This window comes from Benincasa hispida, chromosome 4, assembly GCF_027475165.1.
Source record: "Benincasa hispida cultivar pf3 chromosome 4, pf3_genome.v1.1, whole genome shotgun sequence".
Lineage (NCBI taxonomy): Eukaryota > Viridiplantae > Streptophyta > Magnoliopsida > Cucurbitales > Cucurbitaceae > Benincasa > Benincasa hispida.
In genome coordinates, this window is record NC_143481.1 from 57,743,943 (window position 1) to 57,816,031 (window position 72,089).

The 72,089-nt window shown below is 35.3% G+C and overlaps 1 protein-coding gene, 1 long non-coding RNA gene and 1 pseudogene across 3 annotated transcripts; 2 read left to right on the forward strand and 1 right to left on the reverse strand.

Moving 5' to 3' along the window:
- Positions 1-11,289: 11,289 nt before the first annotated feature.
- LOC150036834 (uncharacterized) lies at positions 11,290-12,011 on the reverse strand (annotated as a pseudogene).
- Positions 12,012-43,060: 31,049 nt separating this feature from the next.
- Positions 43,061-47,435, forward strand: LOC120076019 (tubby-like F-box protein 8). 2 transcript variants are annotated; one of them, XM_039029797.2, is made up of 5 exons: positions 43,061-43,502; positions 44,387-44,835; positions 44,949-45,036; positions 45,708-45,840; positions 46,557-47,435. In XM_039029797.2, exons 2-5 carry the CDS (start codon positions 44,488-44,490, stop codon positions 47,278-47,280), a joined length of 1,293 nt encoding a protein of 430 aa, XP_038885725.1. In that variant the 5' UTR covers positions 43,061-43,502; positions 44,387-44,487; the 3' UTR covers positions 47,281-47,435. The 2 variants fall into 2 exon arrangements, with proteins under 2 accessions (XP_038885725.1, XP_090169187.1); XM_090313061.1 differs by lacking the exon at positions 43,061-43,502 and adding an exon at positions 43,703-43,797.
- Positions 47,436-47,494: 59 nt separating this feature from the next.
- LOC150036835 (uncharacterized) lies at positions 47,495-48,105 on the forward strand. The gene is made up of 2 exons (XR_016529285.1): positions 47,495-47,631; positions 47,864-48,105. It is a non-coding gene; the product is annotated as an uncharacterized LOC150036835 (long non-coding RNA).
- The last annotated feature ends 23,984 nt before the right edge of the window (positions 48,106-72,089 follow it).

Genomic DNA, 72,089 nt, shown 5'->3' on the forward strand with positions numbered 1-72,089 from the left:
AACACCTTCCTCAAGTGTGACACCTCCATTCAATACCTAAAGTGTGGCTCCCAAGATTAAGACATGACTCCTCTGTTCAATGTCTCCCTTCAAGGTGTGACTCCTCTATTCGTCACCTGAGGTATAAGGCTCCTCTATCCAAGGCCAAGTACCCATAAGCTCTCATAGCTCGGCTTCCATTTCCAACTCATATCTAGTCCTTGGATCAAGTACCTTCTCCTCTGGTCCCTCAGTACTGAACCTCTCATACTTTTTAAGGCACAATCTTAGCTCTACAAGGATTCAGTAACTCAATAACATCTAGGGCTATCGCCTATTTATGTCTAGTGAATCACTTATCCATTCTTTCATACATCATAGTCAATGCATAGTAATTATCATGTAAGTATGTTCAATAAACATAAGTTGAACAATCACCCATAAAGCTTTTAGAAAACATTTAGAGTCACTCACAGTCTTTGAGGTCGACCCTCCAATGCCCAGCATCAATAGGCATTGAATACTTACCCAAATTCTCAAGCTTTAACTTGACTAGGCTGCAACAACTTCACCATGCGTCCATGTCTTGCCTTAGGCGTTCAAGCCTCCTATGCGTCCAAGTTTCCAGCCCACGCCTACAGCCAACCGCATGGCTCATCACATTGCAACCTTTGGCCAATCGTTTAGCTCATGCGCCCATCTTGTGGCACATCAACACATGTCCCATGCATTCGTCCAATCGCGTGCCATATGCTCCAACATCCCTTGTGCCTAACACCTTGCACGCCTGCTTGCACAGCCCGCGTCCACACAGCTCTTTCTCTTACGGCTTCAGCATGCGTTGCATAGTCTAACGCATCTTAGCACGTACTTGCACCCAGGCCAACACATCTCTTACACACAACTTAACCATCAACGCATGTGTTTAGCATCACCCCCTGGCCCTTCAAGCTACTTGCTTGTTCAACCCAAGCAGCTGCCTGCTTGTTCAAGATTCCAGATTCAGTTTACAATTTAAATAACTAATTTTTCAGTCCTTTTCTCAAGAAACTTCCTTCTAAAAACTTGCTCTAAAATTTCTTATCAAGCTTACCTTAAAATTTCAACTTAGAATATCTCGTGGTTTGGCCAGAATCTTCAAATCATCAAGACTAGCTCAAGCTTACCTGAGAGTTCAGCCTTCAGGCAGATTCTTTAATCTCCAGCCCGATTCCTCTAGAATTTCCTTTCAGCACTTAAACCTCAGCAATTAGACACACTTAATGGCTCTGGAATCACTCTATTTGCACGAATAAATTTCTCAAACCCTCTCTTCAAAGCCATGCTTCCCTTTTATACTAGCAGTTGCATGTTAACCCCTCAATATTAAGCTGCCACCTCATCCTTAAAGAGATAACAACAAACCTGAGCATGAAAGCTGGCTTAGCTAATCAATCACTAGGCTGATCCTTTCCTCTTGCTCATCAACACAAGGATCAACTCTCAGCCAACGTTTACAACCACATGGCCACATGTCTCTTCACATAATGCATCGCCCAACTTTGCCAATGCATAGTTCACTTTAAGGCTATCACGTCCCTCCTTTGGTCGCACACTCCTAAGCCAACTCATGACTTAGTCTTAACATATCAATCCAGCGTTAAACTTTCCTCAACGCTCAACCACCGAGAATTGCATGCCTCATGCACCTTGCGTTAAGGCTGCGAACACTTCCCAAGTAATCATACAGCCTTCCAGCGTAATCACATATGTCATCGTATACTTACTCGCTCCATCACATAGCTTTTGTGTGCATAGAGTTTCAATATCGCACACTGGTGAGCGTGCACGCCCAACCTCAATGCTCAACGCCTTACGCTCATCATCTAGCCCTGCATACATCACATACCCTATCGTCTAGCACTCAATGCCTATCGTCTAGTGTCTATCGTGTAGCCCTGCATGCCCTATGTGATCACCCTCGTACAATGCCTCAATGCCCAGCGCATTGCTCGCTCACAACCGAGCGCTTCCTCACTCTATTCGTTGCATGATGGTTCCTCCTCACTGCACGATCACGCAAGCCTCAGCGCATCCTTTGCACGTGTGCGCTAGGCTCAGCACCTTGCCTTGCATCAACGCCTAGCTACCTTGTACACAAGCTCACTAATGTCACAAGCTCCTTGGCTGCCACAAGCCTCGTCAACGCATCATGAAAAATCCTTCAACCCATGCGTTCATTCATAGCTTCAACGTATAGTTTGTCCTTGACTTCAACCCTTAGACTCACACCACCTCTATAAATTGGCCACCACACACCAATATAGCCCCATGCATTAATTCTTCCTTATGTCAACACATGCCTACCTTTGGCTTCTATACTTCGCCAAATTTTCACTTGTTAACGTCTAACTTCAAACTACGCAAGACTAAGGCCACTAACACTTAGGATTCCATTCTTCTCCTTCCCTACGCTTTCAACCTTCCTTTACAACTTTTCTTAACATACTCTTAATCTTTGTCAGTTTACTTATTACTTACTTAAATAGGTAATTATGACTCGGAGTTTACATAAACAACGCCTGATATGAAGATCTTTCCAGTATGGCAGTTGAAAAAAAGACAACCTATTCCAACAAATCTTTGAACTTCCTTTCGTGAATTGTTTTTAATTGTTCTTTTTTCCTTTAGAAAATTCAAGATCTTTGATTTTTAAATTTATAGCCTCCCCAAACAATGGTACTGGAATTGTACCAAGTTTCTTTTGACCATTAAACGACTTTTTTTGGTGCCAGTACGAATGATTTTGTGCTAGAAATTGATGCTTGGTTTTATGAAATGGAAATGTGGATGATATGCGTTGATGAAATTGTGTTGTGCACTCAAGTTTCCCCAGCGGAATCTAAGTGTAAATTCCTCTGAGTTTCCTGGTAAGTCCAGGGTCGAACATAGGGACTTGTGATAACAGATTGTGTTGGTAATTTTTATGAAAACCTTGCGGTAACCGAGTAAATAAATTGTTGATTTGTTGTTTGCATTGATGAAAAATGAATAAATGCGGCAGAGTTTGAAAAGAGTCGATCAACTGGAGATGCGATGAATATGCGGTGAACGGGTTGAAAAGGGTTTCGGCTAACACTTCCTAGAATGCGTTCATGTTTTGCGATCATGCATCATGCATACAATAGTAAACCATCTTTTGATGCGAATGCTACGGCTTCTAATACTAGACTGCATGCGATATGTGCGATAAGTCTATAGGACCTACATATAAGTCTTTATTCTTATTTATGCGATGACAAGATAGCACTCACACAAATAAGGCGACCACATAATATCATTCCTATCTCTAGGATGCATGTGATGCAAGTTGACAAACAAAGCTTATCTCTAAGTCCCTATCTCTTGTTTATGCAGTTCTAATCTTGCTCTTTCGAATCCAGATTCTAACCTAGCTCTCTCGAGACATTAGGATCTTTCTTTAGATTCTCTCTCAAGTAACTCTAAAGGGGTATTTTGCACAGCATAACACAAGACAATCACAAGCAATGAACTTTCTAGGTCATAATTCTTCTCAACCCATTCGACTAGTTTAGCTACTCATGCATATTAAGAGATGAACAGATGTAGAAATAGAACTTCCATTGTATAAATATGAAGATTAAGTACAAAATAACAATGCAAGTATAGAATAAAGAGCCTAGTAGCAATCTCTTGCTGTCAGGCATTTACACTGTTCTTCTACTCATGCTCAAAAGATAATCTCGCTCTCGTGAGAGTCGGCCCGCTCTCTGCTTTTATGCCCCAAGGTTCTCTCTTGAGTTGCCCTGAGCGATCTCCAGCGCCACCACTCTTCTCTTGCTCCGCCTTAAAATAAAAGGAAAACTATGGACAGAGGCGTGAACTTGTGGAACAAAAGATTGTTAAAACGGTCAACCCCTTTTCTAAAAAATGCCCTTGGTATTTATAGAGCATCCATGGTGAAATGTGGCTTCTCTCTCATGGTTGTACAGATGGGACAGCTTTAATTCCTGACTGATGTGCCAAATAATTGTCACCGAAAAGCTAAATGTACTTTGTGACCGTTATCGGCTGTCAACTTAATTTGGATTCCACCGTCATCAACTTTCTATCCCATTGCGAGCCTTTCACCCAGATGCACCCACCATGTTGCACTGACCAAGTTGCGGCGATCCTTCTCGAGCGAATGTTTGCAAACACAAGCATCGCAAAGCCTTGCGGTGAAGTTGCGCTCGACCCATGATTTCCTATGATCGCAATTCTTGCATTGTGTCAACGCATATTCTGCACAAAAATACAAAAATCAACTATTCTAATGCGTTGAGCACATGCGACCGCAATATTATGAAATCGATGCTTAATGGATGCAAATTAACATATTTCATCGATGCAATCCAACATTGTTTAAGAACTTAGCATTATGATAACGTGCATTTCTAGCCGTTATCACACCCTCAAATTTAAACAATGCTTGTCCTCAAACATAAGCTAAAGATTCCTTTAGCAAGTCAATGATGACATAAAATTTGATGATGCGATGATATGCGATACTACTTCTAGATGTATGCGTTATTAATGAAATGTTGGTAGTATGTTATGCATTGTCACAAGTTTCCTTGCGTTGAAACCAAGTTTAATTTCACCGCAATTTTCTCGGAGTGAACCGAGGTCGAACACTGGGATTGCATAGTTAATGCGTTACGTTCGTGATATATGCGACCGGGGGTTTTTCAATTAATAAAAGGAGTGTGTGTGTACAAGTATTTACAGTTACGGTAAAGTAAAATATTGTGGTAAAGTAAAGTTGCGCTAATACAATAAAAGTGCATAAAAGTAAACCTAAGTTAATATGATACAAGTTACAGGATACTGATACATGATACTGAGATTGAGACTGACTGCAAAGATTATACAAAGGGTCGTGTTATGCGGTGGAAAGTCTTTATGTATGAAACAGAGATGGGAAGGGGTAATTAATATAAACATCGCAAGTTCATTAATTGCATTAAAGATATGACTACAGTTTCGCTTTCCCTTGGCGTACATCTCTCGATGATCGGCCGTGTTCCCACATCTCTGTGATGAAATAGGGATGAACGTAATGAATGCAAGGTTGCTTCCATCTCTGGAAGTACTTCTCGCTTTAGTTAATGCATTTTTCTAACCTTCTCTCGACAGGCAGAATGGCATCTTCACTTCTGCTCTCACAGGTGAAGATGTCGTCTAGCATGCTTTAGCTAAACATATTTATTTCTTTAGCACATATTAATTTACTTGTTTAATTCATTCTAATTACCAAGGGATTAAGAAAATATCATGGAGAAAGCGATTAATAGAGGAACGGAAATAGACAGAAAGATGGAGATGAAAATGATCATGACATTCAATACTAATATTTGGCATCTGATACATGGTGTGAATGATAGAGATTAAGCAGATGAATACAATTGATGATGTAACGCCCGGATCCTTACACCTTATGATCCGACCGCTACGACATGCATACTTAGACTTTTCTATCATGAGATGAGTTTTGGTTGAAATTTCAAAGAACATATCTAAATTTTATTAATTAGATAGAAAAACTATATAGAAATTTATTTATCAAAACACCAGGATCCATAAAACATTAGTGTGGTGGTACAAAATGCATGTGTCTATAATAGTGAGTTTGATGGTTGGCCATTTGAGCGACGTCCAACTCTGCCATTTACGCTATGTTCTTACCTACAAAGTCTGTAAAAATATAGGATGAGTACATAATATACCCAGTAAGTAGTTCTCACATAGGGTAGTGACCAAATGCACAATCACAAGCAACATGTCATGAAAACATATGATTGGGACCGAAAACGTATAATAACATGTGGTGGTCGGTTATGCTTCCAACATAAATCTCTCCGCCCTGATAGGAAGATGAGGACCTAAGCGAAAACTAACCCATCTGATGATTAGCGGGTCATGCAGTCAGTAGGGCCAGAGTCGCATCCAACATCAACCATTAGCATAAATATAAGATTAGACTGGAAGCATAACTTACACCTAATTAAAACTTGGTTTTAACGTAATCGTGAACAAACATAATGCATGGGGTCCCTTGTAGAGAAACGTGCTCTAAACATGTAATGCAATATAATAATTAACATAACCATGCAACATAATAAAGGTACACTACCATAGAACATTTAAAGAGAGGGTGAGATAAACTACTTACCTTGACTGTGATCTAATTATTCCTTATTATTCTTTATGATTTTATCAGCAGAGTTTTCCCTTTTTAAATCAAAAGAAGAAATTTGGGCAGCACTTTACCCGAGCTTTTCTCTTTTAATCTCACAGAACTTCCTCACTCACACTTACTTTTTCACACGATTCTTTGTTGCTAAGATTTGTTTGAGAATGGGTTAAATCTTCGGCCAAGGGTCCTATTTATAGTAGTTTTCAGCTCTTCTCAGTGTGACAAATCATCGTACAGGTGGCTTCTTTAAAATTACTTATGGTTTATGGATTTCTCTCAATAAGACACCTAATTTTGGCTAACGTTTGCCCTTATGTCATCATTCTTTGTATTCAATTTTAGGGTTTTTCCATGTATAATCTATAAGATCGTGGCCAAATTCAATGCATAATTCGCGCTTCTGTCCAAATCTCGCTCACTCTGCTCTTAAAATCTCGCTCTCTCCCGTTTTCTCGATAGGAATTTACTCTGTCCAGCTTTCTTGCTGGAAATCCCACTCTCTCCACTCTCGCTCTCAAATTTTCTCTTCCATCTCACTCTCTCCAGCTTTCTCGCTCTCGCTCCCGCTCTTTCCTACTGTCTCGCTAAGAATAGCTCTCTTTACTCTCGCTCTCTCCAACTTCCTTGCTACAATTCTCGCTCTCTCCAATTTTCCTTCAATCTCGCTCTCTCTACTCTCACCAGCCTCAATCTCGCTAGCATCGCTCGCTGGGTTTCTCGCTCTCCCATTTCTTCCTTCGATCGCGCAGCTCTCTTCTAAGAATCTCATTTTCTCCAGTTTTCTCGCTGGTGTGGCTCTCGCTCTCTCCCACTTTCTCGCTCCCGCTCGCTCCCTTATTCATTATCTTTTGGATAATGAATAAATTTCCAATTTCCAATTTATTTATTTATTATTATTATTATTATTTCCTTCTAAATTTCCACCCCTTTAAATAAAATTTCGTCCTGCTTATTATTTGATATTTAATTTCCTGTATGCGTACAAATCTGGGTCGTTATAGTTGATAAGAGATAGAAACAAATACAAAAAAGTGCCAACGTCTTGACACAGATCTGGACGGTGGATTTGCTTGCTAGCGAATGGAGTGAATGGAAGAAAGAGATTCTCTCTCAAGCCTGCTCGTCCAATAGAAGTGACCTTGGTACAAAGCTTCACGGAGGGGATTGAAAGGATTTGCCCCGAGACTCACCTCTCGGCCTTATCTTTTAAATCTTCCCGGATCTTCTCCAATCAGCACTCAGACCAGTCTCTCTCTCAATATACAAACATCAAAATATGCCCGTATCAAGTATATTTTCTCATAGAATTTCAGAGGCTATTTATAGGCTCAGCTTTCACTCTCTGTAGTGTGGACCCCACTTTATTGTTATGGAAATTTCGGAAAAGGTGGAGTGAATATTTCTTTTGTTACGCGATCAATCCCATAAAAAATGCACAACGATCAGCTGTACACGTGTCTGGATCCTCTACAATTGCGTTGCTCTTTTGCATCTTCGATTATGTGCCCACATGTGGTGTTTTTTTTTAATACCGCATGCGGTTGAAGTTGCGTTGATCGCAAAGCTCTTGATCGATTGTCGCATGCGTTGTCATTGCGTTGATCGTCTATTCATTTCTGAATGATTGGTGCAATGCGATGTAGATGCATTGTTCTTTTTCTCTTGAGCCATGAACGCATGTCGTGACTTGATTTCCTGCAAAACAGACTTGAAATATTCTTTTCTACCATCGCAATGGTGTCAGTGGGTGTATTGACGATAATTTATAATTCTTGCATTTCTTAGCTAATTTCTCTACAATTGACGAAACTTTCCTTTCTTTTGGCCGCAATATCTAAATAAAGTAGTATAAATAACTTGTATTTCTACAAGTTATCAGTCAACCGCAAAGTTCTTTTCCTAGATTTCTCAAGAATACTTCGTTCAAATCTTGTATACCAGAATTTCCTTAAGTCTTATTCTGGTTTTTTCTTAAAATATTTCTAAGACCTAGGGACTGCAAGCTTACCTTTCAAAAGGACTTTACTAAATTCCGGAACATTGCATGATTTATTTCAAAAAGAAAATTTTCTACCGGGGTGTCAAATGATTTTATCCTTGCATAAAAATTTTCTTCATATATTTTTTTTTCTCTGACCTTGCACTGATCCAAGTACCTTGCCTTCGTTTTGGCTTGCTCCCACGGGTGTTATGCGGACATCCAACTACGAGCAATGCACTCTTTCTCAGACTAAACTCATACCTATTTGGTAGTGGAGTTGTGGTCATTTATTTATGCATTGATCCTGGTGACTTACTTTCGTTTTGGCTTGCCCCCACGGGTGTCATGAGGACATCCAACTACGGGTAAGTTTCTTTCACAACTTAACTCTTATCAACATAGGTTTCCCATTGCGTTGACAGTGGAGTTATTATTCTCAAATTTTTTTTTTTAAGAGATAGCAAGGTTGAAAATAAATACCTCACCCCCAAATTTAAAATGCGACAATGTCCTCATTGCCAAAAGATTGAAATGATTCATGCGATGTTCTTAGAATGCGTTGTAAAGAGAGTTTGAAAGAAAGCTAGCAAACCCCTAACTTCTAGAAATATTTCATGAGGTGACTATCTTAAGACTAAGTTGACTCTAGTATATACGAAAGAAATAGAAGCATATTTTTCATCATTGAAATCATACTTGGCAAAGAAATAGAATGCGGTAACCTACTAAATTTATCTACGTCAAATGATTGCGGTAATCAAAGAGGATGCGGTGTTAAAGCTTTTAAAACTAACATGTGATGTGATAGCGCAAAATTTGAAATAAAGATAAAGAGTACACCCCCAAATTTGCGTTGTCGCCCGCATTGTGTATTGATGCATCCATCTTTGTGATGATCTCTCTTCTTTAGATTGTGGTGATGGAGTAAGCCGTTTCATCTCCACAATCCAGTGCCTCGATCATTGCAAGAAAACAAAGAGAGGGACAAATTATTTTAAACAAAACAAAACTCGTTATCACAATCTCCATTTTTTTAAAAAATAAAATAAAATAAGGATAGATAAAGATTGAAGAGATATAATGAAAACTCCGAGTAGTGGTGAATGGGTTGAGAAGGGTTTCGGCTAATACTTCCTAGAATGCGTTCATGCTTTGTGATCATGCAACATGCATACAATAGTAAACCATCTCTCGATACGAATGCTACGACTTCTACTACTAGAACACACGCGATATGTGCGATAAGTCTATAGGACCTACACATAAGCCTCTATTCTTATTTATGCGATGACAAGATAGCACTCACAAAAATAAGACAACCACATAATATCATTCCTATCTCTAGGATGCATGTGATGCAAGTTGACAAACAAAGCTTATCTCTAAGTCCCTATCTCTTGTTTATGCAGTTCTAATCTTGCTCTTTCGAATCCAGATTCTAACCTAGCTCTCTCGAGACATTAGGATCTTTCTTTAGATTCTCTCTCAAGTAACTCTAAAGGGGTATTTTGCACAGCATAACACAAGACAATCACAAGCAATGAATTTTCTAGGTCATAATTCTTCTCAACCCATTCGACTAGTTTAGCTACTCATGCATATTAAGAGATGAACAGATGTAGAAATAGAACTTCCATTGTATAAATATGAAGATTAAGTACAAAATAACAATGCAAGTATAGAATAAAGAGCCTAGTAGCAATCTCTTGCTGCCAGGCATTTACACTGTTCTTCTACTCGTGCTCAAAAGATAATCTCGCTCTCGTGAGAGTCGGCCCGCTCTCTGCTTTTATGCCCCAAGGTTCTCTCTTGAGTTGCCCTGAGCGATCTCCGGCGCCACCACTCTTCTCTTGCTCCGCCTTAAAATAAAAGGAAAACTATGGACAGAGACGTGAACTTGTGGAACAAAAGATTGTTAAAACGGTCAACCCCTTTTCTAAAAAATGCCCTTGGTATTTACAGAGCATCCATGGTGAAAGGTGGCTTCTCTTTCATGGTTGTACAGATGGGACAGCTTTAATTCCTGACTAATGCGCCGAATAATTATCACCGAAAAGCTGAATGTACTTTGTGACTGTTATCGGCTGTCAACTTAATTTGGATTCGACTGTCATCAGCTTTCTGTCCCATCGTGATTGATTAGCCTTTCACCCATATGCACCCACCACGTTGCACTGACCAAGTTGCGACGATCCTTCTCGGGCGAATGTTTGCGAACACAATCATCGCAAAGCCTTGCGGTGAAGTTGCGCTCGACCCATGATTTCCTATGATCGCAATTCTTGCATTGCGTCAACGCATATTCTGCACAAAAATACAAAAATCAATTGTTCTAATGCATTGAGCGCATGCAACCGCAATATTATGAAATTGATGCTTAATGGACGCAAATTAACATATTTCATCGACGCAATCCAACATTGTTTAAAAACTTAGCACTATGATAACGTGCATTTCTACCCGTTATCAGAAATCTTCGATGAACAAGGTATGCCATTTTTTCCCCATATTTCAATCTTATAGAAGATATATTGTCTCAACAAATTGGACACGCCTTATACCCTTTCACACAACATCCACTTAGGTTATCATATGTAGGAAAATCGTTGATTGTCAACAACAAAACTGACCGTGAGTTGAATAGTTCTTCTTGATAAGCATCATAACATTCAACACCAGTTTCCCATAAAAGTTTTAAATCTTAAATTAGTGGTGCTAAGTATGTGCCAATGTGGTCCCCTAGTTCTTTTGAACCTGAAATCAATATTGATAGCATCCACTTTCTTTTCATACACAACCATGGTGGAAGATTATAAATAGCCATCACAACAGGCCAATAATTATATTTATAACTCATTTCACCATGTGGATTTACTCCATCGGCTGACAATGCTAAACGAAGATTCCTAGGTTCAGAACCAAAGTCTGGCCAATTAGTGTCTACTAACTTCCAAGTCGGAGAGTCTGCTAGATGTCATAACTTACCATCTACAATTCTTTTATCAATGTGCCAAGTCAAGTTTTTAGCACAATCAATACTTCTGAAAAGCCTTTTGAATCGTGAAATTGGTGGAAAGTACCATATCATTTTTTAAGGTATTTGTTTTTCCCCACATTTTGTATCCTTCCCATTTTTCCACCTTGATTTACCACATTCAGGACATTCAATTGCATCTGCATATTCTTTTCTATACAAACAACAATATTTAGGGCATGCATGAATCTTCTCATATTCCATTCCTAGTGCACCTAAAGCTTTCTTTGCTTCATACATTGAATTTGGGAGCTCATTGCTAGTGGGCAAAATTTCTTTTAAGGTTTTGAGTAGTTCTGAAAAACTAGTATTACTCCATGCATATCTAACTTTTAAATTATACAATTTGACTAATGTAGACAACTTAGTGTATTTTTTGCACCCTTCGTATAATGGTTTTTCAGCATCATTAAGCAACTTCTCAAATCCATTCGAATCTCTTGAATATTCCTCGTGAGTAACTTCAACCATTTCTTTTAAACTTCCAACATCAGTCTTTTCATACATATGGGTGCAAACTTAGAAGATTCTCCACACAATGATGAGTTAGGATGTTTTTCCCCATGCCAAAACCAAATTTTATAACTTTCATCAATCCCATTGACATATAAATGATCTCTAATATCCTTGCTACTATGCTTTTCACAATTCCCATATTTCAAACAAGGACAACGAATATAGGAGCTATTTGTATTAGAAAATCCAAGTTTTATGAAGTTTTCCACCTCCAATTCATAATCTTTGGATAATCTACTCTTGTACATCCATGATTTATTCATGATTGTAAATCTAGTAAGAAAAGATAATAAACAATGATCAACTTCAAAAATTACAAGTTGTGGAAAATAAACAAGTTCCCAATACATACAACTTGTCATTTCTAGCTCTACAACATTCCAACCTCAAGAAAGTAAGACAAATCAAGAAAATCAGAGAACAAAGACAAACACATCTAAAAAAATTGGACCCAAGGTGTAATCGAACCTCAAAAAATTGAACCCAAGGTGTGCACGTGCTCTAATGTGCTAAACATATATTAATTCCAATAACTAAAAGTTGAACCCAAGTTTGGCAGGGCATTACATAGTTCATAAAGCCCTAACAAATTAAACACATTGACATATCTAACCTTGGCAAGCAATTAATTAAAAAAAGTGGCAAGTTCTTGCAAGTTCTCTAAAATTAAATCCCTAACTTTGGCAAAGCATTGAATTAAAGTGGCAATCCAACTTTGGCAAGTTCTCTAAAATTCAATCTCATTCAAGCACAATATGAAACCAGAGCTTATGATTAGATTCAAGAATATACATGAGAGATTAAACCCTAACTTTGAAAGTTCAAGCCTCAAACCAAAAAAATCAAGGCCTAACTTTGAAAGTTCATGCCTCAAATCAAGAAAATCAAGCCCTATCTTTGAAACTTCATGCCTCAATCCAAGAAAATCAAGAATTCTAAACAAGAAAATCAAGATTAAGCCTAATCAAACCAAGAAAATCAAGACTTAAACCCAATCTAAACAAGAAAAACAAGATTAAGCCCTAATTATGAAAGTTCATGCCTTAAATCTAGTTACCTCAATGAAGAATCTCTTCAAGATTGATGGAATAACAAAGATGCATCAAAAGGAAGTGAAAAACCAAGAAGATTTTGAGCGTATTGCGAATAAAATTGACTAAATCTGCTGGAATTTCTTTAAAATCTGTCTGATAGCATTGAAACACTACTAAAAGAGCATTGCAAAGCTGTTGAAGAGCGCACAATTTTCCCGTCAAAACTTGTAGCGTTGCAACGCTATTGAGAGTGTTACAATGTTGCGTGCATGAGGCGCGCGCGGTTTTCATGTTTTCATCAAAATACGTAGCGTTGCAATGCTACTTTTTAGCTTGCAACACTACCCTGTACATTCTACAATTCTTGACATTTCTAAAACGTCAAGAATCCATTAATTGAACTTGACATTTTTAAAACGTCAAGTAATGTATTTTCTAGGAAAAATGCACAACCCCCGCTTTTTAAAATCAATTCTTGATGTTTTTTCCCATTAAAATCACCTTTTTCTTGACATTTTTTTTAATAAAAATATCAAGTATTTAAAATTGCAAATGTGAAGAAAGGTGGTTTTTCTTATAGTGATAAGATGCCTCCACTCGCATGTCTCCACATGAACGATTCAGGATCACATCGTTTGTACTAAATACAAACTGGGTCGCATCTAATAGTATTACCAGAATAAGGTACCCAACCTTATTCATATACTTTAGTCCGTTTTGGCTATCTACTTGAACTTGATCCATTCTTATGTTTCCACATAAAGTCTAAGTCCTCATGTAATAGCCATAGATCTTAATTTATTGGATTTAGGCTTTATAAGTGCAATTTACATATTCAATAACATATTTATCGAATAAAACCTCAATAACATTTTATTACAAATATAATATGTTTAATATTACAAACTGGGAGTTTTAGGATATACAACCCAACATTTTTTAGGTAATTTCCATTTAGTTCTTGGATTAAGAATTCTTTGCTTATTTTTTGAGTTTTCTGGTTTAATTGGTGTTTTGCATTCTAAAATTATGTTTTCTCTAGATCCTCTTTACTTTCTATATGCATGATTATGAGGTTGACTTTTCATGCATAATCGTGCATGGCTAATTGATTTTTAGTTACATCATGTTCTTACCTGAATGTCTAGCTAAGATCACCTAAGTAGCAATAGTTAATTAGGCATTTAATGGCGATTCCTAGAAGGTGCTAATCACTAGGTTAAAAGGTAAATTTAGTTAATTGAATATAGATTTCCTGACAATTAATCAACACAATTGAATCCTAAATCATAATGCATGTGTTTTTAGTTCTATATAGCCGCTATCGAACCCAATAAAATTTAGAAGCATGTAGATTAGTTAGAGTATTGGCATTCTGACTTTTATTAATAATTAGGACGCTTTCTTGGCTAGATTCTTGCTAGTTATCCTCCACTATAGAGGCTAATTCGGTTGAATTGAGCAGTCGTACATGCATAATTCGATTGCATAATTAATTGGCAGAAAACGATGATAGAAATTTCATTAAATCTCTATCTTGATTTGAGAACTAGATAAACCAATCCCTATTTACATTTATCCTTTTCAATTTAATTTCTCACATGTTTTTCTATTTATCAGACAAACCCAAACCCCGTTTTTACTACTTTCTATAGTCAAATTTAGCTTAAGAGTGATTTAATTCTTGGGCTTTCTGTGGTTCGACCCCGTTTTTGCCACTTGTGCTACCTAGTAGTATAAGTACTAGTTCAATGATTTATAAATATTCTTTTGATTAGGTATGGAGTTTAATAATGACATAAGAATCCTGACCGACCAAAATGACGCCATTGCCAGGGAAGCCAAGCCAAAAAGAAAAAAATTCTTTCTTGTGTCTACTTGTTTCTTGATGGCAGACGACTTGAATATCTACTATGGTAGAGTAATCTAACACATAGTGGAAGAAATTAGAATCAATAAGCACTATAATTACACTTAATTTGAGTTTAAAATATGCTTTGAAACAGTTTTCAGAAGAGGGTTTTATGAATACATTACCTTTGATGAAAACTTTTCAACTCCAATTGAATTCTACGAGTTGAATCTTCAATCTTTCAGTAGATCACCAAAAAGAGCTTCTCTACTAATCTCTAGCTCAAATTGTGTGGTGGAAACACTGAATTGAGAACAATGGAACTGGGGAAGAAGAAGGTTTTTGGGAGTAAGCTTCAGCTTGAAGTTTCAGCACGCATTGCTAAATTCTCAGCCCAAAAACTTCAATTTATAATCTCTTTCACCATGCAATCAGATTGCATACATAAAAACCAGCTCCTTGATCATAATTTTGAGTTGAATTTGAGTAGAATAATGAGTAAGTGCTACCCATAGTGGGTTTTTTCAACTTTTGAAATTTCTTTTAATTTTCAAATTTTTATTGATGAAAATTGATATAAAAAATAAGTTTTATTATTAATAAATAAACCGATAATTTATTAATTTCATAAAAATTAGTTTAATTTATTAATTTTTAAATAGAATTAATAATTATTAATTAATTAATCTATTTAATTAATTTTATTAATTTAATCTCAAATATTAAATTAATTAAATACCAATCTTACTGCAATGAATTTTAATTCATGTAATTATATTTAAATCACATTTAAATATTAATCAACTCTCCAATTTTTTTAATTATATTGGAATATAATTAACCAAATTTGAACATTTTAAATTCAAAAACCTTAATTTTGAATCTCAACTTTTCAAATTCATTCAGTTCACTAATCCAAGATAATTTTAGAGCTGGTAGAGGGACCTTATGGACCTACAGATCATGAGCTTTAGCTATTTGAAATTAATTGGCTAATCTCTTTAGACTGAATTAATCAATATCTGTTAACTACCGAGACACACCAATATAGCTCGATAATTTCACTCTTCTCATTGTAGTTATATTTCCGTCTATTTTAACCATAATCAGTAAGTCGATCCTTCCCAGATCATCCGTATTTACAGCTAGGTCAAAATTTTCGTTTTATCCCTGTAAATACGTCTTGTTCCTTAAGCTCTCACTAACCTTCTATTGAACAATTGGTTTATAATCCAGCTTATAAACCATGACCCTCTCAATCGTGAGAGTGCGGGGACCCGTTGTTCAAGACTAGGAATCAGTGCTTAAGAGGACAACCTATCTACTAACCCTAAATCGAGTAGGGGTGAATTTCATCTTGCAGAACTATGTCCTCAACTATTTATCTGGTCTTATCCCCAAAATGGGAGCTTATTGAGCAATGTTGTTGGACTACTCTCACCTATACAAATCAAAGAATAATCTCAAATAAATAGGAGTTCATAGTTAGCTCAAGACTAAGATCGAGTTACCCTAGGTCATTGAATTTGAAATAATCAGTTTTAACAGTAAATGGTCGTTATAAATAAAAGTGACTATTTCGAGGTCCGGTCTTATGCAAACTTATTGTGTAGGATGCCCCCACTCACATGTCTCCCATGAATGATTTTAGGATCACATCATTTGTATCGATATACAAAATGGGCCACATCCAATAGTGTCACCAGGATGAGGTACCCAATCTTATCCATATACTTATAGACCATTTTGGCTATATACTAAAACTTGATCCTCTTTTAAATCGCCACATAAAGTTAAAGTATTCATATTATAGCCATGGATTCATTTATTGGATTTTTATAACAGAATGCAATATCAATAACAATTTATTGAATAAAATACTCAATAATACTTTTATTGATAAATAGAATATGTTAACAATATTTACGAACTACAAGTTTTAGGACATTCCCAACAATCTCCCATATGGAGTAATACTCCAGTGTGACAATATTTTACAATGTTGAGAAAAATTAGAGAGAAAATACAATACAATATGAAATGTTGAGATTCAAAATTAAGGTTTTGAATTTAAAATGTTCAAATTCAGATTAGGGTTTGATTAATTATATTCTTATATAATTAACAAAATTGGAGAGTCAATTAATATTTAAATGTGATTTAAATATTAATTATTTCTGTCATAATCCCCAGGTAGGAGGTATTACATAAACCGTCAACTTAAATACCTCTAGCCTTAGACAGGATTACGAACCGATTGAGTTTGTCAAATTTTATAAGATAATGACCTATTTTAACTATTAAAACAAGGTGTTAACCTAAATGTGTTGTTTATCTTTGTTATGGATTTTAATGTCTAATTCAATTTTATAACAACTTATAAAATAATAGACATGCTATCCATCCATAACATATATCAAATGCATTCAAAATTAACATCACACTTATATTAATTTTTAAAAACCATAAACATGCATATTATATATTATAACTAACTTATAACGTAATATTATGCATGCAACATGCTTTCTTTTGGCGGGTTTTTAAATCTAAATCGCATACTATATGCACAAACATGTTTCATTCAAATATAACATACATCACATGCATAAAATATTTAAACACACTAATGGGTTCAACTTTGGCATACTAAGCAAGCAAAACAATTAAAATTTTTACAAAAGAAAACTAAAAAAAAACTTCAAAAGTGATCTGGACGTCCAACCCGAACCGCCCAAACCAGCCTCCAAAAGCTCCGAAAATGGTTGAACCGGTCTAAATCGGGTTGAACAGGACCCAGGGTGATTGAACCAGACCGGAGATCCTCAAAACTATTCGAACAGGTTTAAAACACGTGAATCCGCATTTCTGGGTTGGGATTAGTAGTGTTGTGACTCCATGAGCTCGAATAAGAGTAGCGTTGCAACGCTGCCTGGACAGAAGCTGAACTTGAGTTTTCTACTATGGAGCTTGCCTGGTTCAATCTTCAATTACAGCCTAATTTGGACTCTATTGACTCTAATAAAATTACAGACTCTAGAGCACGCATATAAGCTCATCAAACAAGAGCCAATTACAAATTAAACTTCATAATTAAAGTGAAATCTAGAGCCAAAGTTGAATTTCAACCATATCAGTTACATAAACATGCAATCTTAGAAATTCACCTACCAAACTCAAATTAACGATAATTGATTGCTTAAATCTTGCTTTGATACCAATAAAATCAGAATCAGTGTATCCCATAAGGATCAAATCCTTAGGCCCATACACAAACATATAGTTCCTCGCTCTTCGAAGATACTTGAGGATGTTCTTGACAATAGTCCAATGACTGTGTCCAGGATTGGATTGGAACCTACTAACGATTCCAATCAAAAAGCATATGTTAGGACGTGTACACAACATAGCATACATCAGACTCCCAACTGCCGATGCATATGGAATTCTTTTCATTTCCTCAACTTCTTGAGGCGTCTTAGGACACTACTCCTTTAACAAATAAATTTCATGTCTAAAAGATAACATACCCTTTTTGGAATTTTGCATATTATACATTGACAACATCTTGTCAATATAAGATATTTGAGATAGTGCTAGAGTTTTGTTCTTGCAATTTCGAAAAATTTAGATCCCAAGAACGTATTGAGAATTTCCTAAATCTTTCATTTGGAATTGTGATGCTAACCATCTCTTTACATCAGCAAGGAAACTTGTCTGATTTCCAATGAGCAAGATATCATCAACATAAAGGATAGGAAAGCTACAGTTTTGTTGACTATTTTATTATATACACAAGGTTTGTCAATATTCTGTTCAAAGCCATAAGATTTGATTGCAGTGTCAAATCTTATATTCTAGGATCTAGAAGCTTGTTTTAAGCCATAAATGGATCTTTTAAGCTTACAAACTTTTTGTTCTGGACCTTATTCAATGAACCTTTCTGGTTGAGACATGAAAATACTTTCATTAAGATGGTCATTCAAGAAAGCTGTCTTGATATTCATTTGTCATATTTCATAGTCATAATATGCGACAATGGATAAAAGTATCCTTATTGATTTTATCATGGCAATAGAAGAGAAGGTTTCTTCATAGTCAACCCCCTCCTTTAAGTAAAACCTTTTGCCATGAGTCTAGCTTTATAGGTTTGCACCTTGCCAGTTTGGTCTCGCTTTCTCTTGTAGATCCATTTACAACCTATAGGTTTAAACCCATGTGTTTGATCTACAAGTTCCCGGACAGAATTGAAGTATATTGACACCATTTCTACGTCCATGGCTTTTATTCATTGTTCCCTATCAACATCTTCATCTGCCTGTTTAAAGGTCAATGGATTCTCTAGGCCATCATCAGATATGATGTCCTGAATTTCTGTTAAACCCATGAAGCGGTCAGGTTGTGGTCGGACGACAGATTCACCGTCGTTCATGAACCCGCACTGAATGCAAATAAAATTTTGTATGCACGAAACTAACCCCTTATACTAATTAGTAGTACAAGTAGTAAGTCCGAGGTCGAACCACAGATGGATTCCTCAGGGATTGGAACTTATAGAAAGTAACCAGGGAGGGGGGGTGGGGGGTTGTGAGAAATTTTGAAATAAAATTGCTAGAGAACAAAGGTTCTCAAGTAAACGAATGTGATAATTTACCAATCGAATAAATACTTAGCTTGGGTAATTATAGTTTAGTTCATTCCTCATCAATCCTATCACAGAATATTCAAAAGATGTGTGAGAATATTCGAATTAAAAATTAGCCTCAATTAAAATCCTAACCGGTAGTCCATAAAATCAAGTTAATTAACAGAAAAGTGAGGATCCTCAACCAATCAATCAATCAACAGGCATTAAGATTAAAGGCGAAGTTAAGCTAATTAATTGATTTCCATCGTCTAACCAATTGATTGAGCGATCTAAGTTAGAAAGTAAATGTTTGCTAATTAGAATCCCAAATTAACATAACAAACTAACTTAACTCATGCTTCTAGGTGACGACTACCTAACGATTACAAATTAGAGCCAATCAAAGTAATCAATTAAACATGTACAGCTAATTTGTCAGATTATCTCATACACGAAAATTGAAGAATAAGCTCAAGATAAATTCTCATACATTCATAATAGAAACTCAAAGAATTACAATACGAGTCTCAAGAATTGAATTGGAACTGAACTAAACTAACAAACCCAAGCGAAGTTCTTACTCTTTAACCTCTGATCACGCTCGAATTCATTACAATTGGCAAAAGGGAAGACTTTTTACAGAATTTTGGTGTAAAAAGAAACTAAAACTATGTTGGACAGAGTGGTAGCGTTCAAGAATCGGTGTACTTCAGGATGTTGTAATCAGCTGACCACAATTATTCTTTTATAAAATTACCACAGCGTCGTAATGCTAGGAAAAGCGTTGCAACGCTGCAGCGCATAATGGTCGAGCATCAGGCAGGCATTGTAAAGCTAGCCTAACACTACATTGCGTGCGTGCTGGGGCTATACATCCATCAAACTACATAGCATTCCAACGCTCAACAGGAGCGTTGCAATGTTGCCTATTCTACCCTAGAGCGTTGGAGGGTAGCGTTGGAGGGCGGTGCGACGGTGGCATTGGGGCATCTTCGAAGCATTGCAACGTTGTCCTGCAATCAAGCATTCTGCCTTCTAGCGTTTAGCTAGCGTTGAACTTAAGCTTACTGGGAGCATTGCAACGCTTGGCAGGGCAGCAGTCTTCACTCCTTCGTCATTTGATCAGTTTAGCTTATAACTTCTTCATTTTAGCGCCTTTATGTCCCAAACACTTAATTCAACTGCTTGTACACTCGAATCGTACAAGATGATCAGTTTAACCAAATTAAGTAGCAAAACAACCCTGAGTTAAGTGGAAGAAGATAGCATATTTCCAATGCTATTAGGCTGATGAACAACCCTCCCACTATGTCGAGGCATTCTCAACTCTTGAGAAGGATGTGATGGGGCAATAACTATTGTTGATAGACTAGTTTGATCAACAACTTTTGTTGATATGTATGTAGTATTTCTGGTCTTTCATTCAATACTAGTTTATAGCGAGGTTGATGATTCCTAATATGATCTTCTTCCAAGAACGTAGCATTTGTTGATACAAATACTTTATCTTCTTGGGGATCATAAAACAATCCACTTTTTATTTCTTAGGGTATCCTACTCTGTTGAATTTATCAGAAACAAGAAGTTGTATAATCGAGTTTGACATTGTTGAACGATAAACAAATTCTATTAAACTTATGCATCTAAATCCAATTTTAGCAAAAGTAATAAAGTACCCATATTTCTTTATTTATTTGCAACGATATTTTAGTGAGTTAGAATAGATGCTACCGAGGGACAATCAAATATTCTTTCACTAAAGCAAGGCAATCTTGACCAAATACTATATCCAGAATAACTCTTATTCCTATAGTTGTTTGGTTATCATTTTCGGCCAAGAACTTTACTAATATTTAGTAACTCTTGTAAGTGTGACCTGCCATTTTCAGATTTTATAGAATGGTATGAACATGTCCCCGAATTGGAAGACAATGTTCAAGACGGAACTATAAAACCCTATTCATTTCTAAAGCTTAGGTTGTTCTGAATCCTATGTTACAACCCTCTGAAGGGATTGCCGTAATTAATGACTAGCTAGTGCTGCCTAAACATGACAGTAGGTGCAACATAGAAATCTCACAATTCAAACTAATGGAGGAGACTGTAGGATATATTGACATTTTCTTCACCCACTTACTATGAACTACTTCCCTCATTCACCTTGTTATTGACCCATGTAAAGACTTTCTAAATGAAACGGTCACGATAAAAGTGACATATTATGCACTTTGTGCGATGCAGGTGGTCCAACGAAGAGAATAAGAGATGAGAGAATTTAGTGAACTTAGAAATCAAATATCTGAACTAACCTCTCTTGTTCAAGTTTTGGCTATTAGGAAGTTACAGGTTTCGCATGGTCCTGAACGTGATCCCTATTCCCTTAGGAGATACCTAGCCCAAGCTTGACATCGATGTATGCTTCTTCTGCCAATTCAGATATGTCTTTAGAAGATTTGGTTAGGGGACTTTCTAATAGCTTTCGTAAGTTTGTATAAGAACCCTTCTTTAGTCAACAGGAATTCTCGAGTTTATAGCAGGATAGTTTCCATTCTGGATCCAAAGCTAGAGTTTAGTTTTAGAGTCTGAGTGACTTTATAGCTCAGATCATTGAATCAATTGGGAGGCTTGAAGAGTCCTTGTTGCAACCATCTTCTTTAATGTATGAACTTATTGATAGTTCTTCTTAGTGTGTGCATGATTCTATTGAGTCTCACTTGGAGACTTAAGCCCCCGTGTTTGTTGAGTTAGATCCTTTTTCTCGGCTTGCACATGGCATGTCGACACTAAAGAACAGACCAAATCTACATAAAGTTTATACTACTGAGGCTAAGTTCGTGGAAGAATTTTACCCTTTCGATGAAGAAGATTTCTATCTCATGCCATGTCCAGAACAACTTAGTAAGGTAAAGTATGAGCCCATGCCTCATTTTGAGGAGTCTCAAGTAAAAGAGTTAGATACTTCCAAGCTTCGATCTGTTTTTCACCTAGCATTTCTTGCATTTTCTAATATTGCTCATCTTTTCCTTGCAAGTCAGCTGACTCAGAGTCTTTATTTTCATGAGAGTCAGTCATTGAGTATTTTATTTTGTTTCCTCTTTCTTTTATGAATCTAGAAAATCACAAATTTGACCTATCTGGTTCTTTTCAAAAGATGGGAACCCTTATAGGCTTACCAAGCTATATTGACTCATTCAAGAAGGAACTAGAGAAATACAAGAATTTCTTTGTGCCTTGATGGGGGCAGACCATGTTGAGCAATCGATGTTAAAAATTTAGGCTTCCTGGAGGTATTCAGATGACAAATTTTAATTGCTTTCTAGGAGTAGAATTTAAACTAACTTTTTTTTTTTTTTTTGGTATAGTTTTCTTTTGTTTTTTGTTTTTCCTTTGCTTTTCTTTTTTGTAAGTTTCTCCAAAGCCTAAAAAGAAGAAAACCAAATTGAAGAGAGCAATAACCCAATCATCACCTCGTGCACGAGAATGTTATCAGGGGAGGTTTTCTGTTCCCTTGTACTTTTTACTTTAGAGCTTTATTTAGGGATACATTGAGGATAATGTATCATTTTAAGTTAGGGGTAGGGTACCCATTTGGTAGTTTAATTTTGATCTGACTAGGAGTCCTTGAGCGTTGTGCTCGAACAATGTTGTGTGCTTTAATGTATGTTTGCTCTGTTGTTTAGTTTGTTATGATTAGTAGTTTATGGCACACTCTTGTTGTGATAAAATTTGCATGAAAGAATGTTATGACAGTATAATCATGAATTTTAAGACCATTTTTTCTCATCCATCTTTAAGTCATCGTTCTTGCAAAATTAAAGTCTTGCATGCTTAGAATTGTATTATCAGGTTTATATTATATTATCACCCTGAAAGGTCCACCTTTGACTTAGGAATAACCTTACTTGTTTTATAGAAAAACTAGACAATGTGGATTTAAAAAAAAAAAAGCCTAGTGTGTTGATAATGGGCAGAAATGCACAAAAGCAGCTAATTTACTTATTTTATGCAGGAGAAATGCGTTGACGCAAAGTAAATTGCAATCCAAGGAATTCGGCGATCGCGCGCATTAAAAGATTGCGACCGCAAAGCCATGCGATCATATGCGCTCACAAGAATCTACTCAAGAAGGTGGCCGCATAAAGACGACACATCAAGGTGAAAGCTTAATAAATCTTGATGGGACAGAAAGCTAATGACGGTCGAATCCGAATTTAGTTGACAAGCCGTTAACTACACACTGTAGCAAGTACACTCAACTTTTCGGTGACCATTAATCGGCGCATCAGATAGAAGATTTAATGACCTCCCATCATTGCAATCATTTGAGAGAAAAGCTTCCTCACTTTGAGCTCTATAAATACCAAGAGCCACCATCGTTAAAGAAGTTTGAATTCTACATAGTTCGCCATACACATAGAAAATAGAATATACAATTAGTTAGTCATTAATCTGTAGTTGATTCATACTCTTAGAAGCGGAGGCGAGTGAAGAGAAGAAGGCATCGAGAGATCATTCCTAGTTAGCTCAAGAGACTGCTGGGAAGCATTGAAAAAGGAGAGAAGGCCGACATTTGCGAAAGCAAGTATATTTTTTTGGACAGAGTAGAGTAAAAAGATAATGTAAAAGCCTCGGGAAGAAAGACATTGCTACCAGGCTTCTTATCCCTACTTTTCATTGTTGTTTTGCATTCTGACTTTATTTATAAAATGGAATTTACATCTCAACATCTATTCAATCTCTTCACATTTCGCATGAGTAGCTAAATTTTTGAATGGGTTGAGAAGCACTTAGCTAGCATGACCTAAGATCTTCACTTTATGCGATCATCTTGTCTTATGTATGCGTCATTCACTCTTTAAAGATACTTGAGAGAGTAGTCTAAAGAAAGAACCTAGACTTGAGAGAGTCAGGTTAGAACCTAGGCTTGAGAGAGTCAGATTAGAACTGCATAAGCAAGAGATAGAGACTTAGAGATAAGTTTTGTTTGCTATTATGCATCGCATATACCCTAGAAATAGGATATGATAGTATGCGGTCACCTTGTGTATGTGTGTATCATTCATCATCACATAGACAAGAATAGAGGCTTAGACATAAGTCCTATCGACATTGTCGTATACATCGCATGCGTCCTAGAATTAGAAACTATGGCATTTGCATTAAGAGATGACATGTTTTTGTGTGTTTGTAGCATGATCGCATAACTTGAACGCAATCTTAAAAAGTGTTAGCTAAATCCCTTCTCAACCCGTTTCCCGCATACTCAGTGTAACTTTTGTTGTCATCAACTCTTTACTCAATTTCATCGCATAGAATTTATACCTAAACAAACACCAACCAAATTTATTTGTTTTTGCCACCGCAAAGGAATCAAAATTTACTAATGCATAGTATCTCAGTAGTCCCTGTGTTCGACCCTGGACTCACCAGGAAACTAGTAGGATTTATACTTGGATTTTACTAGAAAAACTTGCATGTGCAACACATAAACCATCATCGCAATCATACGCCATTATTTCATCACATTCACAACACATCATGTGTGAATAAAAAGTATAAGAAAAATAAATTAGTTGCTTGGAAAAAAAAATTTAAAAAAAAAAACATAAAAATGAGGTCATTGTTGGCTTGCCTGAAAAAAAAAAGTACGTGTGTACATGGATAAAGGTGAAACGAGCTAGCTCCTCCATGTCTAGTTAAGGCCCCATTAGAAAAGAGTGGTTAAGTTCCCAACAGTTGAGTGTGAAAGCAGGCCCTCTAAGTAAAAGAAATGCCTTTTAAATTTTGTGTGTGAGTTTAGGCACCCTTGTCTTAGTGTTGCTTTTTATTTCCAAGTTTGGTATGTTCAAGGTCGATAACCGAGCCAGAGTAGGGGAAAAATGGATGAGGACCTTATAAAATCTTTTTGGGTCATGCAAACTTAATTAGCAAGACTCTACACTCACTCATGTATGAATAGATTTAGAATCATTCTTAAAAACCCGCTTCACTAATGATTGTAAATGTTCATTGTTGATTTGAATTTATGTTGAATTAATTAATTTATTTATTTTTATGTTAATATCAAAAATTAAATTTAAATTGGGGAAATTGGATTGATTTTTTTATTTGAAGAGGAGAAGGAAAGGGTTTTAGAAATATATATATATATATATATACACATTTGTGTATTGAATGAAAGAATAAAATATAATCGAAAAAAATTAAATTCAATTTGGAGGAGAAATAGTTAATTTTGAATTGGAATTAAGAGATGGATGGTTATAGATGGATTTGGAGTTATATGAATTTAATTTGGAGTTCTTGTCAAAATTAAATTCAATTTAGAGGGTATTTGGTCTTCGAGACTAGTGTGTCGTGAGTGCCCCCAACCCGAGAAAAGATAATTTATTTTCACCGATCCAAGACTTAAATCACAAATGTAGCAAAGTGGTAAGACTGGGGTCGAATCCATAGAGAGACTGTTGAATTAGCTTAGATCAATTAATGAATTCCAAGTAAAAAGGGGGATTTGGTGATTCTTGATTTTGTTTACAAAATAAATTAAAAACCAAACAAAGAAGAATAAATAAAGGTTAGAATAGAAAAGATGATTGAATCAAATTAATGGATGATCTTAGGATTAGTTTGCATGCTTTTTATTTTCTATCATTAGTTACTAGTTAATTCCTCCAATTATGTGAACCCCTCAACCTATTAGAAATTCTAATAGCCCAATTAGCCAATTTTTATGACAATCTAAATCAGCCCTAAATCAATTTTAAATTTTTCCTTCTCAATGACATACAAGTTAAAACTGAAAAGCATTAAGTAAAGGGTTCAAATGTCGAGACACATTACAAACTAGATAGCCACATCTTATAGCGTGATTTATTTGGGAAGATTATACTAGGGCATACATGATTTGGCAAGAAAAAGTCTCGACCCTAAACATGCGATCCTAATATGTGCAACTTAATCACTCAATTATGAACAGGATGATTGATTTTGCATGCAAGAAATTTAATAAATTAGTTTGTCAGAAAAATTCATCAATCAAATCCACCCAAAAGGGTTCACAACAATTGAATAAATTAAATAGTAACTTCAAGAATTAAGGCATACAAACTATCCCAAGAAAATTACCTAGCCTCTAAAAGGCATATTACAATGATCAAATGAATGAGCCGAGGCTGATTGTGATGAAGATCGATCGGGGATTTAGCTTCAATGGCTCTTAGAACTGAACTAAACTCTCAGAATTCGCTCTATTTGGAAGACAAAAACGTTTGGCGGTTGTAACTCTCTTATTCTCTGCTTGTCCTCATTGCTAAACATCAAGACTCTATTTATAGGTTGCTCGCGGAATCGCAACACTTCGAAATAGTGTTGCAACACTTGCTTGTGTCGCGCGCTCATCAATTTTTCGTCAACTGTCGTAGCATTGCAACGCTTGAAGAGAGTGTTGCAATGCTAAGCGCACTGCCTTGCAGCATCGAGGGTCAAGCGTCGAGGTGCATTGCAACGCTGGTGATGATTTAACTCCGGAGCGTCACGACGCTTGGGGAAGCGTTGCAACGCTACCCTGCATTTGATGCTACTGCCTTCCAGCGTCGAATGAGCAATACACCAAGGCTTGATAAGAGCGTTGCAGTGCTGAGTGTTCTGCCAGAAACTCAATACTCACTGCTTGCTACTTGATATTCGCTGCTCGCTTCCTCGGTGCTCAATACTTGTTTTCTTGATGGAGTTTGACTCGACAGAACTTGATGGTTGTCTGTACTCGATGGTAATTTGGCTGTCTCAATTCCTTTGAAGCCTAAATGCTTAAATTATCTCTTAATTGCTTCAATTTAACCTCGTTTGGCTTTAAATCACCAATTCCACCTCATGATCGCTCAATACCTACAAAATAAGGAAATAAACATGTAAAATCCAATAATGAGTCAAAATTAAGCTAGGAATAATAGCTCTTTTTGAGAGCTAACAGAGGGGAAGTAGTTAGTTTTGAATTGGAATTAAGAGATAGATGGTTATAGATGGATTTGGAGTTATTTATAAAATTAAATACAAAATTATGTAGGCTTATTGTTGGGTCGTTATAGATGGGAAGAATGTAACATCCCTTGTATTCATAATTTTGAATTAAATTCACATGAATTTATCTCATCCCTCTCCCTCTCTCTCCCTCATACATGGCATACCCCCCCCCCCAAATTCTCTCTCTCCCTTTTGTCTTCACGAAGCACCCCAACTCTTTAAGATTTTTTCCTTCCCGTCGTTCGTCCCTTCGCCTAGCAGTCGCACTGCCGCTCGCCTCCAGCCAACACCTCATCATAGACAGTGCAGCCGCTCGCCTCAAGCCAGCCGTCGTGCCATCTGCTAAACCTGAGTGTGTCACTCATCCGTCGCACAGATTTTCTTTCCTTCATCACTGTTCTTGTTGGATTTTGGCTTCGGGATTGAACTTGGTGTGGAATTTATTTTCTATTTCTCATATGGATTTTGTTGGCGTTTTCGACACAGTTTGGGAATTTTAAGTTTAGTGCTGCTAGTGTTTGATTGTTTGAGCTAGTCTTGGAATTTCAACTCGAGGTAAGTAATCTTACTACTGGAACCGCCTTTGAGTCAGCCGTTAAGATTGAGGATAATTTTGATGGTTCTAAGATTGTATGAATCATGATGTCTGATTAGAGAGGAAATATAATCATATGATTGTCATGTTTGATGTATGTATGATCTTATTTTATAAGATATTTTACAAGGATGTATGAGCATGATCTAGATATTATTTGACATGTATAAGGATGAATGATCTTTATATTATGATTTTTATATGAGACTTTATTCTATGATGCATGTTATTTATGACAGTGATAATTATCCTCTACCCGTAGTTAGATATTCACCAGAGATGGTGATCTTTTTTGGGATTTCACCAGAGGTTTGTGTTTTCTTCGGGATTCACCAGAAATGGTGTCTCCTTTGGGACTCACCAGAGGTTGTGTCTCCTTCGGGATTCACTAGAGGTTGTGTATCCTTCGGGATACACCAGAGGTTATATCTCCTTCGGGATTCACTAGAGGTTGTGTATCTTTCGGGATTCACTAGAGGTTGTGTCTCCTTCGGGATTCATCGGAGGTTGTGTTTCCTTCGATATTCACTAGAGGTAGTGACTACTCTTAACTACGGTCAGATGAGTTTAGATGTTCATGTATATGTGTTCCATGAATATTAAGGGCATATGTTCATCCCACCAGAGGTCAGCATCTAGAGGATATAGATGTCTAGGCTTACCCCAATAGTGGGGTTACTTACTGAGTATTTTATACTCATTATTTCTCATGTTTATGTTTCAGGTAAGAGTAGGGATGTGTGGGCGAATGACAAGCGGAATCCATGATCGAGCCATTGGGACCAGTCTTATGCTTTCACACATGTTTTCGAGATTTCTTTTCATGCTTTCAATTTTAGTCTTGATGTTTAGAACTCTTCATTTTGGTATTCATTTATAGACTTGCAGTTTTCTACATTCATTTTCATGGTTATAGGTACCCCGTTACTTGGATTTTTATTATCTAGTTTTAATGAAAACTTTTAATTGACTTTATTTATTTGGCATTTATTTCGATATAAAAAGGTGTCGTTTTAAATTCCATGCATGCATGTGTATAGTAACGACTTAGCTTGAGTCCTACGGAGTCGTGTCGTTACAGTTGGTATCAGAGCCCATGTTTTGGGTTCTGTAGACTGACTTACTATGTAAGTCCAAAATGTCCCTATGGCCCATGAACGGATTCCTTGTCATTGCTAGGTATGCCTTATCAATTACAAGTTTTATGATAGTTGTGCATTAAAATATTTATGTAGCTTAAATGCACCAGTTATGTTCTAATGCTAGGCTAGATGGATGATATTATAAGTTGATTATTCTGGTACAATGCTACAAAAGGGAAAAGATAAATAAATAAATAAATAAAATTATGAGGTCACTTGACACTAATTTATCTCATGGAAATTCTATTAGAGATGAACAAGTATATACCTCAGTTTAGAGATCTTAAAGGTTGATGAAACTATGTAAAGTTATGACAATTTAGGAATAAAGGTATGTATATGTTTAAGCCACGGAATAAAATTGTCTAGACAAGAATTTACTAAGGACTAGTGTTACTTTTTGTGTTGGGTAGTGCAATTAGTGGTAGTATAAATAAATTCCTTCATAAGCCATGTACTCAACTATAAGGTTAAAAGTTTTTTTTTTTTTTTTTGATAAGAAGGAGCAGAAGAAGAGACTATAGATTTATTAACGGTTTTGAAATATTAAAACCAAACATTTCGAGAGGAATTTTGGAAAAGATTAATAAGTCATAATCACTTTGGTAATACTAGGAAATTGATGGACTAGGTAAAGTATGTGTAATGATATGAAGAATTCTTTTGGAATATCTAGCTAAGTTGATACCATTAAAGGAAGCCAAAATAATGGGACATGAGCTTGGACTTAAAAGGGATAAAGCAAAGTGTTATTTGTTTGGGTTGAAGGATTATTTTAGAGTACCTATATTAAACCATAGCCTTATTGTGATAAGCAGATCCAAGTCGGACAAATTTGAACAAACAAAAGTCTATTGGAGTTTAAAAGCATGAAAATTAGCAAATGAAAAGTCTACAAGATGGGAATTCTTAGTGAGAGAAACTTACTTATGGAGGAGTTAAGTAAAATATATACTTTAGTAAATAGATTATGTTTGATTTGGAAAGCGGGAAAAAAAAAGTGTTGTCTTGAATTTAGTGGTTTTATCAGAGATAGTGTAAAGAAGAGAAAAGTATCCAAGGAAAATTTACCCCTTTGGAAAGTGAAAGGAATTTAAGGTGTTCAAAACTCCTAGTTAAGTATGGTTGGAGGCATGATATGAGGGGTTACAAGGTATTTGCTTTGGTGTAAAAGAAGTATATCTCATTATCATGTGGAATTTTGGGACAATATGTGTTGGATGGAAAGATAGCTTACATAGGTGATTGGGTATGGAAATTAGTTTTAACACAAGAATCTGATACCAAAATAAAAGGTTGACAAGGGATAAGCAAAAAAATTAAAAAAAAAAGTTACTAATAGCAGTAGATGTTCAAGAACTATTGGCAAGATATGTTGAGGCTTCATTAATTAAGAGGTACATCATTGAGGGTATTAGTAAGATTTAAGGGATTTTGACTTTGTGTGAAAGATGGAAATATGAACTAGCAAAACCATCAATTTTATTGAAAAGGGAAAATAATCCAGCTCGAGGTAGACAACAATGGTATATGCATAGAAGTAAGGACGTTGGATCGTCCAAGATCACCATTGTTATAAGGGATAAACTGGGTAATAAAGTTGAGTTGATAACAAGAAGTTGCTATAAATGGGTTTGGAGCATTACAAGATAATATGTTTTCTCTTGCATGGGCAATGAGTTAACTAGCATTAGGGAGTACGAGTAATCCAAGCTAGGACTTATGAATCATGAAGGTTTTATCGTAAAAGCTAACTTTAGGGATCATTTAGAGTTATTATAGGGTTGTGGAAGTGTGTTATCTATTGACTGATGCTTTAGCATCCAGGGACTTCAAAACCTCAGTTTTGGAGGGAATTTCCAGACTGTTCATAGTAGGGTCTAAGTAATGATATGTGATTGTTTTAAGCCTAAAGAATAACATTAGGATTGACACAAGCAAGTTTTATAGCCCGTGGCATTATAAAGTCTCATGATGAGTTTCTTATGAATGTGAGACTTAATTAGAAAGAGTTATTCTCAGACATGTAAACCCTAAGGAATACATCATAGTTAACGCTTCTAGAGTAGAAGTAGTTTTCAGTTAACCAGATTTGTTCAATTACATTTCTTCAGATGACGCATTATATGGTATGTCCAATTTCTCCTCCGCTTGTATGAAGATTTTCCTGTGATAGTATGGTATGCCTAGATATATGTTTTTAGTGGATGAGACTTTCTTAAGCTCACGGTAGTTTTCACAGTCTCAGCGCGAATGTGTTATAGTGTTGTTGATTTTCAGCATCTTAAGTTTCATAATTATATATGGAGGGGATTGACACACCTCTTTTGGTACTAGTTTTAGTTATATCAAACGGCGGCCCACATTTTACATCTTTTTTTTTAAGAGTCTCCTGGAAGGTGTTGGATACTCGATCAGAATTTATTAAAGCTTTTCACCCACAGACTAATGGTCAAATAGAGTGTTTGAACCAAAAAAAATGGAGAATATGTCATATTCTTGTGGGTAGGAGTTTTTAAGGAGTTGGGACTCTCATTTACATCTCATGAAATTTGCTTATATTAGTAGTCACTAGACTAGTATTGACATGTCGCCATTTAAGGCCCTATATGGGAAGAGTTGCAGGTCTCCTACATGCTGGGATGAAATTAGTGAGAGGAAATTGCTAGGACCTGAGCTAGTATGAACCACGAATGAGGCAATACAAAATATTAGAGCTCGTATGTAAACAACTCAGAGTAGATAGAAAAGTTATGCAAATGTTAGGCGTAAGGGCCTAGAGTTTGAGACTAGTGATAACGTGTTCTTAAAAGTGGCACCTACGAAAGGTGTTCTGAGATTTGGAAGAAAGGCCCTATAGTTTATCGATCTTGGAGTGAATTGGCCCTATAGTTTATCAGTTGGCATTGCCACCATCACTCTCTTTAGTTCGTAATGTTTTCCATGTTTCAATGCTAAGAAAATACATGACAGATCCATCCCATGTGGTGGATTTTAAACCATTGCAGTTGAATGAGAACTTGAGTTATGAAGAGAAGCCTATAAAAATTCTTGCTAGGGAGGTGAAGACATTATGCAACAGGGAGGTAGCACTTGTGAAAGTTCTGTGGCAGAACCACCAGTTCAAGGAGGCTACATGAGAGCGAGAGGGTGAGATGAAAGCCTAGTACCTAGAGCTTTTTCAGGAAGGAACTTTCAAGGACGAAAGTTCTTTAAGGAGGGAAGAATGTAACACCTCAAGTTTGTTCGTAATTTAAATTCAATATTTTCGTAATATTTGAGAACATTTTTGTTAATTTTGAAATTTAGTTTCGTTTAAAGAAAAATTTGGGATTTATTTCGAATTAATTAATTAATTAATTTTTATGTTATATCGAAATTTGGATTTAAATTGGAAAAATTAATTTGATTTATTGATTTGAAGAGGAGGAGAGGGTTTTAAATATATATATATATATATATATATATATATATATATATATATATTATTGTATATTGAATGAAAAAATAAAATATAATTGAACAAAATTAGATTCAATTTCGAGGGAAAGTAGTTAATTTTGAATTGGAATTAAGAGATGAATGGTTATAGATGGGTTTGGAGTTATTGTCAAAATTAAATTCATTTGGAGGGGAAATAGTTAATTTTGAATTGGAATGAAGAGAATGATGGTTAAAATGGATTTGGAGTTATTGTCAAAATTAAATTCAAGATTATATAGGCTGATTGTTGGTTCGTTATAGAGTGGGAAGAATGTAACATCTCGTGTATTCATAATTTTGAATTAAATTCACATGAATTTATCTCTTCCTCCCTCTCTTTCCCCCTCACGCGCGACACACTTCCCAAATTCTCTCTCTCTCTCTCTTGTCTTCACGAAGCGCCCCCACTCTCTGAGATTTTTTCCTCCCCATCGTTCGTCCCTTCGCCCAGCAGCCGCACTACCGCTCGCCTCCAGCCAGCCGCCGTGTCATCTGCCAGATCTGAGCATGCCGCTCATCCACAGCCACTAATTCACCGCACAAATTTTCTTTCCTTCGTCATTGTTCTTGTTGGATTTTGGCTTTGGGATTGAAGTTGGTGTGGAATTTATTAGCTGTTTGGCGAGTCGATTTTGTTGGCGTCTTCGGCACAGTTTGGGAACGTTAAGTTGAGTGTTGTTAGTGTTTGATTGCTTGAGCTAGTCTTGGAATTTTGACTCGAGGTAAGTAATCTTACTACTGGAACCGCCTTTGAGATAGGCGTTAAGATTAAGGATAATTTTGATGGTTCTAAGATTGTATAAATCATGATGTCTGATTAGAGAGGAAATATAATCATATGATTGTCATGTTTGATGTATGTGATAAGAATGAGCATGATCTTATTTTATAAGATATTTTACAAGGATGTATGAGTATGATCTATATATTATTTGACATGTATGAGGATGAATGATCTTTATATTATGATTTATATATGAGACTTTATTCTATGATGCATGCTATTTATGACAGTGATAGTTACCCTCTACCCATAGTTAGATATTCACTAGAGGTGGTGATCTCCTTCGGGATTTCACCATAGATTTATGTTTCCTTCAGGATTCACCAGAGGTTTGTGTTTCCTTCGGGATTCACCAGAGGTGGTGTCTCCTTCAGGATCCACCAAGGTTGTGTCTCCTTCAGGATTCACTAGAGGTTGTATATCCTTTGGGATTCACCAAAGGTTGTTTCTCCTTCAAGCTTCACTAAAGGTTTTCTATCCTTCGGGATTCTCTAGAGGTTGTGTCTCCTTCAAGATTCACTAGAGGTTGTGTCTCCATTAGGATTCACTAGAGGTTGTGTTTCCTTCAGGATTCATTAGAGGTAGTGGGTACTTCTAACTACGGTATGATGAGTTTAGATGTTAATTTATATGTGTTCCATGAATATTAAGGGTGTATGTTCGTCCCACGAAAGGTTAACCTCTAGAGGACATGGATATCTAGCCTGATCCCGGTAGTGGGTTTACTTACTGAGTATTTTATACTCATCCTTTCTCATGTTTATGTTTCAGGTAAGAGTAGGGACGCATCGGCGAATGACAAGCGGAATCCGTGATCGAGCCACTGGGATCAGTCTTATGCTTTCGTGCATGTTTTTGAGATTTCTTTTCATGCTTTCAATTTTAGTCTTGATGTTTAGAACTCTTCATTTTGGTATTCATTTTTAGACTTGCAGTTTTCTAGATTCGTTTTCATGGTTATGGGTTGATGCGTTATTTTATGAAGTGAAATTATGGATGAAATGCGGTGATGGAAATGCGTTGAGCAACAAGCTTTCTCAGCAGAATCCAAGTATAAATTCCACTGCATTTCCTGGTAAGTCCAGGGTCGAACCTAGGGACTTGGGAAAACGATATGCGGTGGTAATTTTCAAGAAAACTTTGCAGTAACCAAATGATCAAATAGTTGTTTGATTTGTTGTTTGCGGTAATAAAAATAAACAAATGCGGTGAAGTTTCGAAAAGAGTTAATAAAACGGAAGATGCGATGAGTATGCAATGAACGGGTTGAGAAGGGTTCGGCTAACACTTCCTAGGATGCGTTCATGTTATGCGACTATGCAACACATATACAATAGGAAACCATCTCTCGATGTGAATGCTACGTCTTATAATGCTAAAACGCATGCGATATATGCGATGAGTCTATAGGACCTACACATAAGCCTCTATTCTTATCCATGTGATGACAAAATGACACACACACAAATAAGGCGACCACATAATATTATAACCTATCTCTAGGGTGCATGCGATGCAGGTTGGCAAACAGAGCTTATCTCTAAGTCTCTATCTCTTGTTTATGCAGATCTAATCTTGCTCTTTCGAGTCTAGATTCTAACCTAGCTCTCTCAAGTCTTAGGTTCTTTCTTTAGACTCTCTCTCGAGTAGTTCTAAAGGGATATTAGGCACAACATAAAACAAAATAATCACAAGTAATGAAGATCCTAGGTCACGTTAGCTTAGATCTTCTCAACCCATTCGACAAGTTTAGCTATTCATGCATGCCAAGAGAGTGAACAGATGTAAAACAATATCTTCCATTGTATAAATATAAAGTTGAAATATAAAATAACAATGCAAGAAGAGAATAAAGAGCTTGGTAGCAATCTCTTGCTTCCCAGGCTTTTACACTGTTTTTTCTACTCTGCTCAAAAGATAATCTCGCTCTCGCAAGAGTCGGCCCGCTCTCTGCTTTCCACGCCTCCAGGTTCTCTCTCGAGTTGCCCTGAGCGATCTTCCGGCGTCTCTTCCCTTCTCTCGCTCCGCCTTCTTAAAAATAAAAGAAAACTATGAACAAAAACTTGCTGAACTAGCTGAACCAGCTAAACCCCTTTTCTGAAGGATTCCTTCGGTATTTATAGAGCTTGGGGGTGAAAGGCAGTTTCTCTCTTATGATTGCACAGATGGGATGGCTTTAATTCTCTGACTGATGCGCCGAATATTTATCAACGAAAACCTGAGTGTACTTGTTATCATTAGCGGCTTGTCAACTTAATTCGGATTTGACAGTCATCAGCTTTCTGTTCCATTGTGATTAATTATGCTTTTCACCCAGATGTGCCCACCAAGTTGCACCGACTTTATGCGACAATCCTTCTTGAGCAGATGTTTGCGAGCACAGATCATCGTAAAGCCTTGCAATAACGTTGCGCTCGACCGTCGATTTCTTGTGATCGCACTTTCCGCCTTGCGTCAACGCATATTCTGCATAAAAATACAAAAATTAATTGTTTCTATGCGATGAACGTATACGACCGCAATGTTATGAACTTAATGCTTTTTGGACGCAATCTAACATATTTTATCAACACAAACCTTCATTGTTTAATAACTTAGCACTATAATTACGTACATTTCTGCCCATTATTATGGGTACCTTGTTATTTGGATTTTTATGATCTAGTTTTAATGAAATCTTTTAAATGACTTTATTTATTTGGCATTTATTTCGCTATGAAAAAGTGTCATTTTAAATTTCATGCATACATGTGTATAGCAACGGCCTAGCTTGAGTCCTAGGGAGTCGGGTCATTACAGTAACAACTAAGCGTAATTTTAGATCAAGCACGATATTTTTGAATAAATTTTTGTTTGAATGTGTCTTTATACCTTGCTTGAGATGAGCAAGAATTAAGTTAGGGGTGTTTGATAACTCGCAAAAAAGGTTATAATTCATAGCTTAACTTAAGCTCGTTAGTAGATTTTTAATGTTAATTATCCTATTTTGTAGGTATCAAGTAACTAAGAGATAGAATCAAGAGTTTGGAGCCAAACAAGAATAATTTGAAGCAATTTAGAGTCAATTTGAGCATCCGGACTTCAAAGGAGTAAAAATGATCAAACTGCCTTGACATGAGCATCGCAACGCTCATCAATCCTTTAGCCTAATGCTAGCACAACGCTGAAAGGCAAAACATGTAAAAATAGGGCACTCTCACAACGTTGTCCTTAATGTTGCAATGCTATGGGTTTTGACGGAGTCTCCAGCCATCCGCGCGCATGCCTTTTGCGCAAGCCAATCTCATGTCAACATCGCACCGCCCATCCAGAGCTCGAGGACCAGCTGTGTAGCTTATTGATATCCTAAATTTTTAACTTTGTTTCAATAATGTTAAAGTATATAAAATATCCCTAAACTTTGTACTTTGTTTAAAAAATATAATTAAATTTTGAAGAGTTTTATTGATATCCTTCATCTTAAAAAAAAAAAATACACATATCATTAGTTTTAACAAAAATTGTTATCTCTATTGTTTCAAAATATACCTCTTGACTTTCAAAATTTTCATTGATGATCTTAAACTTAAAAAGAAAAGTTCAAAAATACCTGTATCATTATGTATGGAAGAAATCCGATAGCACATTATTTCAAAAATACCATTGAATTTTAAAAAATTGCATTAATACCCTTAACCTTGGGGACAAAATATTTAAAAATATTTTTAACATTAGTATATAGACAAAAACCATTTATTTACATTTCATTTAAATCTTTTGTTTCCCCTATCTCCTCTGCTTCAATCAATAACTTAACACTTTTCCATTTTCACTCTTTTCTATTTTCACTCTCTTTTTTAATGCTCTCTTATTTGTATCGATAAAGTCTTTGCTGATCATTTTTGTTGTTCAAATTTGTTTATTTGTTGTGTTCAATTAAGAATGTTCCCAATTATCAAATGATATTTATTTGTCTGCCCTTTTTATATTTTGTGATGCATTGTTTTGCTGTGCCTGAAATGAATATTTTGATTTTGGACTTTGTGAGATCGATGTAAAAGGATTTTATGTTATAAGCTAAAATTTTGGTTTGTTTGGTTATTGTCAGAGAATTGGTGTAAAAATTGGACAAATGAGGACAAAAATGAGAACACATATATCAATCGTTTTTAAATTGCTTATTTCCCAATTAAAGATAACTTCAAAAAAATTAACTATATTAATTGTAAGAGCAATTTTTCCTCAACTTTTTTTTTTGTTTTGAAAAGTCAAGTGTATTAATACAACCATTGAAAGTTCAGAACTATTAAGTAGTATAAACTGATTTTTGTAGATCTACTAACTATAAGGGTATTTTAAAACCTTTTTTTAATGTTTAATTAGGATATCATTGAAACTTTTGAAAGTTTAGGTTACTTTCGAAATAAAGTATTAATGGTTTTTATCTAAAACTGACAGATCATTTTTACCATGTCTTAAAAGTTTAGAATGTCTTTTAAATTTTTAAAAGTTCAAGAGTATTTTTTAAAATAAAAAGATATTTTCTAAAATTTAGCTATAAAAAGTGGTACACTTCTTGCTTAAAAATGATGATTTTTTTTTTTTTTTTCATAATGACAAGTGTCTAATTATCCAAATTAAGGTCCGAATGGGCAAAAATATTATACTATTCAACCTTCATAACAAGTGGACTGGGAATGCAGTTTATCTGATAATTTATTTAGATTATTTAATAATGACCTTGTTCGAAGAATAATTCTATTTGTTTTAAATTATTTATATAATTTCTGTCGACTTACCAATTTATATTATATTTATGTTTACTATACTAGTTGAAACCTTGTGAATTTAATATTCATTGTAGTTTTTTTTTTCTCATAAGGATTCATTATATATAGTTTTATTAAACTTGAAAATGAAACAATTTAGTTACATCATTTAGTTATAATTTAATATTCATTGTGTGTGTGGTTGATATGTTTTATAATAGTTTTTTTTTCCTTTTTGAATAGGACTGCTAGTGGCTTTTGGGTTTGAAATATATTGAAAAGAATTAGAAATTCCTTTCTAGAATTTGTAATTGTCTTATCTCATATATATTTTCTAGATTATTGTAATCCATGACTTTCATCCATTATTGTCATCTATTGATATAAATAAAAAAAATATATAAAAAAAAAGACAAAACCTCAAATTAAAAGTATATACCAACATAGGTGAGTTTGATTTGACCTAGTCAAGTGAAAAATGATTAGAAGTTTTTTTAATTATGAAATCATGAACCTATTAGATTTTATGCTTGCAATTTCTTTTTAATATCTTCATGGTACTCTTGGTAAAACTTGTAGTACTCTATAATTTTTCTTTCTAAAATTATTTGTAAGGACAATGATCCAACATATATACTTTCATAATGATATCGTCACTCTAGATATAAATTCTTATGATTTTACTTTTTTTTCATCCCAAAAGATCTCATATTAATGAAGATAGTTATCTACATTTGTATACCCATGATCATTCCTCATTTAGCCCAATGTGAGGCTTTATTCATAATCCCAATAATCTTTCTCTCGAACAAAGAACCACAAAGCCTACCATCAAATAATCATTTATCTGTCTAACTCTTATTTTGGCCAACCCCTCTTTACTAGAGCACACCACCTATCCCAATAGAGTTCAACAACGAATCACACCATGATTACTTTCAAGGTTCTATTACATTTTTGTTCGACACTTAAGGATTATATACCGACATGGCTAAATCAAATAGCATGGGCCTGATACTACTTGTTAGGAACAACAACCATCTATAAACTTCTCATAAACACTCCCTACAGTAAGAACTATTCAATTTAGAGTGTGTTTGGAATACATTTTCAAGTATTTAATTTAAAAAATAAGTCATTTTGAAATAAATTGAAGTATTTGACAACTACTCAAAATAACTTTTCAAGTATTTTTTAATCAGATTTTATCAAAAAAATATTTAAATAAAAATAATTTTTTTAAAAAATACTTTTTTTTTATTAAGGCAATCCAAACATCCTTAGACAAGTCTAACAATGAAAACTGAGTTTTTTTTTTCCCAAAAAGAAAAAACACGTGGCAACATTGGAGAAGTTTTTGCTAACGTACGTCGCTCAAAAAAAAAACGTTAACGTGCGCCAACAAAACATGATGGGAATCTGCGAATCTCGTAGAAATCTAGGGATAAAGATATGAGCCGGTTGGCTTGTCGGGTTTTCCTTTTCTTCTCTTTCAAAGTCAACCTTCAGGGGTAATTCAGTAATTGCACATTTTCCATAAATAATTAAAACTCATTGGGAAAATTAAAATAATAATAATAATAGGATTTTTCGGCTGTTTGAATTATATTTTATGTGATGAATTGGGACAATTATATTGGTTGATTCAATTTAAGATGATGTGTTTTGAAAAAGAAAGATAAATTTCACCGCCTAAGATCAAAGTGTATCAAGAAGAGGAGAAAAAATGACAAAAACAATACAAAATAAAAATCTTTTAAAAAATAAAGTAAGACAAATAAAAATAAATTTAATAGTTTTGATTGGGGTGTTTAGCATGAGATAGAGATGATCATAGAAAAATCTCAACGATTTTTTTGGTTTGTAGTAAAATAGATTTATTTCAAATTTGTTAAAATCCTTTTTCAAAAACACGTTAATTTCACACCTATCCTATTAACTTTTAAATTCTTCTAAAATCGGGTATAGTTCTTTTTATGAATATTTAGTTTTCAATTTCATACTTTAGAAATAAGATTTATTTTATATATCTATTTATTTCTCACATAATCAAATTTATTTTATAATTTTCCTGAGTTGAATGCATCATTTTTTTAAAAAAAAATATTATATCGATGATTTTTTTTTAAAAAAAAAACTATTTTTCTTGATATTTTAAAAATTAATCTATGACAAACAAAATATATTATTCTAAATAATTATTTAAAATTTAAATTAGAAAAAAGTTATTTATAAGTCTAATTTAGTTATTATATCTAAAATAAGATGTTTTTATATTTATTTACCAAACATTATGACATATTTTTTCAAGTTTAAGCTGAAATTTACCAAACAACAATTTAATTCATTTACAATTATTATAAAAGTTAGAGAAACCCATATATGAAGACATAAATTTGAAAATGAAATATAAACATAAATATATATATATTTGATTCTAAATTTATCAATTTAGATTTTAATTCTATTGTAATTAGAGCAATGAATTAGAATCACAAATTTATTGATCACTGCCGCATAATATAAGCAGATAGTTCAAAATGTACTTAGCAAAATCATCCCTAACCCATAATATAAGCTTGTAGTTCAAAATGTACTTGATAATATACTCACAAATTAAACAATGATATAAGAGTACTTTATATATATATATATAGGGATAGACATCAAACTTTAGACTTCATGATTGATACTATAAATTTATGTCACTTGAGCTATACTTATACTGACATAATATAAAAGTACTTAATAGTACGATAGTAGTTAGAACCTAAATATTTTTGCTGAATCTAAATTTATTTTAATTAATATATCAACATAAATTAGGTTAGCTTTTGTGTATTTACTATTTTATAATATTATATAATGTGTATAAATTTTTGCAAAAAAAAAAAATAAATAAATAAGTTTTTTTAGTACAATAATTGTGAGGGATCAAACATTCAACATTTGGAGAGAAAAGTCATATTAATTACCATTGAGCTAAGTTCACTTTGATAAAATGAACTGAGTTAATAGTTTGATATACTATATTTATCGTATTTTTAAGTTTTTAAATTTAAAATTTGACAACCTAAAATTATTATAATAATTTATATTATTTGGATCACACAGCTTAAAAAGTATTTTAAAAAATAAATTTCCCGAACAAATATTCATAGAATTTGTTTGATCTAAAAAATATGAAAAAAAAAAAAAACAACTGAAACCACCCTTACATAGTTAGTAGAGATCAAATAAGATTCAAACCAAATAAACTTTAAACCATGAATTTTTTATTTTTTATTTTTTCCTTAACATCTAATTTCGAGATCAATAATATAATTTTTATTATAATTAAACTATACTCATTTTGATCATTTTTTATTGATATGCATGAGAAATATCCTCTTGTTAATCATCCTAGTATTGATTATTTTTTCAGAAATATAACAAACTAGAAAGAAATTTCCGTTAAATTACTATTTCAATATCTAAATTTATGTCAAATAGGTGATAACTTTAACAAGTGTCAAATATAAATCTTTAAACTTTCCATTTTATATTTAATAGATCTTCAAACTTAAGTATTTAATAAATTCATAAATTTTTTATTTTGTGTGTAATAAATTTCATAATTTCTAATTTTTTTTTGTTAACGACCCTTGAACTATTCAACATTTTTTAAAAGTTCATAAATGTATTGAACATAAAATTGAAACTTTAGAGTTTTAGTTGACACAAAATTCTATTTTATATCTAATAGATTTGTTAATTTAAAAAATATCGAATAAGTCCTTAAAAAAATGTTAGAATAAATCAAGGACATATTAGACACAAAATAGCAAATTGAAGAATCTATTTAAATATTTTTAAAGTACAAGAAGGTATTAGATACAAATATAAAAATTCAGATGATCAAATTTGTATTTGAACTTATTTTTTAAATATTAAACAAGAGTGGTTAGTTGTGGTGTTTGCTTTTTGGCTTTTTTTTCTTAAATATTAAAAGTCCATAGGAACTGTCACATACACACATATAATTTTTACAGAAAATGTAATCAAGTTGAAAAATGAAAACTAAAAAGAAAAATGATTTATTTATTTATATAATATTATAGACAAGTTTCAATTGTATCATAAACTTAGCAGGATATCGGTAACAAATTTATAATTTCATTAATTTAAGCTCTTGGTATAAATAAGTGCTGCAATTTTTATTCATTGTTCAGTTTGTTCTTAATTCACCCATTAATTTTATTAAAAATCTTTCAGAACTCATAAATTCTAACAAAAGTTAAATCTATGAAAAAACTCAATCAATGCACAAAATTCATCATCAAACAAATCTCTCAAAACTCATCAATTTTATTAATATAGTTTTGGTCTGATTGATAATTATTTCATTTTTTATTTTTTGTTTTTGAAAAATAAATCTATTTCCACTCATTTCTTATAATGTTTTGCATTTTTTAGTATAATGATTGAATTCTTAATCAAACTCAAAAAACAAAAACAAATTTTTAAAAGCTACTTTTTTTTTTTTTTAATTTTCAAATTTTTGCTTAGTTTTGTAAACTATTGGTAACTAGTAGATAATAAATGAAGAAATTTGGGAATGGAAGAAGTATTTATAGACTTAATTTTTAAAAATAAAAACTAGAAATCAAATAATTCCAAAAAAAAAAAAAACCTATGTAGATGAAAGTAACAATATACATTTTTAAGTTTTAAACGATGTACCAAACAAAAGTTTATTAAAAGAAAACAAATTAAAACACAAAGTGTAGATAAAATTGAAGTTTATAATAAAATTTGACAAATTCAAGCTAAAAATTGATATTTTTTCCAATTAAATTGTATAAATTTTTAAGGTGTAGAGATTACAGAAATCTAAAATAAATAAAGTTCATTAAAATGATATATAAATCCATATTGCATTTATTTAACACAGAGAATAATATTATTGATTTGTTTATTTCTTCGAGCAAACACAAAGAACAATATTCTAAATCCAACATAAACCGTGACAAATGAAATCAAAACCCTGATTAAATGAAAAAAAACAAAACAAAGCAAATCAAAATCTTCCATTTAAAATTTGAGTAAAACAAAGCAAGCAACCAGCTTATTTTATTGCGAAAGAAAAAAAAGTTTTTCTTTGTATTATTATAATTAATTTTCAGTTCAAGAAAAAGGTAGTTTGTTGTGAGAAATTGGTTCACGCGTTGGATTTAATATAAGCCTGCAAAACTTGGGTTCTGTATCAGCCACATAGAGAGAGGAAGAGAGTTCTTATTCTTTAAGAAGCTACAAAGAAGAAGACCCTGAGCTATTTCTTCTTCTTTTTTTCCTTTTTTGTAGTCCCGTTGTTCTTCAATCTAATCTTCTACCGTGGGTTTTTAGTTTTGGATTGTTGGGTTTTCATCCCCATCTACAGATTCTTCTAATATCTTCATTTTCAGGCTTGTATTTTGCTCATCTTCAATCGGTAGGTTTCTTAGCTTCTAATCTTCTTTTGGGTTTCTTTTCTTTTTTACTTTTTCCCTATATTATGGTTCTTTTGTGTCTGTTTGTTGAAGCTCTCTAATGGGGTTTCTTAGCTACTAGCTCCACTGTCTAGGGTTACTTTCTAACTACAATGCTTTCTCTACCCTTTTATTTTTAGGTCTTGTAACATTTCCTTACTTTTTGGCTTGTGTTGGCCATTTCTTACTTTTGTGTATTTGTTGCTTCAAATTTCCATTTAATTTCTGTGCTTGGGGTTTCTTGTGGAAGCACACTTGGTGAGGAAATGGATCATTGACCTCTGTGACCAATTGGGTTCTTTGTGTTTGTGGACCTTTTTTTAAAGTTCTCCTTTGGGTTTGTTCTGTTTTTCAGGGTTACCATTTAGTTGTAACTTGTTTTTGAATTTGATGCTGCTATTTCATTTTTTGTGTTTTTTAATCTATTGATCAGCTGATTCCTAGCTTTGTAACTCTTGTTCTGTTTGCTTGAATGATTTATGGGTGTCTGAAATTGGTTAAGCTGTTTCTGAAACTCACTTGTGACCAGAAGAGAGATCCAGTCTTCAGAAATGTCACAAACTCAAAATAGTTGCATAGTTTGGTTTGTTTGACCTGTTGGGTTTTGCGAGAAAAGCTCTTTGCTTGCTATGTTCATCATATCAAGTGTTTCAAACTGATAAACTATTAAATTGTATTCAAACAACAAAATTTTTGGTTCACATCAGGTCTAAAATCCATCATTTTGTGTCTTTGAGGTTCGTAGAGTTTTCATGATAAAATCTCTTTTACATGTTTTTGTGTTCCCTTTTTCATTGTTTTTTCAATGTGATGAATGACATTCGAATGTTGTCTCTTTGATATGCAGTTGATGGTGTATGTTGTGGTTTCGGTTATATTTTAAGGGGCATCTAGTGTGTGACGCAACATTGAATATACGATAATCAGGGCTTTGTGACACATCCAGTGATGTCGTTTCGTAGTATAGTTCGTGACGTTAGGGAGGGGTTTGGAAGTTTATCCAGGCGTAGTTTTGAGGTGAGACTGCCTGGTCACCAGCGGGGTAAATCTCATGGATCAGTCCATGATTTGCATGACCAACCTCTGGTAATTCAAAACAGTCGTTGGGCTAGCCTCCCACCTGAGCTATTGCGGGATGTAGTCATGAGATTGGAGGAGAGTGAGAGTGTGTGGCCTGCTCGCAAACATGTTGTTGCTTGTGCTGCTGTTTGTAGGTCGTGGAGGGAAATGTGCAAAGAGATAGTAAAAAGTCCCGAGTTCTCTGGAAAAATCACCTTCCCTGTCTCCTTAAAACAGGTACAAAAGTAACAAAGCGTTTTCCATATTTGTAATTCTTTTCACCCATATGTTGAATGTAGAAAGGCATTGAAGTGTACCTTTTGTAATTCTTAATTCAATTCTCTTTGCAGCCAGGGGCTCGTGATGGAACCATTCAGTGCTTCATTAAGAGGGACAAATCTAATTTGACTTATCATCTTTACCTTTGCCTTAGTCCTGGTAAGCTTCTCTTTCATGGTTTATGTATCTGTTTGTTTCTCTTTCCTCTTGCATCATATGGATTTAAATACTTTTAAACCAAAATTGTTCATTAGGATCTAATCGTTGAGATACTTGAGTTTCATTCTCTGTTTGTGTGCGCATGTGACTCATTTCAATATATGATGTTGCCGTAAAGTGTGTCAACTGGCTTCCCACCATTTACCGAAAAAGTTCTGAATTTTTGAATAAAATGTGCTGCATTATTTTGTCTGTCATATCAGCTACATGTATTTTAACATTTTGCTTTTATTTTAAATGAATCACTTCAACCTTTTACACCACTCAGCTGTTATCTAAAATGGGAGAACTAAAAGTAATCTAGAGATGTGAATCTTCTTTTTTATGTTCATGTTATCGTTACATACCAGTCTTTGGATATTGGATATTTTACGAAGTAGTTCCACTATTAGATGATGAAATCTTTCATATGTCTGCATATTTTATGATGGAGTTTTGCTATTGGATGATGAACTGCAAAATCTGAAAATATATCTGGATATTTAACAAAGTACTTCTGCTTTTGGATGATGAATGCTGAGAATATTAAGATATAAAACATGCATGCATGCATACATACATACAGACACATATATTCTTGAATCTGTCTCTAAATATTGATATTATTGCAGCTTTACTTGTTGATAATGGGAAGTTTCTTCTTTCTGCCAAAAGAACAAGGAGAACAACGTGCACTGAATACGTGATCTCCATGGATGCAGATAATATATCAAGATCAAGCAACACCTACATTGGAAAACTAAGGTAGAATTAGTTGTCTCCATCCAAGTTCCTTGATACTCTTAAGATATCATCAATTGTAACCTTCTTTTCCACAAGGTCGAATTATGCCATGCTGAATGCTTATAAGTGTACACTCCATATGGATCTTATTCAAATAGAGAGTTCGGTAAATTGAAATTCAGGATAATTTTAATTTGAGATATAAGACTTACAGTTCTAATATTGAATAGTTCAAGAACTCCCTCCTCCACCCCCACTTGAATAAAATAAAATTATTGGAAAAGATTGAACGAGTGGCCTGATTTTGATTCGATCGTCTTGTCAAATTCATCTCCTTTATATTAGTCAGGTTTCTCATATTAGGGAAACAGTCCCAAAATATTGAGGGGTGTTTGGTCCAAGGAATTAGAGTAGGAATTGAGGGGAGTGGAGTTGTGAACTCCACTCCTTGTTGCCCAAGAGTTTGAATCCCACTACTAAAAAAACATCAATTTATACCTCATTAAGTCCTTACACTGTGGGCCTCAAGAGTTCACAACTTTCTAAATTTCATCCCTCCGAAAGATTGCCATACATCTCTTATGCAAACAGGAAAAGAGCATCTTGTGGCCTTCACTGATTATTTGCATCAGTTAGATTGAATTATTCACCTCGAAATGTTTTCTTGTAGAATAGTACCTAGTTACATTTGCATCTTTCTTTCAGTTTGTTACATGGATCTGTTCTCTTCATTTCAGGTCAAATTTTCTTGGGACCAAGTTCATTATCTATGATACACAGCCTCCATACAACAACGCCCAGATTTCCCCACCTGGCCGTAGTCGTAGATTCTACTCGAAAAAAGTTTCTCCAAAAGTCCCAACTGGTAGCTATGACATTGCTCAAGTCACTTATGAACTGAACGTTCTTGGCACAAGAGGCCCCCGAAAGATGCACTGCACGATGCACTCCATCCCTGCCTCATCTCTTGAGGCTGGTGGTACTGTTCCAGGCCAGCCAGAGGTTGTCCCTCGACTCCTTGGGGATTCATTTCGAAGTATATCATTCTCCAAGTCTGTCTTCAATTCTACAGAGTTCAGTAGTTCCCGTTTCTCTGACATTGTTGGCCCTCGAGACGAAGATGAAACGGGGAAGGAGAGACCATTGATTCTTAGGAACAAGCCGCCACGGTGGCATGAGCAGTTGCAGTGTTGGTGCCTTAATTTTCGGGGGAGAGTAACCGTTGCCTCTGTCAAAAACTTTCAACTGATAGCTGCTACAGAGCCTTCTTCCACAGCTACAAACCAATCACAGCCAAACCAACATGCCCAATCTTCCCAATCCGACCATGACAAGATCATTCTTCAATTTGGGAAGGTTGGGAAGGACATGTTTACGATGGATTACCGATATCCATTGTCAGCATTTCAAGCTTTTGCAATCTGTTTGAGCAGCTTTGACACCAAATTGGCTTGTGAATAAATGAAACTAGAAGTCCCATTGTGAAATCGAGGGGTCTTATGATGGTTTCTTTCTTCTTTCAGATAGAATGTGTTTGGTTGTATGCAGTGACTGTAAAAAATCATCATCCTGAAAAATTTGTATAAAAGTGTGTGCACCCTAAAGAGATTTCTTTCTCCCCTGCCCTCCCGCCCGACCTCGCTTTAATACCTTTTGCTTGGTTTTCTGTTTGCTAATCAACAAATGTTCATTGAATGTTAGGAATGTAAGCATGGTTCCATATCGACCTGCATCAAAGAAGACAGTAAAACCTGTGCAGAGGTCCCTTCAAAAGGAGAGTGCATTAGAACAAATCCATTTCACTTTGTTAAAGTAAGTGTACATAAGGCTGAAATCCCACATTTTTTTTTTCTGGGCGAAGTTATGATTCAAAGTTCAAACCAGCAATAATTCAAGTCTCGTCATTGATTAACTTTTCCAAGGAAGCTTTTGAGCAGTGACATGAGCACAGCCTTGGCCTTTCCTTTTCTCTTTTGTTTTTTCAGTGTCTTTATTTACAATAGCAGCTCTACCAAATACCATTTGATTTTTGCAATGATGATAGTGTGGGACGTTGCAAATGAGGATTGCTTTGTGTGGAGGGATTTCATCTCGCTTGATGAGCATGGCCCCTATGACCTGGGGTTGGAAAATAACCATTTCATCTTATTGTTTGTGATTGTTGCAAAACTTGTCAACTGTAAATGCAAAGGTGTCAAGTTTTAGTTTTAATATAGGTGATTGGAAAAGGGTTGTCATTCCCCAGAATTTGGAGTATAAATCTTCTCAAGTACTGGAATTGATTCACCCTGTCTTTGTTTAGAGATTTGAAACCATCCAATTATTTATAAAACCCATGTCAATTAATTTTTGATAATTCTCCCTCGTGGTTTCTAGTTTAGCTTACCCAGCGGAAATAAGAAAGATGGAGTAGATAGAATTTCTTTTCCATTGACTAATCGGGAATGAGATGGAGAATGCATTCTCTATTCTTGTTCTTATTTCTCCGTCCTGATTATTATTATTATTTTGACATATATGTTCAAACACACTTTTTATAATGTTTAAATTGTACTTTTTTTAAGGTTGTTAATGGTTAATTTTCCTACATTCAAATGGATTAATTGTTAATAAAGTCATGAAAATGTAATCGTTTGACTTTATAGGTTGATGGTATGCATATTTCACATAATTAAATCATAGAATATTCTAATTAAGTGTATTTTAACACTATATTATCATTTTGTTAATTTAAATAATGGGCAGTAATCAAGTTAAGAAAAGCAGTGGTTCCTTTGAAATGTAAAGTGATAAGATGCATTTAGCTAAGTAGAGTCCCACAAATTATATTTATGCTCTTAGGATATAATTCGATCAACTTGAACACACGACCTACTTAATCGATAATGTTGACATTAAGCGTTATTAATTATTAATTAAGATTCTCATTCTAATTAAACTATGTGCCGATTAATGTATAATGAAATGCATCCAAAGATAAACAAACATGTGCATTAAGTTCAAGGGCCAAACTATGACACGATTAATTAATCGATCGTTCTCTATCCCTATATCACTCAAGACAACTATATGATATTTTTGGTAGTATCGTGAACGACCATATATCCAAGAGATAACTCATGCTACTTTGACAACCAACACATAACAATTGTGCGGATTATGCGTTAAGTTTCTAGCAATTAACCTACCTAAATGATTGACTAGTCATTCCTAATCATTCACACATGCTAAAGGATTAAAACAAGAGATAAAAATTTGAATATTGAGCACAATCCTCTCATAAATAAGAAATGGGTTCATCCAAATCCATGAACTAAATAAAACTAACCAAGTTTACATCCTTAGTAGCAATCAAGGCTCGTAAACACCAACCCATCTTACAATCCAAAGAAATCAACCTTAAAATTAAGAAAATAAAGGAGAAGATGAAGAACTAGAAAAAGGCTCCATAGCTAGAAATGGGCGTCTCCGCTCAATCCTTGCATGATCTTGACTTAAAAAAGATTGTCTAATTCACTTTCCAGGTCGGTTTCCAAGTAAGGGTGTTCCATTTCCGTCGGCTTAAATATCTCGACAGAACCTTCCTTAGACAAAGGTCCTTATAGATAATTATGTTATAAATTTAATCTTTTATTTACTCCAATTTAATCTTATTAAAAGAGAATTAAAAGATTAATCCTATTTCTAATCATATTAGAAATATATTAACATAGGTCTAGGTGAAATTAACTTTAAAATATTTAAAATTAATTTTAACCTATGTTTGCATACAACTCTTGATTATAGATTTTAATTCTAAATTCATTTAACGTATAACTATTATAAAGTTTAATGAAAATTAAAACCTAAACCATGCATCTAATGACATACATAAAAATATAATAATTATATTTCTAAGGTAATGTCATTGTTCATGCATTTATCACATAATATAACACTTATATTATACATCATACAAATATAACACTTATAATAAAGTATGATGCATGGACATGTTACTATGCATGCAATCATATAATACAATTCTTATATTAAATACGATGCATGAACATGTTTAACTTAATCATACAACTATATAATATAACTTATATTAAAATGATGCATGATTTTATATTTATCCTATTGTGGAGTTTATACTATATGACATACAACATGACATGTAAATAATTAAAACCATACATCATATATATAATTAAATAAAATAGCAATATTGGACCAAAATTGACATCCTAAACATTAATTAAATTAATATAACACTTATATTAATTTAATTAATGAAAATACAACAAATAATTAATTATTAAAAATTAAAAATTAAAAAAAAGGAAAAACTGCAAAGAAACCGTTGGGGAAACTCAAACCAACGACTTAGAGAAATCCTAATACACGCACTGACCATCCGGAGCGTTGCAACATTTTGATGCTAGCGTTCAATGCTGGCTTTTATTTTGCCGCAGCGTTGCAACGCTCTATGCTGTGTTACAATGCTACGGCAGAAGCGTTGCGAGGCCGTGCGGCAGAAAACTTGCTCTGCTTCGCCCATTCATCCGATTTGCTCCGTTCTGGCTCCAAAAAATCATCGATTCGAAGCCAGAACTCCATCATAAGCGACACGAATAATTACAAACTAAATAACATGAAATTAAATGCTCAAAACACCGGACAATTACAACTTTAAACATTTTAAAGCGATAAATTCTTGGCCAATTTTGAAATCATCCAATATGCAAGACCCATACATTCATAATGCATCATGCACCCACCAAAACTCTGAATTAAAGTTCGAAAAATGAAATTTAGAGATTCGAGATGGCTCTGATACCATTTAAAGAGATTGAAATTCCCCGCAACAGTAGCAATTTAGTCTCTAAACTTCGTTTTCCAGAACAAAAAAATACAGAGAGACGGAAATGATAAACAATATTAACTTCAGCATGCTATCTACTGTGTTATTCAAACAGAGAAGAAAGATATAAGGGGAACCACATACCCTTGAAGACCAATTATTTGTGTTCCTCTCCAATCCGCATCGTCTTCTCCCGATCTCACGAATACTACAACAGGACACCACCAAAGGGTCTTCTCTGTTATTCTCAGGGATGAGAATCAAGGAGAGGTGTGAGTTTGTATTTAAAATTAACATGAGGGAAGGAGAAGAGAAAATTGAGAGCTGTAAAAACTCATCTGCATAACACATAGAACCAGAGAAACTAGAGAGAGAACGAGAGAGAACAATTCTCTCCCTCTCACCCAGTTTGTTACGTGAGATTTTGAGAAAAAAAAAAAGGGCTCCCCTTTAATTTATTAAATTCAAATTAAAAAAATTTGAATTTAATATATATATATATATATATATATATATATATATATATATATATATATATTATATATACGAAACTATATATTATATCACATATAACGTAAACCATAGTTCATTATTCTCTCAAATAACCTAAGGTATTAATATGAATCACATTCATAATAATTTTAACCTATAGTTTTTATATCAATCACATTCATATAAATAATAATTGAATCATATTCAAATTATAATATCTCTTAGTTAAATATATAAAGTTAATATGAATCATATTCATATTAATTTTAACGTATAGTTCATATATGAATCATATTCATATAATTAATATTTGAATTATATTCAAACATTTATTTCTCTCATAAAATTATATAAATTTAATATGAATCATATTTACATTAAATTTTAACATATAGTTTTTATATGAATCATATTCATATAATTAATATTTTAATTATATTCAAATATTTATTTCTCTCATAAAAATGTATAAACATACATTATATTATATAATGTATCCATATACATTACTTAACTGTATCTTATACAATCAATTTCTTCTAATTAATTTGAAATATTCAAATTAAACCAAAATTAATTTGATTCCCATCAGTCATCATTTAACTAATGAGGGGACCTTGTAAACCTATAGATTGAAGCTCTAATGGTGCAAGATTAATTGGTTAAACTCTTTTAATCAAATTAATTAACATTCATTAACTGTTGATCACTCCACTAAAGACCGACATCTAAATTCTTTGTACTATAGATATATTTATGTGTCTATTGGATATAACCAATCAACAATGCATTGACTCTTTTCAAATTGCTCATAAGCACAGTCGGGTCAAATTACCGTTTTACCCCTGTAGTTATATCTAACTTCTTAAGTACCACTGATCCTTTTAATGAACAATTAGTCATAGTCCAATTATGACCAAACCCCTCTCGGGCCAAGAGAGGGTGAGACACATCATTGTTCAAGTCCCAGAATCAGCCCTTAAGGGAGAAATTTATCTTCTCACCCTAATTATAGAGAATGAGTGAATTTCTTCTTGTCTAGTTTTCTCAGCTTCCCAATCAGACGAATCCCCAAAATAGTATGCTTATTCAGGCGACAAATTTCGCCAATCTTACCCATACAAATAAAAGGATCGCCCTTATAAGCAAGAGTTCACAACTTACTCAGGATTAAGGTCAAGTCACCTATGGTCATCTTAGTGAAATGTAAGTCTCTTCTAGCAATGACTTTATAAAGAGAGACTTAACATTTTGTGGTTCAATCTTCATACAAATTCTTTTATATAAGATACCCTCGGTCACATGTCTCCACAAGAATGATCAGGATCAGATCATTTGTAGTGCTTTAGAACAATTATAACAACTATAAAACGGGCCGTATCAGTAGTGTTATCAAGATAACACACCCAACCTTATCTATATACTACAGATCATTTAGGTTATCACTTAAACATGATTCACTTGTATGTCTCCACATACATGTTTAAGTTACATCAGATCACCTTGGATCATAGGTTAATGGATTATTGCACGAGTAATATAAAATTAATCAACCATTGATTCAACTAACATAAAACTGCGAGGCTTTAAGACTAACATACTCCTTCCCAACTCCTTCATGTGTTCTCAGCCCAAAGCTAAGCCTTCCACCTCCTAGTTCCCATGGTTGAGGTGTCTTTCATTAAATTAATTCATTTCTGTCTCCTACTTCCTCATACAAAGTTCTTGCCCAACTTTTAGCCACCTTCACCTTTTTCATGCATGCAGTTGACCCAATTAAATTTTCTCAATAATTCCTTCAAAATCTCAAACCCTTCATGCCTCTCAGTTTCAACATTTAGCCAAAAGTTCCCTTTCTTCCATAATTCTTCCCTTTTAATACTTAAGTAAAATTACTTCCCTTTTGAAGTATTTTTACTAATATACCAATTTTCTTCCAAAATTAACTTCTAACCAAATTTCTTAATTTTTCCCAACTTAAAACAATTTCTTCTCTTCATGTTTCCCCCTTTTTACATAACTTAGTAAATTTTATCCAATTAATTTCCACCAAATCTAACTTTACTTCCTTAGGCAAAATCTTAAATATATTAAATTAAGAGGAGAGGGCGTACAGAACATGTAGCCCCTAATTTCCCTTTATGTACTATAATTCATATTGTGCTTTGGTCTAAAATTGGTAGAAATATACAAGTATAAATATGAGATAGTGAATAATTCTACCATATCTGCTTTTGACAAATAATCATATTTCTTCTCACATGACTGGCAACTCCAAGTAAGGTTTCAATGAATGCATATACTTATTGAGTCTCTTATTAAGTCCTTTTTTGCTATAATTTTTCCATAATATTTGTAGCATGTAAGTTTTCATGATTGAAGAATATTTGGTATAGCTTCATTTAGCTAGGGGTTCACTCTGCAGTCACCATAGATGGATTTTTGGTCTGGGGTGAGGATTCAATGCAAGCAAATATAACATCATGAAAAATATGCATGATTAGACAAAAAAAAAAGAAATTGCAAAAAATGAAGCTAAGATAGAAAATTAAATGCTTTAAAAAACATTAAGAAGTGTTTCAAGAGATGATTTCTAAAAGAAGTTGCTTTACGAAAATAATAATTCACCAATAAGTAAGAAATGTTTCAATAACCCTTTAAAAAAACTAGAAAGATATTTTCAACTGTTCTCTAAAGATCACATAATCATAATGATATAACCTTTCGTTTGCAAGATCCTTTCAATTGTTCTTCAGAGTTGCAACACATAAATATAGAAAAGTAAATGCTTTAAAAAACATGAAGATTCATGGATTTTAAAGGTCCTAGTGAATGTTGAAGATTTATACCTAAGTGTGATCTTGGAAATTCTCAGCTCCTAAGACCCAAAAGAAAAAACACTATAATAAATTGGGCACATGAATCTGCTACAAAGCCAACATAAGTAATAAAATTCTTTATGCTCTTTTATTCATTTGCAGAAAAATGAAGGCAAAAACCCAAGAAGTGTTCATAACTTTCATTCTCTCACCTCTATATAGTTTCAGCTCGAACCTTTAATCAGCCAAACCATCTCTAACCGATAAAAGAACCTTCTCAAGATACCATTGCAAGAAACAAAATGCAGTCTAACCTCAAACAAAGGTATAAGTCAACACATAAAGTGTGGCCCCAGATAACTATAATTCTCTTGTTTGCAGGTCCAAACTACTCAGCATAAACGGTCAACTTCACTTCAAGACTTAGGTAAGACTGTATCCTTTAAGCTTCAAAACTCTTCAATCGCTTACTTGAATGCAGCTCAATCATGTAGACGAAGCTCTGAGAAACTAGATGATAGTTCAATTATGTAAACGATATTAAGAAGCACTAGACGACCGTGTAGGCGATAGTTGAATGGAACTAGACGATCGTATAGATGATAGCTAGTTGAGGAACTAGATGATTGTATAGACAATGCAAAGCAGAGCTAGAAGATTGTGTAAACGATGTAAGAGGAACTAAACGATCATGTAAATGATACTTAAGTAAAATCTAGACGATCGTAGAGAAAGAAAGAATACAAGTATTTAAGTGGTTCAGCCAAAGGCGTACGTCCACTGTGCAAATCGGGAGGGTCTCTTTTTATTACTTCTTCTTTAAACTTCTTTACAGAATGAATGCCTTGCTCTCTCTCTCATTCTTGTTATTCTCTCATTCTTTTTCTTTTTATACAGGCTCTCATTTTCAACGAAGAAGCTCTGGTGGTTATAACAAACATAACAGAAAGAGGCGACAATGATAAACATATTGCAACTTCATTTGTCTTCGGTTCTTTCTGTAACAATCTCCACCTTTGTAAACATCCAGAGAACCTTTCCCTTTTTGCTTGTTGAGCTGATCTTGAGCTAACCTCAGGTAACTCAAACCCAAGGAGGTCCAAGCAACGACCAAGCTTGCTTTGAGGAACTGTCTTGGTCAGCATATCAGCCGCATTATCTGAGGTATGTATTTTTACTACCTCAACTTCTCCTTTCTCAATCTTTTATCTGATAAAGTGGTACTTGATGTCAATGTTCTTGGTTCTGCTGTGAAACTGTTGATTTTTAGACAAATAGATTGTGCTCTGATTGTCACAATATATTCTCACTTTTGTTTATGTAATGTCGAAATCGATTAGTAATTCCTTCAGCCACAAACCTTCTTTGAAAGCCTCAGACATAGCTATAAACTCAGCTTCTGTTGTGGAAAGGGCCACAACAGATTGTAGATTTACCTTCCAACTTATCAGATTGTTTCTGTTGGGTTTTATATCCTAAAACTCGTGGTTTGTAAACATTAAAATTTATTATGAGAATTCGATAAAGTTGTTGTTGAATATATTTTTTTTTTTTAGAAATCCAATAAACCTAAGTCCCTTGACTATTATATGAGTACTTGAACTTTATGTGGAGACATACAAGTGGATCAGGTTCGAGTAAATAGTCAAAATGATATATAGTATATGAATAAGGTTGGGTACCTTATTCTAGTAACACTATTAGATGCGGCCTACTCTGTAGTTGTTACAAAGAGTTGTAAAGTGCTACATATGAAGTGATCCTAATTCGTGCATGTTGAGACATGAGGAGTGGGGGTGTCCTGTACAAATGAGTTTTGTGCAAGATCGGACCACGAAACCTGTCACTCTTACTTTATAACGCTGTTTATTGTTTAAGACTGACAATTTCAAAGCGATGACCTAGGTAACTTAACCTTAATCCTGAGCTAACTATGAACTCCTGTTTGTTCGGGATTATCCTTTGATCTGCAAATGGTGAGAGTAGACCAATTGCCTCTGCTCAATAAGCTTACCATTTTGGGGATAAGATCGGATGAATAGCTGGGAACATAGGGTGCAAGAGGGAATTCACTCTAACTGATTAGGGTTAGTAGAGAGGTTGTTCCCTTCAAGTGCTGATTCTGGGTCTTGAACAAGAGGTCCCACCCTCTTATTGGCCTGAGAGGGATTCGATTTGTTGATTGGATCACAAATAAATTGTTCATTAGAGGATCAGTAGAACTTAAGGAACAAGAGATAATTTCGGGGGTAAAATAGAGATTCCACCCAACCGTTATTACGAGCAACCTGTGAAGGGTTAACTTACTAATCATGGTTATATCGAGTGGATATAATATATCTACAGTGAGGGGAGTTCAGTATGGGCTTTAGTGGAATCACCCATTAGTTAACGAATGAGGGTTAGATCGGTCTAATGAGTTTAGCCGATTAATCTCGGATCGTTGGAGCCTATGATCTGTAGGTCTGCAAGGTCCCCCTACTAGCTTGTAAATGGGTACGCTTTAGGGTAGCTTGAGAAATTAATTTGAAACGTTCAAATTAAATGGAACAAGAGAATAAATATTTAAATATGATTTAAATATATAAAGATGATTATTGTGCAAAAATTAATTTAATATTTGATATTAAATTAATTATTTTTTAAAAAATTACTTTAAGAAAATCAATTTTTAAATTAAAATGATTTAAAAGTCATTTTGTATTTTTTTTTTTAAAAAAAGAAAATGGAAATTCGTTTTGCATGTTTGCACATAATGAAAAAAGAGTTTTGTCCATTATCATCATTTTTATGCTCACACACAAACCATGATCTTCACTACTTTGGTTCTCCAAGCATGAGCTACAAGCCATGCACTCCATCTCTTTGCATGTTCATTTTAATATATAAAGAAGATTGGAGTTGTTGGAGAAAAAGAAGAAAAGAAGAGAGAGACAAAATTTTGAGAGAAATTTCGGTGACGAAGAGACTGTCTTCTTCAACTTACTGCTGCTGTGAGCTTTTCTTATTTCTCCACATCTTCAAGCTGTTCTTGAGTCCACAACTTTGCCTAAAGCTCCAAGAGCATACTAGGGAAGGCTTTGAGGTGGTTCACGTTGATATCAAGTGAAGACAGCAGCTGGACAGACATTTTTTTGAAGAGTTCATCAAAGGTATGTTCTGAAAACCCATTTTATGAACAACATGCTTTAGTTTTTGCCAAAATTAGTGAATTAGAATGTTTATGGATCCTTGATAATTTTGTTGCATATTGTTTAACTTTTATCGTTTCCCCATAGGAAAGCATAACCAGATAGTGAGCGCTTCCTATTCAGATCCACTGCATAATCAACATCAACATAACCATACATTTCATCATTGGAGGGGTTATTTTGTCTATATAAGATTCAAGCTTCCTTTGATGAATAAAGATACCTTAATATCCATTTAACTGCTTCCCAATGTCATTTACTAAGATTGGCCATATATCTACTGACCAAACTTGTAGCATAAGACAGATTTGGTCTTGTTGAAGTCATTAGATATATAAGGATCCCACTACCTAAGAATAGTGAACATCCTTCATATGGTTAATGTGATCCTCATCTATACTTTTTGGACTGTTTGCAGCTGAAAGTTTAAAATGAGGTGCAAGTGGAATGTCAACAGGCTTAGCACCATCCATTTTGAACCTCTGAAGTATTTTTCTACAGTATTCAACTTGACTCACATACAATCTATCTTGCTTTCTTTCTCTGTCAATTTCAATGCCAAGAATCCTTTTAGATTCCCCTAGGTCTTTCATGTCAAAATCTTTCTTTAAAAGAGCCTTGACTTGCCCTAATTCTTCTTTGGATCTTTCAACCAACAACATATCATCTACATAAAGGAGTAGATACACTGGTTCTTTGAAGCTTTTAGAGTTGCTATACACACACAAATCATAGGAACTTCTTTTGAATCTCAGAGATCACTTCATCAAATATGTCATACAAACACCTCGGTGACTGCTTGAGCCCATAGATTTATTTGTTTAGTAGACACACCAAGTCTTCTTCTCCTTTCTTCACATACCCTTGAGGTTGTTTCATATAGATAATTTCATTCAAAAATCCATGTAAGAAAGTTGTCTTCACATCCATTGGTCTAATACCAAGTTATTTTGAATAACTAGTAAGAAGAGTAGCCTAATGGATGTGTGTTTCATAACTAGGGAAAAGACCTCTGTATAATCAATCCCTTCCTTTTATGTGAACCCCTTTGCAATAAGTCTTGCCTTGAATCTAGACTTTTGGACCCCTGGAATTTCTTCTTTGAACTTGTATATCCACTAACATGAAATAGGTTTGTACCCTTTAGGCAAAGGCACTAATTTCCATGTATCATTAAGGTTAAGAGACCTCATTTCATCCTTCATTGCCTCAATCGACTGTTAGGGCTGTTAGTTGCTTCCTCAAAACTGGTGGGTTCATTGTTGCTTAATGAAATAACAACACTCAAAGCAACACTAGCAAATCAGATTCTAAGTACCTTGCAGGGGGCACAATGGTTCTTCTTGTCCTGTCCCTTGCTAAGGAATAATTTTGTAGATCTCCTTGTGTCTCTACTTGTTTACTTGACACAAATTCGCTTGTCTCAGTAGTATCATCACCTTCAACTTCTAGATTCTGAGAAGAAGCAGAAACTCCTTGATCATTTTGAGGCTCCACCTAAAACCTTGTGCTATTGGTCTTAGACATAGGTGTAGATTGTTGCTCGGACATCATAAACATCTCATTTTCTCTAAACACAATATCTCTACTATTGACACATCTCTTCTCAATAGGATGGCACAATCTATATCCTTTCATTCGAGGTGTAAAGCTTAGAAACATGCATTTGACAGCTCTAGGTTTCATTTTACCTTGGCTTTGATGCACATACCCTACACTCCCAAATACCTTCAAGTATTCCAGCTTGGAAGGCTTTCCTGTCCACCTTTCTTCTGGTGTTTTCAACTCAATGGGCTGATATGGACACCTATTTAGAGTGTATATTGTGTAGGAAACTATCTCTACCCAATATTTCTCAAGCAAAAGAGAATTGGACAGTTGAGATCTCACCCTTTCAAGCACTGTTCTATTGAGTCTTTCAGCAACTCCATTTTGTTGAGGTGTATACCTCACTGTTATGTTCCTAACAATACCATTCTCCCTGCAAAACAAGTTGAACTCTTCTCCACAAAAACTCTAAACCATTGTTAGTTTTCAAGTGTTTAATATGTTTAGAGGTTTGTTTTTCAATCAAGGTTTTCCATTCTTTAAATCTTCCAAACACTTCATCTTTAGTTTTTAGAAAATAAACCCAACTCTTTCTTGAATAATCATCAACAAAGGAAAGGAAATACCTTGCTCCACTTAGTGAAGAAGAGTGTGCTGGACCCCATAGGTCAGAATGTACATATTCAAGTATCTCCTTGGAAGTATGTTGTCCTTTAGGGAAGCCTTGCCTTGTTGCCTTGCCAAGGATGCAATGTTCACAAAACTTCAAGTTGTCTTCAACACCTTTAGGAAGAATCCCCTGTTTGAAAGAACTTGCAACCCTTTCACACTAATATGAGATAGCCTTTTGTGCCATAGCTCATCTTCTGTAGGTTCTTCATTTGTAGCTATCAAGGCTGAATGTGCCATTTGCACATCTTTAATGACATACAGGCCATTAACTTTAGTAGCCACCAACACTACCTTTGAGTTTTTGATTATCTCAAAGCCAACTCCTCTATATTCACAATCAATGGAGTCAAACATCCACAATGATAGAAGATTTCTCTTAAATGTAGGAACATGCCTTACAATCCTAATTAACTTCACTGAACCATCTTGTAACTTCAAGGAAACAGACCTAATGTCAACTGCCCTGCCAGTATTATTATTTCCCATGTAGATTAGCCCTCCATCCCACTTCTTGTAGGTACAAAACCACCCTTTAGATGGTGTCATATGGACTGAACAACCAGAATCTATCACCCAATCTTGAGTCTCCATAGAGTTCTCCTCACTACATTCTTCAGTTGTTGCCAAGGCATCTGTATACACAAGGGAATTTTTCCCCATAGCAGCCTCTGTCTGTTTTCCTCCTTTGTTCTGTTGGTTCAGATTTTTTTTTAAGACATAACAGTCTTTCTTCATGTGTCCAAGTTTGTGGCAAAAATGACACTTGATTTTAGACTTGTCACCCCCATTCTACTTGCCCTTCCCATTGTTCTTTGTTTTCCCTTTTGATAACAAATATTCTTCTCCTTGTTGATCTTTCTTGCTCATCTGTAATTCTAGTTCTCTGACTTTGATTGTTGGAATGATTGCTTCTGTAGTGATTCTTTCTCTACTATACTTCATGGCTATTTTGACATCTTTAAACAAGTACGGTAGGGAGCTAAGTAAAATAAAAGCCTCATTTTCTTCCCCAATATTGTCTCCTATTGATTTGAATTCTGATGACAGTCTCTTGAATTCATTCAAATTGTCAGTGAGGGATTTTGCAACATCCATCTTATATATGAAAAATCTTTCCCTCAAGAAAGTTTATTAGGCAAATCTTTGTTGAGATAAACTCATTTAATTTGTTCCAAAGATCATATTGAGTTAGCTGGTGAACTATCTGCCAACACTATTTGTAACATTCAAGACAATAGTTCCATAGGCATTTACCTCCATTGTTTCTTTTTCTGCATATGTGATTGTTTCAGTGTATTTTGTTGGGTCTGTGATGGCCAGAAGTGCCTCCTGCTATCCCAATATCGCTTTGATCTTAGCTTTCCATAATTCAAAGTCTGTCTTTTCATCAAACTTCTCAATTTCATACTTGGTTATAGCCATTCTTGAACTTCAAGATTGATTTATTTGAATCTTTGTATGCAAGAATTCAAATCTTGGATTTTTCTTGAGTTGTTCTCTAAGCTCTGAACCACTTGTGGCCTAAGATAACTATAATCTCTTGTTTTAAGGCCCAAACTACTCAGTATAAATGGTCAACTTCACTTCAAGACTCAGGGAAGACTGTATCCTTTAATCTTCATAACTCTTCAATTGTTTACCTAAATGCAGCTCAATCATGTAAACGAAGCTCTGAGGAACTAGATGATAGTTCAATGTAAACGATATTAAGAAGTACTAGATGATCGTGTAGGCGATAGTTGAATGGAACTAGACTATCGTATCGACGATGGTTGAGGAACTAGATGATCGTATAGACGATAGCTGAGGAACTAGACGATCGTATAGACGATGCAAAGTGGATCTAGATGATCATGTAAACAATGTAAGAGGAACTAAAAAATCATGTACATGATACTTAAGTAAAATCTAGACGATCATAGAGAAAGAAAGAACACAAGTATTTAAGTGGTTTAGCCAAAGGCCTACGTCCACTGTGCAAATCGGGAGAGTCTCATTTTATTATTTCTTCTTTAAACTTCTTTACAAAATGAATGCCTTGCTCTCTTTCTTGTTCTCGTTATTCTCTCATTCGTTTTCTTTTTATACAGGCTCTCATTTTTAACGAAGAAGCTCTGGTGGTTACAACAAACATAACAAAAAGAGGCAACAACGATAAACAGATTGCAACTTCATTTGTCTTTGGTTCTTTCTGTAACATACAGAATTTTGTGGAAAGAATCGAGATATGTAGAGAAATAGAATTCGAAACTAAATATATGAATTACAATGCTTTATAAGGAGGTGGCATTAACAAAAATATATGAATGGCACACGATCAACGCAGCTACTTAAAGTTTGGGTAAGTTGAAGCTATATAAATGACAACTTAGTTGCATGTGAATGCTAAGGCATAATAAGTGCTATGCAGATGAGTTGGCAATGTGTGCACATGATTTGATGACAATAAACGTTTACACCGAATCAGAAACAGGGAACAAAGGAATAGTGTTATAGCATTATAAAGGCATATGTATTAACAACTAAGATAGATAACAAGATGTAGTATCAGCATGTCAACAATCCTAACCCCTGTATCATCAAAACTAAACAACATTAGTCCACAAAAGACAATCTAAAAAATATATCTTCCTCTAAGAGATAACAAAACTAATTTAGCTCCACATGTTTCTTTATCACCAGTCATTTCCATCCTCTAGATTCTAGTGCATATCCTAATTTGATTTCTATTGTTGTTACTTTTGTGGGAAGCATAACACACCCAAAAAAAAAAAAAAAAAAAAAAAAAACTAGATGCTAGTGTCTGTACGAAGTTTCTAGAGAAACTTGTTTCGTGGAGTTGAACTTGAGTTTGTGTTGGTGTAGATGCTGATTTGATGCATTGTGGTTTGATCTCTAACACTTGATCCTCTAATTCTCTCTCAGTTGAATGCGTGGCTTAACTTGAAGTGAAGTGCGTGACGTTCTTGAAGTCAAAGTCTTGGAAGAGTCTTTTTGTGTCTTTAAGGAAGTGTGTAGCTTCAGAAGTCTAGGAGTCTTCTGGTTGTTGGCGATTCTCTTGGGCTCTTTGAAATGTAGAATTGCTTCCCTCATAAATGAGAAGAGCTTCTCTATTTATAGAGCTTTCTGGTGGGCTTCGTAGGCTTGAGCTTGGTTGATCCATGGGTCTGACCCTTGAGCTCAGTTAGTTGAGCTTGGGTTTAATTGGTTCATGAGCCTGACCCTCGTGCCCAATTAGTTGGACTTGGGTTCGATTAGCCCATGGGCCTACCCTTTGGGCCCGATTAATTGGACTTTGACCTGATTTGACACTTGGATCGAATTCATCCTATTCTTGGGCTTAACTGAACTGTAACCCAAATAATATTAAATAAGACCAAATTAACTTCATTTGATTCGATGATCATGATGAAAACATGGGGCACCATTGGAACTTATTTTCAATTTTAACTTGGGACACACGTCAACTCCTAATTGGTCACAAATATAATGTTTTGGAATTTCGTCGTAATTTAGGAAATGGTGTGGCAACTTGTAATTGACAAAAAAATTTACCCTTCAAAAAATGCTCCCTTTCCGAGATTTATGCACGCTTACATGTGGGTGAATCTCGAAAAAGATGAAGTTTAGAATCAAAGTATAAGTAAATTCTTTTCAGCATCCCGAACTGCTAGCATCAGAAAGGAAATTTACTGCATCATGCAGTTCGATGGAGAGACCATTCATGAGTTTTAGGAACAATTCAAAAAGATCTGTGCCAAGTTCTCCCATCATCAGATCTCAGACCAACTCTTGATCCACTACTTTTATGAGGGACTGATGCAGACTGACAAAAGTAGCATAGATGCAGCTGTAGGAGGAGCCTTAGTTAATAAAATCTCGACTAAGGCAATGAACCTAATAGCTTCTACGACAGCAAATTCTCAACAGTTGGGAACTAGAGCTGCAGTCAGTGTAAAGTCCGCTAATGAGGTAAATGAACTTAAGAAAGAAATATTTGACTTAGTTTCTGTTGTGAAACAGTTGGCGAAAGTGAAGATTGGATAACCCACTACTGTTTGCCAAGTATGTGATGGAACTAGCCATTCAGCTGACGTTTTCCCAAGTGCTCTGCAAGGAGAAGTTCCTGAGGTGAATGCCATTGGAGGCTACACTTATAATGGGCAAAACAGACGGCAGGACCCATTTAGTCAGACCTACAATTCTGAGTGGAAAGACGACCCAAACTTCAAATATTTTGTGCAGGTACAATGCGATGGCGCATATGAAATTACGATCCAAAGGCACATTGTGTCAGTGCACTTGAAGATTGCGATTGCAAGTTATGCGATTGTGAGAAGTTTCTTAAAATGGTGGCCACATAAAGACCTCGCATCAAGGCGACAACATAATAAATCATGATGGGATGGAAAGCTGATAACAGTCGATTTTGAATTTAGTTGACAAGCTGTTAAAAGCCACACTGTAGCAAGTACACTCAACTTTCGGTGACCACTAAACGGTGCAATAGATTAGGGGAATTAATGCTGCCCATCATTGCAATCATTAGCAAGAAAGGCTGCTTCACCTTAAAATCTATAAATACCAAAGGCCACCAGTGTAAAAGGGAGTGAGAAAAGTTAGTCAATTAATCCATTCTCGTGCACACTTATACATAGAGGATGGAAAGAGCAAGAAGACGAGGAAGCCGAGAGATCATTCTTGGACAGATCGAGAGACTACCAGAAAAAAACACAAAGGAGAGAGGGCCAACACTTATGAGAGCAAGAATACACATCTAGAACAGAGTTGGAGTGATAAAGAGCAGTGTAAAAGGCCACGGGAAGTAAGACATTGCTTACCGGGCTTCTTATCTCTCAAATCCATTTGTTATTTTGTATCCAGTACTTTATTTGAAGAAAATGGAAATCTCATTTCAATCTATGTTCAATCTCTCCATACCACGCATGAATAGCTAAATTTCTGAATGGGTTGAGAAGTACATAGCTAGCATGACGTAAGATTTACATTTTATGCGATCATCTTGTCTTATATATGCATCATTCATCATTTGGACATACTTGAGAGAGTAGTCTAAAGATAGAATCTAGATTTGAGAGAGTCAGATTAGAATCTAGGGTTGAGACAGTCGGATTAGAATCACATAAGCAAGAAATAGAAACTTAGACATAAGTTCTATTGCTATTTACACATCGCATGCGCCCTAGAAATAGGAATGATTGTATGCGGTCACCTTGTTTTATGTGTGCATCATTCATCATCGCATAGACAAGAGTAGAGGTTTAGAAATAAGTCCTATCGACTATTTCGTATACACATCCCATGTGTCCTAGAAATAGGAATTATGGCATTCTGCATTGAGAAATGTAGTACTAATATTTGTGTGTAGCATGATCGCATAACTTGTGCACAATCTTAGGAAATGTTAGCTAAACCCCTTCTCAACCCCTTCATCGCATACTCATTATAACTCTACGCTTTCATCACTCTGTGTTCAACTCCGTCGCATAGGAAAAATCTTAATAAAAACACTATCCACTTAATTTGTTTTTACTACCGCAATAGAATCAAAGTGTTTGTCGCATATCTACTTAGTAGTCCGTGTGTTCGACCCTAAACTTACCAGGAAATCGAAGAAGGCTTATACTTGGGCCTTGTTAGGAAAACTTGCATGATCACCGCATAACACACATCACCGCAAACTCATACCATAACACACATCACAATTTCACGCATCAGCCTGATCCTGACCATTCATGTGGAGACATGTGAGTGGGAATGCCCTATTCAAAGAGTTTATATAAGATCGGACCATGAGATGGTTCGTCACTTTATATAACGCCATTGATACTTGAGACTTACATCTCACTATAATGACCATAGATGACATGACCTTAATCCCGAGTGTTTTGGGAACTCCTGTCTTTTAGGGCGGTTCTTTGATTAGTATGGGTGAGAGTAGCCAGATTGCCAACTCAACAAGTCTACCTTTTTGGAGATTCGTTTGATTGGGGAGCTGAGAACTAAGTTACACAAGACAGAATTCACTCCTTCCTTGAAGTAGGGGTAAGTAGATATATTACTCCCTTAAGGACTGATTTCGGGCCTTGAACATAGTGGTCACATCCTCTCTTTGAAAGAGAGGACCAAGTCATAGTGGACTATGACTTATTTTTCATTAGAGGAATCAGTGGTACTTAAGGAGTTAGATGTAACTACAGGGGCAAAATGGTAAATTGGTTCAATTGTACTTACGAGTGATATGTGAAGGGTTATCGCACTATTAATTAGTTGATATGTACAAATAAATAAATTTGTAGTGAGGAGAGTGCAACTGTCGGTCTTTAGCAGAGTGCCCGACAGTTAACGGATGGTGGATTCTGTGACTAAAGAGTTTAGTCAGTTATTCATGTACCGTTGAAGCTTCAAGTTATAGGTTCATAAGGTCCCCTTGGTAGCGCAATGGATTGAACTTGAGGATCAGTTCTTGGAGTTAGTTTGAAGGATTCAAATTAACAAGAGAAACAGACTTTGACAACAAGGAAGAACTCACAGAATGGCTGAACAATCGGAAGAAGGAGCCACGAATGCAAACAACATAATGGAAAATTCTATCTTACTGGCGAATGATCGTAATAGACCCATCAAGACTATGCGTCACCTAACTTGTATGATATCTCCCCAGGAATCATGAGGCTAGCTTTGGATGGATTGAGGTTCGAGATGAACTTGGTAATGATACACACGATCTAGACAGCAAGACAGTTTAGTGGACGGCGTGGCGAAGATCTGCATGCCCATCTTCGAAGCTTCATTGAAATTTGTAACACTTTTGTGTTCCCTAATATCTCCGCTGAAGAAGTTCGACTCACGCTATTTCCATTTTCATTATGCGATAAAGCAAGAAAATTGGCATACTCCCTCGAACTAGGAGAGATAACTTCATGGGAATAGGTTGTGGAGAAGTTTATGAAGAAGCATTTCCCTCTTACAGAGAATGCTAGAAGAAGGAAGTTAATGACGAATGTTCAAGAGATTAGTGTGCGACTCTCCTCATAATGGATTACCGGATTGCCTCCAGATGGAGATTTTCTGTCATGGATTGAATCCTGCATTGCAGACAGCTGTCAATACAGTAGCAGCAGGCTGTCTGCTAGATAAAACTTATGATGAGGCAAAGAACATTCTTGATCGCTGATAACTTGTAGAAATACAAGTTATTTATACTGCCTTCGGCCAAAAGAGAATAAATATGCGCCAATTGTATGAAAATTAGCTTCGAAATACAATAATTACGAATTATCGCAATTACACCCACTAACATCATTGAGATGGAAGAAAAGGAGATTTCTACTATGTTTTGTAGGAAACCAAGTCACTGCTTGCGATCAAGGCTCAAGACAAACTAACCAATGCATCTCTGTCACATTGCGCCCGTCAATCCACAATGAAAAGATGATTAACGCAATGATGGTGCAATGCAACAGTCGGTCCATAGCTGACTTTCAACTACATGTGGTAATAAAAACAACACCGCATGCGAACACTCGATTGAAAGATGCAGCTGAGCAATGCAAAAGTGGAGGATTGTGACACGTGTACGCCTAACGGTTATGCAAATTTGACGGTTTGACTGCATAACAGAAGGAATAATATCCCTCCATCTTCGGAATTTCCATAACAAAAGTGGGGACCACAAGGTCGGAGTTAAAGATCTTCACCTATAAATACCCCATAGAATTCACAGAAAAAAGGATGACTACTGGATATGGAGCGAATTGATATTAGGTCATTGAGAGAAAGGTTGAGCTGAGTGTTAAACTGAAGAAATCCAGAAAGAAGAAGAGACAAGGCCGAGAGGTGAGTCTCAGCGTTAATCTGCTAGATCCCCGCCACGAAGCTCAATACTCAGATCCCTACTATTGGTTGAGTAAGCCTGAGAGGGAAGCTCATCCTTCCACACGATCCATCTATTCCGACAAGCAAATCTTCATCCAAATTAGTGCCGAGACGTTGGCACTTGTTTGTATTTGTTTCTATCTATTTTCATCATTGTTTTTCATCTTCTTTACTCCTTCATTCATACACCATGTATCAGACACGAAATAGATATATTGAATGTCTTAATGAAGCTCATCCTTCCACACAATACACCATGTATCATTGTTTTTCTCTATACTTATCGCTTTCTTCATGAAGTGTTCTTAATCCCCTGATAGTTAATATGAATTAAATGAGCACTTGATCGATGTTAAAGAGATAATTGCGTTTAGCTAAGGCATGCTAGACGACATCTTCACCTGTGAGAGCAGAAGTGAAGATGTCATTCTGATCTGTCATGAGAAGGTTAGAAGAATGCGTTAACTAAAGCGAGTAGTACTTCCAAAGATGGAAGCAACCTTGCGTTCATTACGCTCGTCCCTATTTCACTACAGAGATGTGGGAATGCGGCCGATCACCGAAAGGTGTATGCCAAGGAAAAAATGGAACCGTGTTTATCACTTTAACGCAATTAAGAAACTTGCGATGTTTATACTAGTTATCTTTCTCTTTCTGCTTCGTACATAAGACTTGCCATCGCTTCACATGATCTGTGTATAATCTTCATAGCCAGCCTTGACCTCAGTATCTTGTAACATGAAGCCTGTATCTTGTACCATCTTAGCTTAGGTTTATTGCACTTTATTTTATTATCACATTTTTACTACTTTCCTTTACTTTATCGCAACTTTATATTCTTGTACACAAATCCTTTTATTAAATCGAAAAACCTGGTCACATGTATCATAAACATAACACAATAACCTCAAACAGTCCTCGTGTTTGACCTTGGATCACACCGAGAAACTTGCGGTGGAATTATACTTGGCTCCAATGCAAGGAAACTTGTGACAATGCATAGCATACTACAAGAACATCTATTACTAACGCATATCTAGAAGTAGTATTGCATGAATTAAGTCAAGTCAGGTCATTAGTACATAAAATTGGACTTGAATCGTGCATGCATGTCATCGCATAAATCCAGCGTTACAAGTTTATGGCAATATGAGCTTGTAGCACATCATCTAAGCATCGCATACATATTGCGTCCGACAAGTTTATGGCGCCATTGCCGGGGAACTGATTAACGGTTTATTGTTTGAGTGTGTTTGTGGTATTTTGCACGACAGATCTCATTGTATAGGCTATTCAATGCGGAGAGCAGCTTGACGGTTTATGAGTACTGGTGCTAAACCAGAATTCGAAGCTGACCCTGAGATCGAGCGTATCTTTCGCGCACGGGCACGTCAGAATCGGATTAGGCGAAAGAAGGCAGCAAGCATGGCGGACAACAATGATAATGCGGTATCGGTAGAGAATCAAGGAGTTGTTCGGTCAGTGCAGGATCCTATTTTCCTAGCAGCTGACCGCAACATTCCCATGAGGAATTATGCGGCACCCAATTTGTATGATTTTTCACCTGGGATTTCGAGGCCTATTATTGAGGAGAACGCAAGGTTCGAAATTAAGCCGATCATGCCTCAGATGATCCAAAATGTTGCGTCAATCAAGGAGCCATCCCTCAACAATCAGCGCAACCTACTGCACTGGCTCAAGTGGTCGCAATAAGTTGCGTCAATTATGGAGGGGCTCATGTAGCTGAAGTGTGCCTATCGAACATCCAGCAAGTATGCGCCATCCAAAACAACCCCTTCAGCAACACCTATTATCCTGGTTGAAGGAGCCATCCTAACTTTGGTTGGGGAGGTAATTCCAACCAAGGAGGGCCAATCACCCATCTAGGTGGCAGATGAGGGAATCCTTCTTTTCACCAAAATTCAAATCAAGAGTAGCCGAGACAGTCGCATTACCAGCAACCCTCATCTTTAACACTTCTGGAAGCTCTTTGGAGACCTTACTGAAGCAATTATGGATAAAAACGACGCAGTGATGCAGGCGTCTTCAGTTAGGAATTTAGAGATCCAGGTGGGCCAGTTGGCTTCCGAGCTGAGAAGTAGAGCACCAGGAACGTTGCCCAACAATTCAGAAGCCCCGGGATCTACAGGAAAAGAACAACGGCTCTAGAACATTGGGCAGGCAAGTAGGACAGTCGGTTCATATCTCTTTGAATTATTGAATTTTGTCTTCACTTGCTCATTTAATTCGTTCTAGACTTTATGAATTGATTTCTTCAATTATTTCCTTGGCATTTATTTCTGTATGTCTTTAATTCTTTAAGATTTTCTGTAATTAATGCTTTGAGCTTTAAATGGTGAATGATTGAGTAATAAATAAAATTTATTGTCGCAAGTCGTCGCACTTACGTTGATGAAATAATAAAATAAAAAAAAACAAATAATCAACAAGTATGCAAGGCAATAATGGACGCATCTTGAACCAATAAGATATGCTTTGCGTTTACCCAACTTAACTGTATTGAGCTGAGGGGAGTGTTGTGCTCGTATATGTCCTTTGCTCGTCCTTAGCTAAATGCACTATGTTATGGTATCCTCCAGAAATGTGTTTCGTTATTTTGATCACACCCGACTGGACAAAACTAAAATAGCAATTGTGAAGGACTTCTCTAAAATAGCTCGACCGTTGACTACATTGCTAGAGGCTGACAGAACTTTCGACTTTAATTCACAATGCCTCACCGCATTCAAAGCATTGAAGGACACATTGATCACAGTGCCTATTTTGATCACACCCGACTGGACAAAACCATTCGAACTGATGTGCAATGTCAGCGGTTACGCGATGGGGGCAGTGTTAGCACAAAAAGAAAAGACAATGTTACACCCAATCGCATATGCAAACAGAACATTGAACTCCACCCAGGCAAACTACACCACCACAGAGAATGAGCTTCTTGTAATAATCATTGCAATTGAAAAATTCAGGCCTTACTTATTGGGATCAAAAGTTATAGTTCACACTGACCACTTGGCAATAAGATATTTAATGACCAATAAAGATGCAAAGCCGAGGTTAATCCGATGGATTCTCCTACTCCAAAAATTTAATATGGAGATAATCGACCGCAAGGGAATGCAGAACCAGGTCACCGACCATTTATCGAGATTAGAAAATCTTGAAGTGGATTGCATTCAGTCGGAGGTGAACGCATCCTTCTCGGAAAAACAGTTGCTTAAAATTGAAGAACTACCCTGGTATGCAGATATTGTCAATTTCTTGGTCTGTAAACAATTTCTGAAAAATTACATATCCCACCAAAAGAAGCGACTCATTCATGAATGTAAATCCTACCACTGGGACGAGGCAAATCTTTACAGAAGGGGACAAGACCAGATCTTGAGACTCTATGTGCCAGAGACTTCTTTTCAGCGCATACTTTTTCAATGTCACGACTCACCCTATGGCGAACATTTTGTGGGACAACGCACAACAGCAAAAGTTTTGCAAAGCAGGTATTACTGGCCAACTTTATTTAAGGATGCACGAGACTATTGTATGAAATGTGATAAGTGCCAACGTACTGGAAACATTTCAGAGAAAAATGCGATGCCGATGAACATCATATTGGAATTGGAACTTTTCGACGTTCGGGATATAGACTTCATGGGACCATTTACACCATCAAATGGTCATAAATACATTCTGTTGGCTGTTGATTATGTCTTCAAGTGGATTGAAGCGGTGTCATGCGCCACAAACGATGCAGCAATAATCTCCAAATTCTTACAAAGAAACATCTTCACTCGTTTTGGCACCCCACGTGCCATAATAAGTTATGAAGGATCCCACTTTGTCAATCGTATCATTAACAAATTGCTGCTCAAATACAATGTCCATCATAAGGTTGCCACCGCATATCACCCCTAGACAAATGGACAAGTCGAGGTTTCTAATAGAGAAATCAAGCTGATTTTAGAAAAGGTGGTGAATCCCTAACGAAAGGACTAAGCCATGAAGCTTGACGATGCCTTGTGGGCATATAGGACTGTCTATAAAACACCCATAGGAATGTCCCCCTATGCATTGGTGTTTGGGAAGGCATGTCATCTACCGCTGGAATTAGAGCATAAGGTGCTGTGGGTAGGCTTAATTTTGATCTAAAGGCTGCAGGGGAGGAGAGAAAACTTCAGATACTCGAGCTGGACGAATGGAGACTTCAGGCTTATGAAAATGCCAAAATCTACAAAGAACGTACAAAGTGTTGGCATGACAAGCGATTGTGTGAAAAGAAACTCCAAGTAGGTCAGAAGGTCTTGCTATTCAATTCTAGGCTATGACTCTCTCCGAGAATATTGAAATCACGCTGGTCCGAACCATTCATAATTAAAGAAGTATTCCCGCACGATGCAGTCGAATTAACAAATGAAGAAGGGACCAAGCGCATTTAAGGTAAATGGACAAAGAGTCAAGATGTATCATGGAGGAGATTTTCAACGTGAGAAAACCTCCGTGCACCTGAGTAATCCAGAATGAAGAAAAAATGAGTAGTCCCTGTGTTGATAAGTAACACACACTCATCAGAGACGAATCTTTTTTTGAGTATCCTTTTGATATTTTTCTTTCATGAATTTATATTACTTTTTGCATAACCAATACTCTTTTACCAACTCTTTCTTTCATACTTTTTATCCTCTTGATATTTAGCACTGATCGTAGTGAACGATTGAGATGGAGAAATGTGTTAGCCTCAAACACGCGACAGGTTCAATCAACCCATCTCAATCAAGGAATCAGCCCAAC

Coding starts and splice junctions, on each gene's coding strand:
- LOC120076019 (XM_039029797.2), top strand. CDS start 44,488: ATGTCGTTTCGTAGTATAGTTCGTGACGTTAGGGAGGGGTTTGGAAGT. Junction 45,037..45,707: donor TTACCTTTGCCTTAGTCCTG/GTAAGCTTCTCT, acceptor ATATTATTGCAG/CTTTACTTGTTGATAATGGG. Junction 45,841..46,556: donor ACCTACATTGGAAAACTAAG/GTAGAATTAGTT, acceptor TCTTCATTTCAG/GTCAAATTTTCTTGGGACCA.